A 72089-nucleotide genomic window follows, 5' to 3' on the forward strand; every position below is an offset into this window, starting at 1 on the left:
CTTTGGTGATGGGAAGATTTTGTTGGGAAGTGTTAGCTGGCCCTGATTGTTTCCTGTGTGGAATTCCCCTGTTTTCAGAGTGTTGTTCTTTATTTACTGTCCTGGTTTTAGAGATTATATTGTTCTGTTTTATTATATCACATTAATTTTCATATATTCTGATTTTAGTGTTTTTGAATACTTGGAGCCAGATTGTATTCATTTTCACAGTTGACCGCAAAACAATAATAATAATAATAATAATAATAATAATAATAATAATAATAATAGTAATAATAATGACTTTGGTAATACATAGTGCTTCACTGCCTTCTCAGCTTCCTTTCTGGAAGAATCCTTTCTTGGGAGATGTTAGCTGGCCCTGATTGTTTCCTTTGTGGAATTTCCAATTTCACTGCTTTATTTACTTTCTTTATTTCTTTATTTACTATCCTGGTTTTAGAGATTATATTGTTCTGCATTATTCTATCCCAGAAATTATTTCATATCAAAGTAGAATCTCTCTTATCCAACATTTGCTTATACAATGTTCTGGATTATCCAACACAGCCTGCCTTTTCATAATCAATGTTTTTGTAGTCGGTGTTTTAAATTCATTGTGATATTTTAGTGGTAAATTTGTAAATACAGTACAGTAGAGTCTCACTTATCCAACATAAAAGGGCCGGCAGAATGTTGGATAAGCGAATATGTTGGATAATAAGGAGGCATTGAGGAAAAGCCTATTAAATATCAAATTAGGTTATGATTTTACAAATGAAACACCAAAACATCATGTTATACAACAAATTTGACAGAAAAATAGTTCAATACGCAGTAATGCTATGTAGTAATTACTGTATTTATGAATTTAACACCAAAATATCACGATATATTGAAAACATTGACTACAAAAATGCGTTGGATAATCCAGAACATTGGATAAGCGAGTGTTGGATAAGTGAGACTCTACTGTAATTACTACATAGCATTACTGCGTATTGAACTACCTTTTCTGTCAAATTTGTTGTATAATATGATGTTTTGGTGTTTAATTTGTATACCTAATTTGATGTTTAATTGGCTTTTCCTGAATCCCTTCTTATTATCCAACATATTCACTTATCCTGCCGGCCTGTTTATGTTGGATAAGTGAGACTCTACTGTATATTGATAATCTTAAATTATCTGCTTAGAACTGGATTATATGAGGCCCCTTCTTCACAGCTGTATAAAATGCACACTGAACTGGATTATATGGCAGTGTGGAGTCAAGATAATCCAGTTCAAAGCAGATAATATAAGATTATAAATGGGTTATATAGCTGTGTGGAAGGGCCTTGAATCTACACTGCCATATAATCCAGTGCAAATTAGATAATCTGTGGAAGAAGTCTAAGTGAGGCCTAAATCTGCCTGTCCCCTAACTGAACCCTGGCTGTTCTTTGGCTGAATTGGTTGCTAGGCGACCAAGTGGGCAGAGATTAGCCCTCTAAACTGGCAGCAATTGGATAAAAACAATTATTCCTCTCCCTCTAATTAGGACTTTATTTTTCTTTTCTTTTTGTTGTATCAACCCTGAGGCGTGGGTGTGATGACGGTCGCCCCAGCTTTCAAATTGATTTAAAAACGCAGCAGAGAGTTCCATAGATTACTCTCCAAAAGAACGGAGCGGGACCGCAACAGACTATTATTAAAAGACCTTTTTTCCTTCATTTTCCTCTTCCCTGAACTATGTAACAAAATCCCCCAATAAAAGTAGCATTTATTTTAACAGTAACACTCTCTATCTGGTTATTTTGTATCTCCCTCTGACTCCTTCCTTTTTGCATGCGGTTTCTCTCCCTCCCGTCCTTTAACTCCGGCTGAGGTTCTCCGCCATAGATTAACATGGCGGACGATATAAATTGGCTCATATCTCTATCAAAATTACCCCTAGAACGCTCCTCTTTTAGTCTTAACCCTTTCTAAGGCTCCTGACTCGAAGACAACCAGCAGAACCGGAATCGGTCCAGTTTTCGGCACCTCATCAGCTGACTGTCAAACGGGACTGACAGCTCCTTTCAAGCCAAGCTGCAGCCTTATCCCGGGTTTTCCTCTCCCCGCGACCCGCGGAATGGTTTTCCCTAGCCCCTTTCTGTGAATTGGGGATAGGGGGATCGCTCTCTCGCTGGGGAGACATAGTTCACCAAGGACCCTCACCCTCTACAGCTGCCAGGGGATGCCCGGACGGGGGCCCTCCACGTTTCATTCATAATTTCATGATTTTATGAAGGAGAAGAACACTCTTCCTCAGACCTACCCCTGGAACTTATGAAATCCTATACTTCCAAAGACTACAACCTACATGTGCCTCTTCCCCATGCCATCTCTATGAATTCCTTATGAACTCCTTCTCCTCATGTATTTGTGAATTTTCATATTCTATGTACATGACTCACTGTTGTATGAATTTCAAATCGTTGGGCTAACTTCATGGATTGTGAAATCATGTTGCTTGAACCCCACTTCTATGTTGAATTCCCCAGATGTTGTGAACTTCGTTCTGATCAAATGTTTCCTATTACTTATATCGATTGTTTATATCATTCATGATTCCCCTTTATGCAATGTCACCCACCTTTATGGATTCTCCTTTATTTTCTTGAAAGCTGCCTATATGTATTTATACTCTTTGGGATCCCCGGAAAATATGTGTTTTTCCCAGCTGGGTTTATATTCCAACTTTATTTTTAATTTTCATTTTATCCCATATAATTGGCAGATCATGAAATCCAATGGGAAATATTATGACCCCAACCTGAACTCTAGCCCCATGACTCAGACCTCCCTTCCCAAAAACAAAAGGATAATCTGCCACAGTTTAATCCCATCTCATTCCGATCGCATGGACAATATAGGGCGAGTCACCAAATTCCTAAAGGTGACTCGCCCCCAAGGCAAACATTGTCATATCTCAGGCCGGGACGCCGCAGGAAGGCACCCTGTGGGGCCGTCAATGGCGGCTCATCACCACCCATCACCACTTCCAGTCTGACACCCCAAAGACATATCTAAAATCTGTGAACGTGACAGGACCCCGGACATCCTTGATGGGTGTCATTAATTCCTTTAGAAATTGGCTGGGCCAGAATTAATCCGATGTTTCCTGTCCGGTCACCGCATTGTTTCTATAGCTCCCGCCTCCCCCTCTCTGATTGGCCCGAGGGGGGACAGAAAACGGCTCCCCATTGGGCCAGCAGAGCAAGGCGGGAAACGAAAGCCCGCCTCATTCAACCTCTCAGCCTATCCGCGATCAGATGGGCAGGGAAGCGGGGCGGGAAATTCAAAGGGCTGTCAGACCAAAACATTGTATAAATATGGCTTTATTTGAAACATATGTTACGCTAGTAGATTGAATGATCACTATTAGCGTCCTTTTCAGCTGAATTGCTCAATAAAACTCCTTGGCGGATTTTTCCTTCAACTTGGCGGACCTTCTTCATTTCAGGCTTCAGGTTGTATTGCGGCTTATATTCTTCTTTTGGCTTCGCCAAGGTCCGTTCCCTCAGGACCGGATCGGCTTCCTTCTAAAGGGGCCCGATCCCCCAAACGCGGTCGACAACAGGTGATGGGTTGTGTTGTCAAATTTCGAGGTTGGGGGGCCTGTACTTTTGTTGTTTTGTGGGTCGCCGTGATGCCATCACTCTTTTATATATATAGATTGTACACAGACAAGATTTGCCTTGCCCCCAGTGGAATATGTTCACTGCGCTTGACTTTAGTTATTGCTTGAGTATGTTTTAATGTATTATATGTTTTATGATTTTATGTTTATATGTTTTAAATGTAATTATGTGATTGTATTTTATTGTGTATTGCTGGCCTTGGTCCCCATGTGAGCCTCCCCGAGTCCCTTCAGGGAGATGGGGTGGGATATAAGAATAACATTATTATTATGATGACACAGCAAACAATGCTGGATTTCATATCACAAAATCACAAGTCGAACACTTCCCAAGTGTTTAGGACTGTGTGATGTATTTTCGGATGATGGGCGCAGATCCCAGCAGGGTGGCCTTTTGCAGTTGGCAGATCGTAATTTTGTCAATGTCTATTGTTTCCAAATGCCGGCTGAGATCTTTTGGCACGGCACCCAGTGTGCCCATCACCACCGGGACCACCCGCACTGGTTTCTACCAGAGTCTTTGAAGTTCAATCTTGAGGTCCTGAGTTTTTCCTGTTGTTTTTCGTCAATGCGACTGTCATCTGGGATGGCAACATCAATGATCCAAACCTTTTTCTTTTCCACAACTGTGAGGCCTGGTGTGTTGTGCTCCAGAACTTTGTCAGTCTGGATTCGGAAGTCCCACAGTATCTTTGCGTGCTCATTTTCCAATACTTTTGCGGGTTTGTGATCCCACCAGTACTTTGCTGCTGGGAGGTGGTACTTGAGGCATAAGTTCCAATGAATCATTTGGGCCACATAGTTATGCCTCTGTTTGTAGTCTGTCTGTGCAATTTTCTTACAGCAGCTGAGGATATGATCAATGGTTTCGTCGGTTTCCTTGCACAGTCTGCAATTTTGGGTCATCAGCTGATTTTTCAATCTTGGCCTTAATTACATTTGTTCTGATTATTATTATTATTATTATTATTATTATTATTATTATTATTATTATCATCACTTAACAGAGATTCCTTGCATTTCTGCATCATAGCAACAGATTCATAAAGTTGTGAAGACTACAGTGTAGAAGTTTAGCCTTTCATTTTCTTTCTCAAATGAAGAAAAAAGTTATGAAGTTCGATTCCATAATTTTTCACATTCAAGGACTTTTGTGTACAATTTTATTTGAACAAAAAACTTGATTGAATAAAAAAAAACCCTCTGCAATTGCTCAGTGACTTCGAATCCTATTATTTCAATCTAACACAGACACATTGAATCAATTGTTGAAGGATGACTCATCTGTTGGTCATTTGGTTTGTTCCAACATGTTTTGATTTTGATGTTGATTCCTTATCCAGGCTAAGGTGCCAAACCAATGTCACATTCCTCAATGACAATACCCACAAGGCCCAAATATGACTCTCTTTATTTGTTAACACTTACAGTAGATTCTCACTTATCCACGCTAAATGGGCCGGCAGAAGCTTGGATAAGCGAATATCTTGGATAATAAGGAGGGGTTAAGGAAAAGCCTATTAAACATCAAATTAGGTTATGATTTTACAAATTAAGCACCAAAACATCATGTTGTACAACAAATTTGACAGAAAAAGTAGTTCAATACATAGTAATATTATGTTGTATTTAGTACTGTATTTACGAATTTAGCACCAAAATATTACAATATATTGAAAACATTGACTACAAAAATGGCTTGGATTATCCAGAAGCTTGGATAAGTGAGGCTTGGATAAGTGAGACTCTACTGTATTATAGTAGAGTGTGTGCAATGTACACCTGAGTATCAAATGCTTGGAAGCAACCATTGATGCCAATGCTGCCTTCTTTGCATGCTTGTAATTTTCCAAGCTGCCTGGCCATTGTTGGAAATTGGATGTTGGGCTGTGAGTAGACCTTTGGCCTGATCCAGAAGGGTTTTTCTGCTGCTCTTGAGAAACAAGCATCCTGACTTTCGTGAGATCAATGTCTCCCCTTGAATTCTCAGATTGCTATTTGACATTCCGTTTGACATTTGCTCTACCAAAGTCATCTACATAGGGCTCGCTGTTGGGGGGGAAAAGTGCAGCAGGAGGAGATAAAATGGACATCAGCGAATGACGAAGTAAGCGATGTTGGCAAAAATGTATTGCATTCTGCAGTCTTTCACCTCTTGTCAGGTTCCTCTTTTGCAGGAGTCCTTCTCGCTGTTATTATCTTCCTCCTCTCACTTGACAGGTGAGGTCAAGCACTGGACTAGTCAATAAAGTTTCTCATGTATATTTCAAAGAACAGTAGTCAATTAACCTTGAGAGAGGTAGACATTGTCTTGTCGACAACAATAGCCCACGATGCTGAATGTGTGGCAGGATGGAGCAGCGGATGAATGAAAGACTGGACACTTCCAACAGATTGTCCTCTGTATTGGATCAGGTTTGTCTATGTCTCAAGCATGAAAGGGGTGATGGAAGGCAGTCACCTGTCATCCTAAATGTTTCATTTAGGAACGTAGCCCATTTGAATGGCACCTACTCTCATGCTGGAGGATTGCACCAGACATAACCATAAATCCCTTTAAACAGAGGACACTAAAGCTGTAGTTTTAGAAGGTCTTTAGTCTTCTCTGCCAAAGAGTGCTGAGGCTCCACCAATCTGCAAATCCCAAGATTCCATTGCATTGAAGCATGACAGTTTTTTTGTGTGTGTGTGTCAGGAGCAACTTGAGTCACTTCTGGAGTGAGAGAATTGGCCGTCTGCAAGGACGTTGCCCAGGGGACACACGGATGTTTTGATGTTTTTACCATCCTTGTGGGAGGCTTCTCTCATATCCCTGCATGGAGCTGGAGCTGATAGAGGGAGCTCATCCACGCTCTCCTCGGGTGGGATTCGAACCTGCAGCCTTCAGGTCAGCAACCCAACCTTCAATTCATGAGGCTTTAATCCACTACGCCACCGAGGGCTCCTAACACCATGACAGTTAAAGTGCTTTTAAACTGCATTAACTCTACATTGTAGATGCACCCAATGAGTGATTCAATAGCCCTGGAAAGCTTCCTAGGAGGGAATGCTGACACAAACCGTATCTTCTCGCTGACTTTTATTGACCTGGCAGTCTGAAATAGTACTTTTGAAAATGATCTGTATTCATGGACTGTGTACCATAGATTTAACCACCCACAATTTGAATATTCCAGACGAAGTGCCTTTTCTCTGCCTGGTCCTAGAGGGAGCAGGTGGATAATTGATTTTCATGAATGATCAGCAGAAATGAAACTGAATTCAGAAAGCATTTTCAGAGATGCACCACTGTGTAATGCACCACTGCAGTGACAAACTGAAGTATTTGCTAAGAGTCTGTCATGAGACATAGAAAGAAGTAGCAAAATGTATCTGTAAATTGTGGATTCATCATATCTCTGGAAGATACCCACTCAGCCCAGTGAGAGGTTAATTCACATCCATGAGCACATGTTTTGATTTAGATACAGAAGAGATCATTCACCAAGAGCTGGTTCAAGTTGTCTGCCTCTGCACTGGAGATTGAAGGCAACATGATATCTGTAATCTACAGGAACTGTATTATCCATCTATTGAATATACAATTCTAAGGCAAAGCAATCAAATGCTCTCAGCACGAAGCACCAGAGGAAAAGAAATTTACTTGACAAAAAAGGCTGCCTCTCTTTTTTTAAAAAAAAGACAAAAAGAAAAGAAAATAATAGTTATTAGAAATTTAATTAGTGCATACATCAATTTCTAGGTTTTATGTAAAAAAAATTAATAGGAATCCCTGATTAAATTATTTGCCCTGACTCCAATTCTGTTGGATTCAAACTGAGTGATATCTAGAATAGGCTTACTGAAATCAATGAAATTTACAATTGTCATTCTTTCTATGGAACCATATAGAGTTAGAGGAATTCTGGACAACAATATTTAGCTTGAACTGTAGGGGATCTATGTACAGAACACTTTAGGATGGTGAACATGTTTTGTTAGCACTGTCTTTCTACATATATCATAGCCATTGCCTCTATATACTTAGTTGCTGTTTTCTTGACACATATCAAGAGTAATGTAAATATAGGGGTCTTAAAAAAAAGAATTTGGACAATTCAGGTTGTTGAACCTTTTCAATGCTGGCAGCTACAATGATATCATAGTTGGAGACAAGTCACAGTGATACTCATATTTGTTAACTGTGGGTTTTTTTATCGTATTTATATTCACTTTTCTACCAACAAGTAGAGTTCAGTTTGATAACATTTGTCAACCTGAAATTCTTGATGAACAACTGCAAACCTGATATAATTTAAAGGCTATCCTAATATAACATCTGCCCCCTTTTACCTAACCATGGAAAACACTGGTCCTGTTGCCCAGGATTTGTGGAAGTTGTAGAATAATTTCTTCTTGAAAAACTGGAAGGTGTCCAAAGGAGGGCAACTGAAATGATCAAAGTTCTGGAGACTATGCCCTATGAGAAGCATTCAAAAGAACTGGGCATGTTTAGCCTGCAGAAGAGAAGGTTGAGAGGAGACATGATAACCATGTTTAAATATTTGAAAGGATATCATAAGAAAGAGGGGGCAGGTTTGTTTTCTGCTGCCCTGGAAACTAAGATTTGCAGCAATGGGTTCAAATTACAGAAGAGGAGATTCCACCTGAACATTAGGAAGACCTTCCTGACTCTAAGAGCTGATCGGCAGTGGAACTCTCTGCCTTGGAGTGTGGTGGAAGCTCCTTTCTCTGAAGCTTTTAAACAGAGGCAGACAACTTGAACCAGCTCTCGGTGAATGATCTCTTCTGTATCTAAATCAAAACATGTGCTCATGGATGTGAATTAACCTCTCACTGGGCTGAGTGGGTATCTTCCAGAGATATGATGAATCCACAATTTACAGATACATTTTGCTACTTCTTTCTATGTCTCATGACAGACTCTTAGCAAATACTTCAGTTTGTCACTGCAGTGGTGCATTACACAGTGGTGCATCTCTGAAAATGCTTTCTGAATTCAGTTTCATTTCTGCTGATTGACTGTTATGAGCCTGGAAGTGAAATCTTGACCCCAATGAACTGAATGGAAATTTGCCATCATATAAAAGCTTTCTTTTTCAGTTATGTATGCAGAATATCAGTAGAGGGAGAGTAAAACAGATGGACCAGATTGTTTATCCTTATAAAGCAGGCACATGCACGTCACAATTATTTTCTGTTCTTTTCTTTGCGGGTGGGGGTGGCAGCTTGAAACTCACTGGTTATAATTAGGATACCATTGTCCCCTGTCACAAAACTTGAGATATAAAACTGCATTTATTTTTCAATACCATCAAAAGGTTAAAGCTTTCAGGAGAGACACAGGAAAAACACTGAAGATAACCTGATGAGAGTTGAATAAATCTGGACAAAGGATGAATTAAGAAATCTGAAATGTTCCAAAATTGTCCACAGGGCTAGATGAGATTATTTTTAGATATTATTACTATATAATAATTAGATAATTATTAAATAATTTTGCATACACAATTATCTTCAGGGTATATATTTAAGGTGGTGGTTCTCAACCTGTTGGGTCCACAAGATGTTTAGGCCTTCAACTCCGAGAAATCCTAACACCTGGTAAACTGGTTGGAAATTCAGGCAGTTGTAGAACAAAACCTCTGGGGACCCACAGGTTGAGAACCACTGGTTTAAGGTGTATATGAAACATAAATAATACACTTTGTGTTTAGACTTGGGTTCTTTCTCCAAATTATCTTATTATGTAAATGAAAAAAATCCAAAAGCTATTCCCCACCATGAAATCCCCAAAGCCCCACAAATTACTCCCCCCCCCCCCCCCGCAAAAAAAGCCTGTCCCTAAGCGTTTTGGATAATAAATATTCAAACTGTATATGTTTCATCCCCTGACTAAACTTAACTTTGGTGACTGGGGAACTCACTGATAGAAGACCAAAGCTCTTCATCACTAGACCTTTTCTGTCTTGATAATATTTCTGGGAATTATGAATACATGTCAGCAATGGCTTTACCACTTTGATTACTATGATAATATTAATCTGCTAACAAATGACATTGTCAATAATCTAAAAGGAAGAATAATATCACATTTACATTAATTACAAAGGAAATTACTGTTTCAGAACCAAATGTCAATTGTCACAGCAATACTTAATTCCATTTTAATTAGCCCTGAGCAATTAAAAAAAGACCTTCAAGATAGCAGAAATATTGTTGTCTGATTCAATTTTAGATTTCTTATCCGGAACTCACCTATTTCATTTAATTAGTCTTTTGCCCAGTGTTTGATTAAAAATTTCAATTGATCCTTGAAATTCTTCAAAGTAGTTTTGTTTGTATTTTTCCTTGTAACAAATATGAAACTTTGGGGCAAATGAAGAAACATTACAGATGGCAAATCTGTTATACAGAAAAGAAGTCAGAGAATCTACTAGAAATAAGTTACAGTCTCAATAGTGAAGTTATTGAGCAGACTACCTGCAACTTGCAATTTAAATAAAGGACAAGATAGTAATTGAGGGTGAAGTTAGGCCAATATGTCTCACAAGAGGAACATGTGTAAGTTATTCTTCATTATAGAAATAATCTGAGTATGAAGTCAGGAAAGCAGATCAGATGGTCCACAGCAGTTTTATAAATCTTCATTTGTAAGTGTGTTTGGACCTACTCCTGGATTAATCAGTGATTTGTTTCAATTTTAAAAAATGAGCAAAAATATTCATAAACATAAATCTAAATATGTTTAATTGATTATGTGTTACCACAAGTCACACATCTAACTATATATATTTCTGAAGACAGAGGGTGCATGAAAATTATCTTTATAATTTCAGGACATATATTATTATTATGTTCATTTATACCCCACTTTTTTCACCAGAAGGAGACAATTAGCATATACAATGGAAATTGTAATGATAATTTTAAGAAACCCTATAATTTATCCCCAAATAAACATTTCTTGTGCACCCTGTTGCAACTGCTGAAGTATAACTTGTGGAGGAAGTCAGCATTCTGAAAGGTAAATATCATTTGTTTGTCTAGCAGATGGCAGCTAGGAAAATTGGCCTAACAACTGGCAAAAATCCTTTTTACTTAGTTTGCATATAGAAACTCATATTAATTGAGAGAACACAGCGAACTCAGGAAATATATCTTTCTTGCCCACACCTTCTATGGAAAACCCTGTTCCTTTCTTGGTCTTTTCTTATTACAGTAAAACAAACTCCTGAGAATGAGATCAAAAATTTTCAAGAATTAATATCTTTTCTTTTTCTTGTTACTTCTCTCCAATGACTTGAAGGCAGACAACAACAACAATCCTAATTAACTTTACTATCTCACTAGTGAAAAGCAGGCCTACACTTCCCATTGAAATACTGGTAAATTTATGTTGGTTAAAATTGTTCTTCATTTTTATTAATGTATTGTTGTTTCTTTTTTATGCACTACAAATAAGATATTGTGCAGTGTACATAGGAATTTGTTCATGTGTTTTTTATACTATATTCCAGCCTGCCAACAGTCTGAGGGACCGTAAACTGGTCCTCGGCTTTAAAAGTTTGAGAACCCCTGGTGTAGAATCTAAAGTGATTTACTATGCAAACATTTTCATAAGGTATTCTATTGTACAACTCTCTTGTTTGGTTGTTCTTGTTTTTTATTGGCTAATGTTTTATTTTATTTTTTTTTATTTTTTTATTGTGCAAGTTGTTGTCTATTGCTGTGTTTTATACTGCTACTGTTTTTATTCGGGCTTGGCCCCATGTAAGCCGCCCTGAGTCCCCTCCGGGGAGATAGAGGCGGGGTATAAAAATAAAGTTATTATATTATTATTATTTGGTTGTGAATTTTGTTCAATTTTATATTCATATATTTTTTCGTAAAAATACAAAAGTATTCACAATCAGTTTTATACTTGCATCTCAACACTAAGGAGGAGAACTGTTGCTCTAAGAGCAGTCGGTCTCAAAATCCAAATCTGGGAAATTCAACACAGGAAGGTTGGCCTTCAGGAAAACAAGTTTCTCAACTGTTTGAGGGTTAACCGCGGTGAGGTGGTTTCGGCTGAGAGACGGAGCGGGGCGTGATAGGCCTTCGTCTTGTTTTTCTTCCTCGCCATGGCCCACAAGCAGATCTATTATTCTGACAAGTACTGCGACGAGAACTACGAGTACCGACATGTGATGCTGCCAAGAGAGCTCTCAAAACAAGTACCGAAAACTCATTTAATGACTGAAGAGGAATGGAGACGACTTGGTGTTCAACAGAGCCTTGGCTGGGTCCACTACATGATTCATGAACCAGAACCACATATCCTCCTTTTTAGAAGACCACTTCCAAAAGGCCAGCAGAAATGACTTCTCTCAACTTCTGGAATATTGTGTAAAAATGTATATATGTTGGTAGTATTCAGTGAATACTTGAGAATGTACAAATACGTCATTACCTGTGCATGAGCTGTATTATTCACAGCAACAGAGCTCAGTAAAGTGCAAACGAAGTAGGCTGCTATGGTCAACTGTTTGAGGGTCCAGCAAGCTGCGGTGGGGCGTGACTACTTGGCGACTTTTCGAATGTGAAACATGGTATGGAATGAACTTTTGCCTTGGCTGCCTTCCAGATCAGGCTTATAACCAGCCTATTATGGGCCACAAATTAAAGAAAATTCAATCCCATTTAAGCACAACATGAACAGTTTTGATGCAAAAACCATAAACTCTGTTTATTAAACTCTACGATCCAAACTTTAGAACAACTTGCAAACAATTGAAGGTTAGACCACAGTAATAATAACCAATTCTATTCCTTTCCAAAATATACACATAAAATAGTATCTTTCTTTCCAATAGCATATAAACTTTTTCTTTGTTTACAAAACAAAATTCTAGACAGTAGCCATTTAGAAGATATTTCTATATTTTCCCTGCAAAGGATAGGGCTGCATCCCTCTGGAGACACACATGATAACCCGGACATGATATAAGGCACTTATATACGTTAAATAAACATGATGTCATTGCATATATAAAAGAAGCATGATATTAGGCAATTATAGTTGCAAATAATATAATTAAATATGTAAAAATTATACATCCATACATAAAAGAAACATGTAAAGTAACTGCATATATAAAACACAATATAAAATATGATATAAGGCAATTACTGATGTAAAAGGAACGTGATATTACATATGTAAAAAACATGATTATATGTATAAAAAAGCATGATACAAGGTATCAGGATCTAGGCTGCTGGGCACCAATAACCATACACTGAGGCCAGATTCTATCTAATTCTTTATTAAAGGAATATATAAAGTCAATAAAAACAAGTGTAGAATAAAGTTCAGAAGCAGACCTTTCAAATGAGGCCAAATATAGTCCTGCAGATTATTGTCCAATATGAAATATTAGAGTCCCAAGATTATAATCCAATAACCGCAACACACGCAGAAATGACTTCTGTTGGTATACAGTTTAAGTAAAATTGAGGAAGTACAATTATGAAAGATATTGTGTGTAATGGAGTAGAAATGAATTCAAAGTAGAAACAAAGCACAAATGTTGATTCCAAAGGAAACATGAAGACATAATTAAGTAATTGTTTCTAATAGCAAAAGAGTTTCTGAGTGGATTGATTCTCTACTTCTTACTCTGCGTAAGATTATCATCACATGCTGTCGACTACACCCGCTCAAGGCAATGGTACAGTAAGAGAAGACAATTTTGAGAAGTGGTAAAGGCCAAGGTGTCCCACTTCTTTCAGTGATTCCGCGTGCGCGGCCAGAGGGCGAGGGGAACCAAAGGCGGCCGTTCTGCCGCCACAACGTTGAGTACACTGCCTTTTAAGGTGAATGGGACACTGTCCCACAGTCTGTGATCACTCCACCCTCGTTATTACCAACAGACCAGCAAGAAACAGTTCCCACGAGACGGAACTTGCGCCCACTCCTTGAAAGCAGCCGCAAAGGCACACGCCCTGACGGGCAAACGTCACTGTCCGCGTGCGCGGCCAGAGGGCGAGGGGAACCAAAGGCGGCCGTTCCGCAGCAACAGCGTCAATCACAGCCTCTCAGGGTGATGGGAGACTGTCCCACTGTCTTTGATCGTTCCACCCTCTTCTATCGTTTTACCAAAAGGCCAGCAAAAGGCAGTTCCCAGTCGGCGTAACCTGCGCCCACATTGAAAGCAGCCGCAAAGGCACACGCCCTGAAGGGGGAAGGGCATATACCTCTAGAGTCTGGCGTCACGTAGTCCGAGAGGCAGCAAAAAGAAAAGAAAAGTAAGGGAAAAAAACAAAGGGGAGCAAAGACCCCACCCTGAGCCGGCCACAGTTGGCCGGCATGCATCCCGGAGAGTTCGGCCCGGCCCTCCCACAAAGTTTTTTGTTTTTGCAACTTAAGCCTCTACCCACACCAACACCCCACCACCCAAGGGGAAGGCCGTGTACCTCTTCTATCGTTTTACCAACAGGCCAGCAAAAGGCAATTCCCACTCGGCGTAACCTGCGCCCACACATCGAAAGCAGCCGCAAGGCACACGTCCTGAAGGGGGAACGGCACCCTCTGCGTGCCAGGTCAAAGGGGGAGGGGACCCAAAAGCGGCCGTTTAACGACCACAGCGTAGACCACGGCATATAAAGGAGAAGGGACACTAGACAACCATTTGGAGAAATGCTGGCAAAGGCGGAGGAGTCCCACTGTCTTTGATGATTCCCCCCTCCGAGTTATAAAGGCACCCTCCGCGTAAGCGTGCAGAGGGCTAGGGGACCCAAAGGCGGCCGTCCCATGGCCACTGCGGCAACCACACCCGCTCTAGCCGATGGGACACTGAAAGATGAAAATTTAGAGAAGTTCTGGCCAAGGTCGAGGTGTAGTAATTCCAGCGGATAAAGACATCCTCAAAGGTTCAGATGGACAGATACCTCTGGAAAGTGAGAGTCTGGCGTATTCCTACACCTAAAATGATTATCTGAAGTATCCACATCAAATATAACAGTGCTCTTTCTGTACAGGAACTGCGAGGATCTGGAGAAGACCTAACAGTCATGGCTCATGATGGTAATATTTTTTGCCCCCCCTCCCCCCCAATAAAAAGGGAATTGAATGAAATCCGAACAGAACACAAAGAGGAAGCATTTCCTACCTTGGCTTTTATGGTCTAATTTTCCACAGAATATCCTTCTACCTCTACAGAGTCAGTACATGAGAGAAAACGTTTTGTAACTTCCGAATACAGAGATGGGCCAAAAGTATATTAAGTTCAACAGGGACAAATGAAAGATACTTCTGTCCGCGATGGCTGTTCGGCAGTGGTACTGTCTCCCCCGGATTGTGTTGGAGGCCCCTTCTTTTGAAGCTTTTAAGCATAGGCTCGATGGCCATCTGTCGGGGATGCTTTGAATGAAACTTCCTGCGTTTTTGTTGGGGGATAACTCGATGGCCCATGAGTTCTATTCCAACTCTACTTTTCTATGATTCCATGATTAAATGATTCGGGAAACGGCCCCTTGAGATGGATGAACCCAAAAACGACAGCGGGCAACGTTGAGTGATGAAAAAGAGGAGAAAGGAAGGGAAAAGAGAGAGGAAAGCATTGTAGGATAGAGGAGAGAGTTGTTGGACATAGTCCAAAGGGCCCACCCCCCCGCCCGGCCGCCCAAAAAATTGGCCAAAGTTACTCTGAAGCAGAGTTGCTTAAAGGAGGAGAACTGTTGCTCTAAGAGCAGTCGGTCTCAAAATCCAAATCTGGGAAATTCAACACAGGAAGGTTGGCCTTCAGGAAAACAAGTTTCTCAACTGTTTGAGGGTTAACCGCGGTGAGGTGGTTTCGGCTGAGAGACGGAGCGGGGCGTGATAGGCCTTCGTCTTGTTTTTCTTCCTCGCCATGGCCCACAAGCAGATCTATTATTCTGACAAGTACTGCGACGAGAACTACGAGTACCGACATGTGATGCTGCCAAGAGAGCTCTCAAAACAAGTACCGAAAACTCATTTAATGACTGAAGAGGAATGGAGACGACTTGGTGTTCAACAGAGCCTTGGCTGGGTCCACTACATGATTCATGAACCAGAACCACATATCCTCCTTTTTAGAAGACCACTTCCAAAAGGCCAGCAGAAATGACTTCTCTCAACTTCTGGAATATTGTGTAAAAATGTATATATGTTGGTAGTATTCAGTGAATACTTGAGAATGTACAAATACGTCATTACCTGTGCATGAGCTGTATTATTCACAGCAACAGAGCTCAGTAAAGTGCAAACGAAGTAGGCTGCTATGGTCAACTGTTTGAGGGTCCAGCAAGCTGCGGTGGGGCGTGACTACTTGGCGACTTTTCGAATGTGAAACATGGTATGGAATGAACTTTTGCCTTGGCTGCCTTCCAGATCAGGCTTATAACCAGCCTATTATGGGCCACAAATTAAAGAAAATTCAATCCCATTTAAGCACAACATGAACAGTTTTGATGCAAAAACCATAAACTCTGTTTATTAAACTCTACGATCCAAACTTTAGAACAACTTGCAAACAATTGAAGGTTAGACCACAGTAATAATAACCAATTCTATTCCTTTCCAAAATATACACATAAAATAGTATCTTTCTTTCCAATAGCATATAAACTTTTTCTTTGTTTACAAAACAAAATTCTAGACAGTAGCCATTTAGAAGATATTTCTATATTTTCCCTGCAAAGGATAGGGCTGCATCCCTCTGGAGACACACATGATAACCCGGACATGATATAAGGCACTTATATACGTTAAATAAACATGATGTCATTGCATATATAAAAGAAGCATGATATTAGGCAATTATAGTTGCAAATAATATAATTAAATATGTAAAAATTATACATCCATACATAAAAGAAACATGTAAAGTAACTGCATATATAAAACACAATATAAAATATGATATAAGGCAATTACTGATGTAAAAGGAACGTGATATTACATATGTAAAAAACATGATTATATGTATAAAAAAGCATGATACAAGGTGTCAGGATCTAGGCTGCTGGGCACCAATAACCATACACTGAGGCCAGATTCTATCTAATTCTTTATTAAAGGAATATATAAAGTCAATAAAAACAAGTGTAGAATAAAGTTCAGAAGCAGACCTCATTCCCTGAAAACTACTACCACCTAGTTACCTCTCCTCTACTACAAAGTAGAAACAGCTCTAAGGAAGCATTAAAACCAAAGCAGAAAGGAGATCAAAGCGTGCCAAGAAAAAAGAGGGGTTTTAAAAGGTAGCTTAGGGAGGATAGCTCAGGAGGTCATCTCATTGTTCTTCCTTACCTGGAAATGGGAAGCCTCCTCAAAATGCCTTGGAAATAGTGTGTGGCACCCGAGAGAGAAAGCATGTGTGCCTGCCTGCTTGCAGCACCTTTCCTTTCCTGAGTAGGAAACAGCTTTAAGAAGTTGCCTCCTTTAAATGCCTTCATCTGGGAGAGAAAGTGTATCATTATTATTATTATTATTATTATTATTATTATTGACTTGGAAAAAGTGTGTGGTACCTGAGGGAGAAAGTGTGTGCATCTGCCTACCTGCCTGCAGCTCCTCTCCTCTCCTCCTCTAGAGTAGGAAACAACTTTAAGAACTTGCCTCCTTTAAATGCCTTGGAAAGAGTGTGTGGCACCTGGGAGAAAAAGCGCTGTGGCACAGGCTGGTTAGCAGCCAGCTGCAATAAATCACTATGACCAAGAGGTCATGAGTTCGAGGCCAGCCCAACAATTAAAATAAGTAATAGCCCCTGCTCGTTGTTGACCTAAGCAACCCAAAAGATAGTTGCACCTATCAAGTAGGAAATTTAGGTACCACTATATGGGGAGGCTAATTTAACTAAAATTTACGACACCATATAGCTGCTACCAGCTGTGGAAAGGAATGAGGAAGTCGGTTTCACAGTGGATGATGAAGCAGCTGCTCCCCCTGTGGCTGAAATTGAGCATACCCTCAGGAAGCTGGAAGCTGGAGAAGTTTAAATTGCCTCTGTGTCTGTCTCTGTCTCTGTGTTCATATGGCATTGAATGTTTGCCTTGTATGTGTACAATGTGATCCGCCCTGAGTCCCCTTCGGGGTGAGAAGGACGGAATATAAATACTGTAAATAAATAAATAAATAAGCCTGCCTACCTGCCTCTCCTCTCCTCCTCTTGAGTAGGAAACAGCTTAAATGCCTAAAATGTTGGGAAGGGGAGCCTGGGAAGTCTCCCCCCCCCCCAATAATGGGTCGCATAGAAAACTAATCTTTTGGCTCCCCAGAGCGAAAACAGATGTATGCCTTCCTGAATTTGGGAGTCTCCTGAAAAAAACCCGGGACACAAAATAAATCATGGTTTACCTGGATTGCACAAGCCTAGTAGGCACTGCATAAACTGCCTCTCCATTCCATCTGTGATAATACTCTTCCATTATTTGGGGGAAACAGATGAGGGTAAAGAAAGGGTTCATAATTCAAACAGCCATTTTATTTTTTTATTTACAGCATTTATATTGCATTTTATTCTGTATCTGTATCTAGAGAGATTTGGTAGAAAGATGAACAGAGAAAGAAGTTGATAGCTTAAATGTACTCCATCACTTACATCAGAGCCAGGTTAATGCAGGAATAAGGATGTAATGGGTTAGGTTAAATGTAGGCGTCAACTTGTGTAGTGGTTTGTTTATTGGATTACAACTCTGGGGAGTAGGTCAAATCCCTGCTTGGTTATGAAAATCCAATGGACATTCCTGGAAAAGTCCCCCAAAATCCTGTGATCGCCATTAGTAGGACACAAATTGAAGGCACAACAAGAAGAAATCATGTAGAAACAACAGAGATCACAAGAGACATTTGTCCAGTAAGGGCGGCCATTTTGGGAAAACTGTGTAAGCTTCAAGATGCTTCCAAAATAAAAGTTACCCCAAAAAAACAGTGGCACAAGGCACAAGAGAAAGAGAAGAGACTTTAAGAACTTTGGATTGATGGAGAAGGAACAGAAGTGTTTCTTGCCTTACCATCCCTAAGGAAGCCTGGTCATAGGCTAGACAAAGAGGTCCAGACCCCCAGCTTCAGCAGAACATGCCAAGACTTATACCGTGTCTACACAGATCCATCTTGAACCCATGGGATGTATGGCCAGTTCTGCAGTAGAAGTGGTGCTTTGTGTAATTAAGAACCATAGGTTATTCAGGGCCCTTCTACACAGGCCCTAAAATCCAGCATCTAGCCACCAGGATAAAGAGGAGGGTGGCTAGATGATGTTTGCCAAAAATGCATGCTGAATTGCATCATCAGTTGCAAAGCACACCTTTAAAAGGTGTGCTTAAAATCTAACATTGCCCAAAAAATGTGCATATTTGCTTCACTGGATATCTCTGCACTCAAGAAAAACACTGGACTTGCTTGCGATATCCTGGTGTGGATTGCTCCAGCACATGTGCACACTTTAAAATCCCAAAACAGCTGATGCAGGCGGACACACAGATGGCTAAATGAAAGCACAAATGGAAAGCAATTCCCATGAGAACTCTATACAACAATTCCTTTGTTCTCATATTTATGAAATTACACAGAGCTTGCATTTACACAGTGGGCACCAGCATGGCAGGCAAGTGACCTCAAAAGGAAGCAGGGTTTAAGAGGGCAAACATAAAGGCAGAAGGCGGTTGAGGAGAAATAATGACAAGAAATCTGCTTATGTGCATATTCATTCATATATCCGCATCAGCACTTATGAGATCCAGCACATCTTGGAGATTCAAAAAAAAATTAAAAGAAAATAATTAAAAGTCTTGCAGATTTCTAAAATCTACGACAAACAAACCTTTCAGGACGCTAGGAGAAAGTGATAAGAGAAGGAAGAAGCTGGAACATTTTAAAAGCAGATGAAACAGTGGGATAACAGAGGATTAATCCAGACAGTTGGATTGTGACTATGTAAACCCAAAAGGATTTTCCCCCAAAATGGAATTATAAATGCTTTGTACAGCAACAGTGTTTCCCACAGCTACAGTGTTGTGTCATCTGTGTTCTTTATAGCATGAACAAAAATGTGAAGCCTGGCTTTTTCCTCCCTGAGTGATTTGTTTGTTGGGAGGTGTTAGCTGGCCCTGATTGTTTCCTGTCTGGAATTCCCTTGTTTTCAGAGTGGTGTTGTTTGTGATATTTTATGTGCTTCTACTGTCCGTGGCCCTGAGAAAACAGAGGATTTGCCAGACTTTGATGATGGGAATACTTTGTTGGGAGGTGTTAGCTGGCCCTGATTGTTTCCTGTGTGGAATTCCCGTTTATTTACTGTCCTGGTTTTAGAGATTATATTGTTCTGCATTATTCTATCCCATAATTATTTTATATTAAAGTAGAATCTCACTTATCCAACATTTGCTTATACAATGTTCTGGATTATCCAACGCAGTCTGCCTTTTCATAATCAATGTTTTTGTAGTCAGTGTTTTAAATGATATTTTAGTAGTAAATTTGTAAATACAGTACAGTAGAGTCTCACTTATCCAACATAAACGGGCCGGCCGAACGTTGGATAAGCAAATATGTTGGATAATAAGGAGGGATTAAGGATAAGCCTATTAAACATCAAATTAAGTTATGATTTTACAAATTAAGCACCAAAACATCATGTTAGACAACAAATTTGGCAGAAAAAGTAGTTCAGTACACAGTAATTCTATGTAGAAATTACTGTATTTATGAATTTAGCACCAAAATATCACAATATATTGAAAGCATTGACTACAAAAATGCGTTGGATAATCCAGAACGTTGGATAAGCGAATGTTGGATAAGTGAGACTCTACTGTAATTACTACATAGCATTACTGCGCATGGAACTACTTTTTCTGTCAAATTTGTTGTATAATATGATGTTTTGGTGCTTAGTTTGTATAACGATTACCTAATTTGATGTTTAATCGGCTTTTCCTGAATCCCTTCTTATTATCCAACATATTCACTTATCCTGCCGGCCTGTTTATGTTGGATAAGTGAGAGTCTACTGTATATTGATAATCTTATATTCTCTGCTTAGAACTGGATTATATGAGGCCCCTTCTTCACAGCTATATAAAATGCACACTGAAGTGGATGATATGGTAGTGTGGAGTCAAGATAATCCAGTGCAAAGCAGATAATATAAGATTATAAATGGGTTATATAGCTGTGTGGAAGGGCCTTGAGTCTACACTGCCATATAATCCAGTGCAAATTAGATAATCTGTGGAAGAAGTCTAAGTGAGGCCTAAATCTGCCTGTCCCCTAACTGAAACCTGGCTGTCCCTTGGTTGCTAGGCAACCAAGTGGGCAGAGATTAGCCCTCTAAACTGGCAGCAATTGGATAAAAAAAATTATTGCTCTCCCTCTAATTAGGACTTTATTTTTTTCTTTTTGTTGTATCAACCTAGAGGCGTGGATGATGGGTTGTGCTGTCAAATTTCGAGGTTGGGGGGCCTGTACTTTTGTTGTTTTGTGAGTCGCCATTATGCCATCACTCTTTTATATATATAGATTAACCCTTTCAAAACCCTTCAGTCTAAATTCCTGCACACATTGCTGGAGGTCTCTCCTTGTGCTTTAACTGCTGCAGTCCACCTGGAGATGGGTCAAATTTTGATTGAGACCCAGATATGGATCCTTAAGACCCACTATTCATTTTTTTTGTCCACTGGGCCTGGCCCCCCTCACTTTAATAGACAATTTTCAAACAAAATGGAAATGTATGTTTCAGGAGAAGCTGAGAAGCTTGAGGCTTTCCAACTCAAGCTTTAATGACCCTTGGATTTGACAAAGCCAAAGCCAACATTAAGCAACATATCTGGGTATCTCCTACCATGAGCCCATGCAGTTTGGAAGAACTGGAAACTTACAGGCATGTCCTATTACATGTCCTATGTCAAGTGTCATAGACAGAACACCACCAAATAGAGTACAACACAGTTTATTGAGGTTACAGAACTAAAAAATGCCCGTAGGAAACAAAGGACTAGGCAAACACTTGTCTTCAGTGTGAAAAGTAACAGAAACAGCTTCGTTTGAATTAAAACAGTTCGAAAGGATAAACCGGATTAAACAGGAGTTTAATCCGGATTAAATCAAAAGTGCTTACTTCAGCCTGGCAATTTAAACAAACAAAAGTTGGTAAACAGAGGTCAAAATGAACACAAAAAACTGGCAGCAGATTCCTCTCTGCTACTCAAAAGCTACAGATGAGTAACTCAGGCTGTTTACTCCTCCGTGCAACGAGCGAAATCCAGGTCCAGGCACATCAATCAGGGTAACGGCGGTCAGCAGGGTCCCAATCCGGTCCAAGGTCGAAAGCCAAGCGCAGACGTCTAAAGTTCCACAAGTTCCACCGATAGCCACTAGGCTTGCTCAAATAATTCGATTTCCCCGTTACCCGTTATTAATTCGTTATTTTCGTTTGTTTTGAAGCAATATACGGCCTTGATTGTCCACACGTCTGGATATCGCGGTTTCGAATCGCGAGAGGCCGTTTTTTCTTATTTCGTCGTTTTTTTTCGTTAGGAAAAAAAAGCTTTTGCAAATCACCCAAACTCCCACCATTCAGGCCCTTTCCTTTTGCCCCTCAGCAAAAGGGGCGTCACGGGCTCAGCCAATGGGAGGGGGCGAGGGGGAAGGAGGCCGAGGAGGAGGAGGAAGACGGAGGGGGGAAATGGCCACCGCCGCCGCCTCACCTCAGCTCAGACCTGGTGTCTCTCTGTGAGGCGGGAAGGCGGCGGATGGAGCCGGGAATGGAGAGACCGAGAGAGACAGAGTGGGGCCCGGCGGTGAGGAGGAAGAGGCCCGGGATGCGAGGGGGTGTGGGCCAGGCCCGTCCTCGGCTGCTCCCGGGGAGGGAGGGAGGGAGGACTACGACTCCGAGGGGCCCAGATTCGCACCCTCCCTCCCCCCAATACAGGTCTCCATACCACGCTACATGAACTTGAATGGATACTGTGGTTGTGTTGTCGAAAGCTTTCATGGCCGAGATCACACTGTTGTGGTATGTATTCCGGGCTCTATGGCCATGTGCCAGAAGCATTCTCTCCTGACGTTTCACCCACATCTGTGGCAGACATACTCAGAGGTTTTGACGTCTGTGCGAAGCTAGGCAAGTGGGGTTTATATATCTGTGGAAGGTCCAGGGTGGGAGAAAGAACTCTTGTCTGTGGGAGGCAAGTGTGAATGTTGCAATTGGTCACCTTGATTAGCATTAATAGCCTTGCAGCTTCAAAGCCTGGCTGCTTCCTACCTGGGGGAATCCTTTGTTGGGAGGTATTAGCTGGCCCTGATTGTTTCCTGTCTGGAATTCCCATTTTCTGGGTGTTGTTCTTTTACTGTCCTGATTTTAGCTTTTCTGTAGCTAAAAATGCATATAAAATTGATTCTATAGGGAGGATAAATGATTGGATTTCAACTCCTACAGCTTGGCTTTCTCTGCCAATAATGGTACCATACCAAACTAAACCTCCCAAGATTCTGTAGCAGTGAGCCATCTTGGATATTGTAAGGGATTTATTATTATTATTATTATTATTATTATTATTATTATTATTATTATTAGACCTTGCTCCCAGGAAGGTGCCTTCGCTGTGGCTCCCAACTTATCTATCTACCTTTCCACATATTCTCCACATTGTGTGTATGTGTATGTATATTATATATACATGAGCCCCGATGGCGAAGTGTGTTAAAGCACTGAGCTGCTGAACTTGCAGACCGAAAGGTCCCAGGTTCAAATCCCGGGAGCAGAGTGAGTGCCCGCTGTTAGCTCCAGCTTCTGCCAACCTAGCAGCTTGAAAACATGCCAATGTGAGTAGATCAATAGGTACCGCTCTGGCGGGAAGGTAATGGCACTCCATGTAGTCATGCCGGCCACATGACCTTAGAGGTGTCTATGGACAACACTGGCTCTTGGGCTTAGAAATGGAGATGAGCACCAACCCCCAGAGTCAGACATGACTGAACTTAACGTCAAGGGATACCTTTACGTTTACCTATATACACACACACACACACACACATATATGCAGGGACTATATATATATATATATATATATATATATATATATATATATATATATACACAGTATATATCACACACACACCAATTTAACAAAGTTTCAGCCACAAAAACAAAGTTTCTGAAGTAGAACAATGACTTTCACAGTAAAGACAACCCAATTTAACAGGAAATAAGACTTTCAAACCAGGAACAGATTTCTGCAATTATTAAAAAATGGTTTATTATAAAAGCTATGAAAATTCGCCAAAAATCAGAGGATAAGGGAAATTTTGGTGAGCTATCAGTGTTAAATGTGTTCTACCACTGTACCAAGTTTGAAGAAGATCACTCAAAAAATGAGGGCGGGAGAGTCCTGTAAAGTCCTCTCCCTCTGTGCTGTTTTTGGGAATTGCGCATGCGCGTCCGCCATTAACGAATTAATTTAGAAAATAACGAATTTTCGTTAATTTCGAATTTTTTGGGGGGCAAAATTCGGAAATGACATCAGAAACGAAACGCTGGCGCCCCCTGCTTTTGAAACAAGTTTAGAATCAATTTTTTCATGGATCGCTCAAGCGTAATAGCCACAAAAGGGATAGTCCAAGGTTGTAGTCAGTCAGTCAGTCCAGCGTCAATCCAGAGTAGGTAATTAATGTCCGTCAAAAAGACGACGGAGGTCCAAGCTATCAAGATTAAACACAAGTTGCACAGAAAAACCCCACACAGTTCCTCCCGCCGTCTATGCCCAGTGTCCTTGGTAACTTACGTATCCAGCAACGAATCACACCCGTCTTCAGGAAGTTCCCCAACAAGAGCCCAAGCGTTCGTCCAGATTACCTTGCCCAACGCAATTAACCATTGATCCTAAACCCCATTTTATCCCAGTTCATAACTCCTCATCGCTGTCAGCTGCTATCCTAATTCCAGGTGCCTCATCATCATCATCCTCATCAGAGCTAAAACACCTTTGACTATGCCCCACAGCATTCCCAGCTGTGGATCCCGCTCCATCCCTCCAGCCCGTCCATGGGTCTGATCCTGCAACCCTCCAATCGTCTCCCATACTATCATTGCCGGTGACACCCAAATCCTCCCTTACACGAGTCCACTCCATGTCATCCTCCTCTGAGCTAACCATCTCTTCCTCCATTCGCTCGGTAAAACCCTCAAATGAGTCTTCATCTGTTGGTTCTGCAAATAAGTCCCGGAGCCGTTTCCTTTCACGCTCCTCAAAAGAGTCTGACTCTCGAGGAGTCTTACGACCCCGTCTCCTAGTATCGGAGCCAGAAGGCTCAACCATAACACTATCCCCTCCCACAAAGACCTCCTCCTCCAAAGGTGGGGACACAGTAGTGATCTCCTCGGCTACAGCGTTACGGCGCCCAGAAGTATCCAACTTCAATAAAGAGCGATGAAAGACAGGGTGGATCTTAAAAGAAGGTGGCAAGCGCAATCTAAATGCCACAGAAGAAATCTTCTTAACAATAGGGAAAGGTCCCAAATACCGTGGTGCAAACTTTCCCCCAGTATGTTTAATATATTTAGAGGATAACCAAACCAGATCCCCTTCATCTAACTCCTCCCCTGCTTGTCTATGGCGGTCTGCTTGAGTCTTCTGAGCTGCCTTAGCTTCTAATAACAACCGACGAGCGACATCATGTAAAGCAGCCATTTCAGAGGAGTGGTACACCGGATCAGGGGAAACCACATTGGTCGACGGCGCCACCCCTCCCCGCGGATGGAAGCCATAAGTTAACTCAAATGGTGTGTGTTGACCAGATGTATGCACAGCGTTATTATAAGCAAACTCAGCCACCGACAACCATTTTACCCAAGCACTCGGTTGTTCTAGACAAAAACAACGCAAATACTGCTCCAACAGCCCATTAACTTTTTCAGATTGTCCATCCGTCTGTGGATGAAAAGCAGAGGAGACATTCAACTAACTCAAGGTCTGCAAATGAATCGGCGGTCCTGGGGCTTGGATGTTCTGCAACATCAATACTCCAGAACTGCCAACTGTGTTCGCCATTGCTCCCAGCGGATGGGGCGGTAACTCAGCAGCAAACTGACAGCGTGTAGTGGGGAACATGAAATTGATGTGACTCATGCCGAGACAATCATGACATCCAGGCTGTTTTGTTCCATCTGAAGATAGTTTTACCTTTATTCTGTAGAGTTAAATAGACACAACCTTGTGTGGTTTAGAGAAGTAACCGGATGTGCAGATCAAAAAAAGTCATTTTTGTGGACTCCAGCTCCATAAATCCCCAGCCAGCATGAATTCTAACACACAAGAGAGTTGTAAGCTGGGGGGGGGGGGGGGGAATCACACAGAATGTGGGGAAAGCTTTTCTTTTTCTTTTTCTCCAGAAATCAGGACATGAACCAATGGATCCATTTCATAATAAAAGAGACTTTCATTAAAAATTATGGACCTCCTGGTAGCAAGAGCTATTTGATGGTGAACAGCCTTGCTCCAAAGGTGGTGGACTCTACCTTATTATATATTTTGAAACAGAAGCTGGGTGGTTATCTGTTGGGGATGATTTAAATGTAGTTTTTCGGAAACAACAGGGAGTATAGTCCAGAAGACCTCTGCTCCTTCAGTTTCTACAATTATATGAAATTCTTACTTTATAGCTGAATAGTATGACACTCATAGAATCTTAAAGCTGGAGGTTACCACAGAGGCCAGTAAGTCCAACCTCCTGCCATTCAAGAATTTAAAATACAGCACTCCTAAAATATGTCCATCCAGCCTCTTCTTAAAGACCTCCAAAGGTGAAGGATGAACCAGCCTCCAAGATAATCCCCTCCACTGTTGAACAAAGGAAAAGGTTCTTCCTAATGCTTAGGTGGAATCTTTTATCTTGTAATTTGAATCCATTAGTTCTCAATCAAATTTTTTGAGTGGCAGAAAACAAGCTGGCTCCATTGCCTACATGATGTCCCTTTAGATATTTAAAGATAGCAACCATGTAACCTCACAGCTAAACATTTTTACACCAATGTGTTGTCGAAGGCTTTCATGGCCGGAATCACTGGATTGCTGTGAGTTTTTTGGGCTGTATGACCATATTCCAAAGGCATTCTCTCCTGACATTTCACCCACATTTCGCATCCTCAGAGATTGTGAGGTCTGTTGGAAATTAGGCCAGTGAAATTTATATATCTATGGAATGTCCAAGGTGGGAGAAAGAACTCTTATCTGCTTGAGGCAAGTGTGAATGTTGCAGATTAGCATGTAATGGCCTTGCAGCTTCAAAGCCTGGCTGGTTGCTGCCTGGGGGGAATCCTTTGTTGGTGATAGCTAGCCCTGATTTATTCTTGTCTGGAATTCCCTTTTTTTAGTGTTGCTCTTTATTTATAGAGGGTTTTTTTAATACTGGAAGCCTGGTTTTGTTCATTTTTATGGTTTCCTCCTTTCAGTTGAAATGGATCACATGCTTGTGGATGTCAATGGTTTCTCTGTGTAGTCTGACATGGTGATTGTTTAGAATGGTCCAGCATTTCTGTGTTTGCAAATAATATGCTGTGTCCAGGTTGGGTCATCAGATGCTCTGCTATGTCTGACTTCTCAGGTTGAGTTAGTCTGCAGTGTCTTTCATTTTCCTTGATTTGTGTTTGGGCAATGCTGTGTTTGGTGGCCCCTCTGTAGACTTGGCCTCAGCTCCATGGTATATGGTAGACTTCTGAAGAGGTGAGAGGATCCCTCTTTCCTTTTGCTGAACATAGCGTTTGTTGGATTTTCTTTTTCTTTTTTTTTTAATGATCTTTATTGGAGTTTTACATATACATCAGTTAAAACTACAGATTGGGTATCCGGGAAAGGTAGAGGCAGGGGTATAACTAGGGTTAGGGGATAATCTGGGGGGGTACTAAAAGTTGGAAGCGGAGAGAGGGGTAGGAGGAGTAGGAATAAGGGGGGCATGGGGTAAAAGGGGGAGGGGGAAGAAGGGGATGTTGGTCTTCCTTTATCTTCCGTATCGGATGTATAAGTTATCTATTTAACATCTTTCTTTCTGTCATTATTGTGCTATATAATTTCTAAGCTTTCCCCAGTTTGTTTGTTTAATACTTTTTCCTCTGGATTCTCTTAATAGAAATGTTAATTCGTCCATTTCTTGTATTTCTATCAATTTCTGAAGCCACGCTTCTTTTGGTGGAGTTTCTGCCAGTTTCCAAAATTTGGCGAAGACTATTCTTGCTGCCGTAGAGCTATACATAAATAAAATGTCATCATTTTTGTCGAACTGTGCGTCTGAGTCTGTTAATCCCAGTAGATAGTATTCTGGTTTAATTGGGAATCTTTTCGCGTTTTCCTTGATTTGTGTTTGGGCAATGCTGTGTTTGGTGGCCCCTCTGTAGACTTGGCCTCAGCTCCATGGTATATGGTAGACTTCTGAAGAGGTGAGAGGATCCCTCTTTCCTTTTGCTGAACATAGCGTTTGTTGGATTTTCTTATTGGGTCTGTAGATAGTTTGTAGGTTGTGTTTCTTCATCAGCTTCCCTATTCGGTCAGTGGTTCCCTTGATGTATGGTAAGAACACTTTTCCTCTGGGTGAATCCTTGTGGATCAATTCCTTACACCCTAAATTGTTCTTCAAAAGGCTTAATTTCAAGGCCTTTGATTATTTTGACACATTCTCTGGACACATTCAAGCTTTCAATATTCTTCTTGAACTGCAGTGCCCAGAATGGGATATTGTATTCCAAAAGAGCTCTGGACAAAGCAAAAAAAAGGATTGAATAACGACTTCTTGTGATCTCAACTCCTTTCTTCTTAAGATGTTTAAAGTAACTTTTCTTGCAAGTCTGACTGTCAGGTCAAGCAATAAGTACCCTCTACATTAAAGATCATTGGTACCAATCTCTTATACTTAGATAAATGTTAAACAAAGACACCTTTGAAACCATTAGCCACATTTATTTTTATACGTTTAATGATCTTTCAATATACTGAAATAATTGGTCAAATGATCAAACCTCTACTGTCCCTAGAGCAGTGCAAAATCTAATAGATGTTACGTTCTGGAAATGTGTAGATCTATTAAATGAATACATTCTTTATATACCAAATCAATTTTGCAACGAATAATTGAACCTTCTTAAATGAACACTTGTGAAAGAAATAATCTAGCAATCCGTATTTAATTACCACCTTCTCCCCCAGTAAGGTCTAACTCTCAATATATCTGAGTCTTGGCCAGCAGTAGCCAAAGAGAAGGACCAAGGACTTCAAAAGATTTCCACATTTCAGAGTATAAAAAATTTAAGTAACTGGTCTTCAATGACAGTTAATTGCCTCCAGTGGAGATAATCATCCTTTATTATTATTTTTATCACACTATTACTGAAACTCTGATGAGATTAGACTTCCGTAATACCGGGTGCCATTAACAAACTCATAGTGAGGTACATTGGTAGTAGTAATCAACCTCTTCATAAAAGACGAGAAGTAGGTATTAAGTGTAGGACATCTGCTGAGATTTGACTTCCGTTAAGCTAGGCAGCAATTAAATGAAAATGTAATCACCAACAGGAGTAGCAACAACAACGCAATACTTCATTCCAAAGTTCACCAGCAAAGATAATAGTGAATCAATTGCTTCTGAAATCCTTAAATTCAAGTGTCAGTTCTTCCAGACCCTCCTCTACGATTTGCTTGTTCTGTGCAGTTCTCCACCAACCCCTCAGTAAGTATTCCTAAATCAGTTGAAAGGGATAGTAGAAAACAAAATATGTCTCAAAAGAAAAGCTCAAAGAAAAGCTGTGATTTTGGGATCTAGTTGAAATTTGCCATTGACTCTCAAATAGTTCCAGTAATGCTCTGGGAATTGTAACATTGTTCACATCTCTCATGAAGCATCACAGAATCATGGAATCATGACCTCATGGGTCATCCAGTCCAACTCCCTGTCAAGAAGCAAGAAAATTGCATTCAAAGAAACCCCAACAGATGGCCATCCAGCCTCTGCTTAAAAGCCTTCAAAGAAGGAGCCTCCACCACACTCCGGGGCAGAGAGTTCCACTGCTGAACAGCTCTCACAGTGAGGAAGTTCTTCCTAATGTTCAGGTGCAATCTCCTTTCCTGTAGTTTAAAATAATTATTCCGTGTCCTAGTCTCCAGGGCAGCAGAAATCAAGCTTGCTCCCTCCTCTTTCAAATCTTGATACATGGCCCTCATCATGTCTCCTCTCAGCCTTTTCTTCTGCAGGCTAAACATGCCCAGCTCTTTAAGCCGCTCCTCATAGGGCTTGTTCTCCAGACCCTTGATGATTTTAGTCACCCTCCTCTGGACACATCCCAGCTTGTTGTCTCCTTTCAATTATAGTGCCCAGAATTGGATACAATGTGATTCCAGATATGGTCTGACCAAGGCAGAATTGAGGGGTAGCATGACTTCCCTAGATCTAGACACTAGAAACTAAAACCACTACACATTACTATTTTGGTTTATACTTTCTTAGAATTGCTATTTTATATAGTAACATTTCCAAGCTTTGCCATTTTCAGGGTGCAATCCTTTGGTGGAGAACCTCAAACCAAAAGGCTTTTGCCTTTTGGTTGAGGCCAGAGATCAATTGCTCTTCTAAACCAGCTCCTGAAATACCTGGATGAAGGAAAGGGCCAAGCAAACTCTGCAATTAGTTTCTTTCCTAGTTTCCACTAAAACCATTAAATGAATAAATAAATGCTGATATACTCAAGACCCAAGTGGTAGTTATCCAAAGGCATAAAATATGGAAGAAATCAGTCAATATAACTTCTGGAATGAGCATTGAAGAAAGGGTCTAGATATTACATTTTCCACAAGCAAAAGCATTGCAGTGATGGATTATTATTTTTAAAAATTATGACAGGCATTTGGATGTTATTTTATGATGTATAACTTTATGCTTTGGATACAGAGAGCTGGCCTCTGGGGTACCCAAGGGCCATTACTCAAAAGTGCAGAAAAACTCTAATTTATGTAGACGGCATACAGCTGAAGATGTATCCTGCTATTGCACTATCCCAATGAGCACGACAAGGCAGAACTGCTGATGCTCATTTGAGTAAGATAGCAACAAAAGAATTTCCTCTTAAAGCTGCTGTGTTGTTCTTTAATAGGATCCTTGCTTTAAAAGCTCCGAAGATAACCATAACTGTCATTTTGATAGCTGCTATTCTTGTCCCTCTCTTTCTTCTTCTTCTTCTCCTTTTTCTTCTTCTTCTTCCTCCTCTTCCTCTTGTTCAGTCCCTGGATGCATTTGCACAATAGAATTGATGCATTTGGCACCACTTGAACTGCCATAGTTCAATGCTATGGAATTTTTCATTTGGCAAGGCATTCTCTGGCAAAGAAGGCTCAAAACCTTGTAAAATTATAGTTCCCATGATTGCATAGCACTGATCTATTGCAGTTCAAGTGGTGCCAAATTGCATTAATTCTGCACTATAGATGCACCCCATTTCCCCCTCTCTCTGTCACTCTAAAGATAACTTTGGGCCCTTCCACATTGCCATATAATCCAGAACATCAAAGCAGATAATCCATATTATCTGCTTTGGATTATCTGAATCTACACAACCCTATAATTCACTTCATAGCAGATAATCTGGATTTTATACCGCTGTGTAGAAGAGACCTTAGTTGGTTAGACATGAAATGTGAGTGAGTGAGCCTTCAAGTTGCTTGTTGACTTATGGTGACCCCATGAATTTTGTAGAGTATTCTTAAACAAGAAATACTCAGATCCTTCCTCTGAAACATAGCCTACAGTAGTTGGAATTCATTGACAGTCTTCCATCCAGGTACTAACCAAATTGACCCTACTTAGCTTCCAAGATCAAATAGGATGTGGTGCCTTTATGGTATTTAAGATCTTCAGACAGAATGTGAATTACCATAATAATTTGTGTATTGTGCTGCTCTTTTTACCTATTGCTTGGTGTGATTTTAGATATGGAGTTTTCTTTCTTTCTTACAGCTCTAGAATTAACAATACAGGATGATGGCAACCACATTCTGGAGTTTTGTGGCATGGGGGTTGCAATTAATTAGCACATTGTGTGCTAATACCATAAATTGTGAACCATGGTGGGAATCTAATCTACATAAAGTAGAATGGCAGATTATATACTTCAAAAACATGTAATCAAATCAAGAGTGCAGTTAAATTTCCAAGGAAGAGAATCAGGGGAAGAGACCATAGTAGCATCTATTCAGGTCAATTTAGATTCATTAAGGGGGTACTTAACAATTTTACTTCTCTGCTTTTCATGCTAGCTGGGAGATTTGGGGAACTATATTGACTGAAAAAAGTAATATTTCTAATTGGGTTGCTGTGAGTTTTCCGGACTGTATGGCCATGTTCCAGGACTATTTTCTCCTTACTCTGGGCTGTAGGGGTAAAACCAGGTAGACTCTGTGGTTCTGAAGTTTGCATTTTCCCTGCAGTAGGCTCTTCTTCTTTTAAAAAAAATATCAATAAGTTATATGTGGTCCTGAATTACGAAGTGGGTCGGGTGGAATTTTATAGCTATAAAGAATTTATCTATGCTAAACTAAACTTTCTTAAATACCATCAAAGTTAAATTTAAAAGTAAATTAAAATTGAAGAAAAGAACGGAAACTTCCGGGCGGGTCTAACTGTAATGTAACCGAAGATTGGACTTACTTAATGGCGGACGACCTTGACTGGAGATTGTTTTGACTACTCTGCAGCCTCTTGTAAACAATCTTCCCGGCCTTGGGGCGACTCAGCGGAAGGCGCGAGGGAGAGGCAAGTGACAAAAGAGGAAATCCGCCACAGTAAGGGCAAGCGTGTGACCTCAATGTGAGGGCGGAATAAAGCGCTGAGCTGGTGTTGCACTAAAAAGGGCCCGGCCGGAAACTAATAAACTAAAAATTTACCAGGGGCAACCAACGGAGATCAACGGAAAGCTCTGAATGGGTTTCTCCCTGAAGTAAAGATGCTATAATTAACTAAACCCGTGGCGGAGCGATCGAAACGGAAAAGCGGAGCACGGCAGGAGCGACGGAGGAGCGGTCTGAGTTCGAGTAGGGAACGACGAGGGACAGGAGCAACGTGGAGACGTACAGACTTCGTGGGATTTCGCAAGACGGAGAAGAGAAGAAACACGTGGACGAAATAAATAAATAAGCTACAAAGAATTGTATAGGGTAAAAAACCCAAAATAGTAATTTTTAGAGTCAATATAGATTAATTTGTTAATTTGGTTTATAGATTAGTTTGTTCATTTAATTAATTAATTGGTTGATGATAGGTACATCGAAATTAATTGATAGATGCATTGGAGTTAATTGTAAAGGTCAAATGTACTTGAACTAAGGGGGAAAATTGTCCAAGTGTTACCTTTTTGGGGGATTAAAAGAGAGGCTCTATAAGATTTACATGATTTATATGAATTGTAAGGGGCCAGACGGTTGGTGAGACCACAGTTTGGGAAGCTACAAAGGAGAAATATTATTTGAATTTAGAAATATTGTGAGTCTAGACAAGGTGAAGATCCCCTTGAACTTAAAAGATGGCAGGTGCAAGAGCGAAGTTTGAAAATAGCAAAAGTGCTTTGAGAAGGCCTTCACAAACTGAGGATATTAATCTTAAAGACATTTTTAGAGAAATTCAGAAATTGGCGGAGAAACAAGACGAATATCAGAAGGAATCTCAGACAAAATTAGATAAACAAAGTATACAACAAAAAGAAATATGTCAGGAATTGCTAGATATGAAAAAAGAAATTAAAGAGGAGATTGGCTTTCTGAAAAAAGAGATGGCAAGAACAAATAAGGAGATCAATCTATTGAAAATAGAGAATTCTAAAATAATAAAACAACAGAACATGATTCAAAAAAAGATGGATGATATAGAGCAAAAAAATGCAAAAATTGAAAAGATAGAAAGACTACAAGAAAAACTTGAGCAAAAAGAAAGAGATTTTCAATTGCGATTTCGCAATATCCAAGAAGAGGCGAAGGAGGACATTAGACAAACAATTAAAAATTTAATTGCGAAACTCTTAAATCGCCCAGAAGAAATTATTGATAACGAGATTGATACAGTTTATCGAATTCAGACCAACTTCTCGAGGAAGAACAGGGTTGCGAGAGATGTTATCATACACTTTGTTAAAAAAAGGATTAGAGACGAAATATTAATGCAAAATAGTCGCAACCCAATTTACTATAAGGATAAAAAAGTAATAGTGCTGAAAGAATTCCCCCAAACAATCCTAAATAGAAGAAGGAAATATTTTTTCCTAACAGATGAACTTAAAAGATTAAAAATACGATTTAGGTGGGAAAGAAATGAAGGTATAATGGTAACATACAAGGAAGAGAAACATTGGTTAACATCGGAAGAGAAGGCAAGGGAATTCCATAAAAAACTCATAAAAGGAGAACACGAAACTTTAGCAGAAGATACTACACCACCGTCAGTAAAGAGGAAGAAACCTAAAAGAGCCCGACACACCTCACCACCAGGAGGAAAAGGGGATATAAGTCTATATCCCAAAACAACAAGACTGATAGATGAAAAGGAAGAAACAGAAGAAGAAGAAGATGAGATAGAGATAGAAGAAGAAGAAGAAGAAGAAGAAGAAGAAGAAGAAAAAGAAGAAATACCACCAGGTGCAGGCAAAGAATCGGAAGAAGACCAAGAGCTAATGAAATTTGACGAACCCCCCGAAAATAAACATGAATAAAGGAACTCAGATGGAATGTTTAAAAATCTACTCTAACAATGTCAACGGACTAAATTCCCCATGCAAAAGAAAGGCGTTAATGTCCCAATTAATAAAAGAAAAATATGACGTTGTGGCTCTACAAGAAACTCATATTTTAGCTAAACATGCATTACATTTAATAAATAAAAGAATTGGCAAAGAATTCATTGCGTCTGATATTGTAAAAAAGAGGGGTGTGGTAATATATATTAAAGAAAACATCCCAGCAACAGTACAATTCAAAGATATGGAAGGAAGATATATAGCAGTTTTGATTGACATGGATCGACAAAAAACTCTTATCTGTAACATTTATGCTCCAAATGGTCCCAAAAAGCATTTTGTGAATGAGTTAAAGAAAAATATTATGAAAGTAAATTTTGACCATCTAATAATACTGGGAGACTTCAATGGAGTATTAGACGTTAGACTTGATACAAGTAACTCGACTAAAAACAGAAACTATGTAAAATCCAGACTAATACCACAAAACTTTGTAAAATTAAAAAGGAGAATTCGACCTACAAGATGCTTGGCGCACCCACAACCCAGGAGTACAGGACTACACCTTTTTCTCTGCAAGGCACAAGTCCTGGGCGAGAATTGATATGGTTTGGGTCTCTAATTCATTTTGCACCAAAATAAAAGAAATTAAAATACACCCCAGAGATAAATCAGACCACTGCCCCATAACTACTACGATTAATAGAAAAACATTAACTTATAGATGGAGACTAGACGAAAATTTATTGAAATTAGAGGAAGACATAAAAATTAATAAACAGCTGATAAAAGAATTTTTCACAATAAACAATACACCGGAAATTAAAGTCCAGACTCTATGGGATGCGTTTAAGGCAGTCACAAGAGGTTATTTTATTCAACAAAAGGCAGAGAAGAATAAGAGGAAAAATAAAGAATTAAATAAAATTAAGAAAGAAATAGAATCCCTAGAAACTAATCTGAAGGCAAACCCATCAAATAATGAAATAATAAAAGAATTATCACTTTGGAAGAAAAAGAAAACTCAAAAGGAATTAGAAGAAACCGCTAAACAGCTGAAATTTATTAAGCAATACAATTTCGAAAACGCAAATAAACCGGGCCAATGGTTGGCGAGAAGGATAAGAAAGAAAAAACAAAGACAACAGATAACAAATATAACAGAGAATGGTCAAATATATACAACAGACGAGGAAATATTAGAGATATTCAAACAATACTATACGAATTTATACAGAAAAGAAGAGGTTAATTTAAATGAAATATCTCAATACTTAGGAGAATTCAAGCTTCAGAAAATCTCGGAGCCACAAAGAGAACTTCTAAACAAAGAAATAACAATAAAGGAGATTAGAAAAGCAATAATGACAATGAAACCAAACAAAGCCCCGGGTCCAGACGGGTTCCAAGCTGATTTTTATAAAGTCTTCCAAGAAGAAACATTGCCACACTTACAAAAAACTATGAATGCAGTTTTGAGGAATTCGGAAATGCCCGAATCATGGTTACAGGCAGAAATTGTTGCCATCCCAAAGGAAAATAGTGATTTGACGAATATAAGAAACTATAGACCAATATCTCTCTTGAATGCAGACTATAAAATTTTTACGACGATTCTAGCTAATAGATTCAAGGAGTTTTTAAAAGAGTGGATAAACCCTGACCAAAAAGGTTTCTTACCAGGTAGAAACATGAGTGAAAACGTAAGATGTATTGTCGACATTATTGAATATTATGAACTTCATCATGAAAAAGAAATTGCTTTGCTAGCCATTGACGCGGAAAAAGCATTCGATAACTTAAATTGGTCCTTTTTTAAATTATTATTTAAAGAGTTAGACATAGGTTTCTACTTTTTGAATGCTATAGAAGCGATATACAGTAGACAAACGGCCAAAGTAACGATTAATAATCAACAATCACGGGAATTTAAGATCGAAAAAGGAACGAGACAAGGTTGTCCACTCTCACCACTTATATTCATTTTTGCTTTGGAACTATTAATTAACAGTATTTGCAAAGATAAAGAATTGAAAGGTACCAAAATAAGAAACCAGGAGTATAAAATTCAGGCGTTTGCGGATGACGTAATATGCATTATTGAAGAACCCAGACAACAAATTAACAAATGGATGGCGACAATAGAACGCTTTGGTAACCTAGCTGGATTCAAACTAAACAAACAGAAAACAAAAATGTTGACAAAGAATATTACTAAGAAAAACCAGACTACCTTACAAGAACTATCAGGTTTAAAGATAACACCCAAACTAAAATACCTAGGTATTTGGCTAACAGCGAAAAACACTCAATTACTGAAAAATAATTACCAGGACAAGTGGAAGGAAATACAAAAAGATTTAAGACAATGGCAATCATTAAACATATCCTTGCTAGGCCGTATAGCGACAATTAAGATGAACATTCTCCCAAAAATGCTACATTTATTTCAAAATTTACCAATTCTTCGAAATCAAAAACAATTTAAAATCTGGAATAAGGAGGTATCTAAATTTATTTGGAAGAACAAAAAGCCAAGAGTAAATTATAAGGTAATGACAGACCTTAAAAGCAAAGGGGGATTTGGACTGCCAAATTTACATCTTTATTATGAGGCATGCGCCCTAAAATGGGTCAAAGAATGGATCACCCTGGCGGATGAAAACATCTTAACCCTTGAAGGGTTCGACTTGCGTAGAGGGTGGCATGCATACCTGTGGTATGGAAAACGGGCGGTAGAGAAAAACTTTGGCAACCACTTCATTAGGGCTTCCTTAATTAAAATTTGGGAGAAATACAAGAATTTTTTATACCAAAAAACCCCATTATGGACTTCGTCGCTGGAAGCGAATCAGAGAAATATACTAGGATGGAAGAATTGGCCCAGATATAAAGACCTTTTGAAGAAAAAGGAGGGAAAATACGAACTAAAATCTCAGGAAGAATTGAAAGATAGGTTCAAAAGTATCTCCTGGTTTCAGTATGCGCAAATTAAAGAGCAATTTATAAAAGATAAAACAGTAGGTTTCAGTGGAGAGGAGAGTATATGGGATAAAATCTTATCAGCAAACAGGAAGGAAATCTCTAGGATTTACAATATGTTGCTAGGTTGGTCTACTGAAACTGAATCAGTGAAAAATTGCATGATTAGATGGGCAAAAAATGTTGGCCGTCCAATAAGAATGGAAGAATGGGAACAAATTTGGAATAAGAAGTTAAAATATACTTATGCATGGGATTTAAAAGAAAATTGGTTAAAGATATTTCACAGATGGTACATGACCCCTAAAAAGTTAAATTCAATGTATAAAAATTATCAGAATAAGTGTTGGAAATGTAAAAAGCTGGAAGGGACATTTTTTCATGTATGGTGGACATGTGAAAGGTTACAAAAATTTTGGAAAATGATCCACGTAGAGTCGCAAAAAATTTTGAAGGTGAAATTCCCAATGAAACCTGAGTACTATTTATTGGGATTATCAGATACATCGCTGAAATTAGATACTAATGATGATAAACTATTTACGTATATATGCGCTGCAGCAAGAATAACAATCGCAAAAAGATGGAAAACAGAAGAGATTCCGCAACTGGAAAATTGGTTGGAAAAGGTAGATGAAATCAAGGACATGGACAAATTAACCTTTTATTTGAAAACAAGTAGAGGAAAACTGATTAAAAACACAAATTGGGAAAAATTCGATACATACATCAACGAAAACTCAAAACAGTAAATTGAGCCGGGACATAGTAACAATTATATATTAATGAATTTGTTTTCCGAAAAGGGGATAGAATGGAAGTCATCATTGTACCCCTACCCCTTTCGTGTTGATCCTTAGGTGTTTGTTCCCCTTCACTCCCCCCCCTTCCTCTTATTTCCCTTCTTAGCTACCCCTCACTGTCATTTGTTTTTAAAACTATGTCTATGTATTGCACTTACCCTTCAATAAAAAAATTAAAAAAAAAAAAGAATTTATCTATGCTTTCAGTTCAATATCGTTCTCTGGTGAGGAAATTCGACCCTTTTTCTGGGTACCCAATGATGGATACCTGATATGCTGCTAATCATTGGGGAGAACCAACCCTCATCCACAGTCATATCAAAGTGCTGGCCAAGGCTCTCTTTGGGGCACCCCACTGTCCAAACCAAAAGCAGGGGGAAGAGCTTCTATTTCTTCATCTTGAGGACAAGGATCTTTTATCTGCAAAAATGCAAATAAGATGTTAGAAGACCCCTTTGGTTACAGATAATTTTCTTTCCATTTGAGAGTTTGACTTCCCATCTTCTGCTTTTTTAAGGAGAAAATATAGCTGCTCTTTTGCAATAAAGAAAATGATATATATATTTAAACATGTAACATTCGCAATGTTTTGGTATAAAGGGCATGGTTACTTTACAGCATTGCAACCAAATTGTACTTGCTTGAGTTAATATCTTTATTCCCATAACTTCCTGTTAATCTTCTTTCCTGTTTATCTTGATCACTGCCCTTGGTCATTATTTCCCTGATCTTAAGTCATGTGTTTTCTATTCCAAGTTGTTGTTTGTTGTTATGGATATTTACTTCTTGGGTCTGTACCTCACCTTCCTCCCAGCTTATGGTAATTGAAAACAAGATGTTAACATTTGGTTTTTAAAATTGAATTGTATTGTGAAAATGCTTCTGAAAACTAATTCCAATATACTGTAAGGTTTTCCATCTACTGCCTGCCAGCACAGGAGAAGGGAGTCCTGCTGACCCACCTCTGGCCCTGCTACTCTGGAGTAAGGAGGAAAGGAAGAGAGTGGAGGAAGCCCTTAAAAACTCCTGCTTCTGGACTCTTCTTTTTTTTTCCCCCTCCTTTGTGTGTGTGTGTTTGTGTATGTGTGTTATACAGAGTCGGGAGTGAGAAAGTTTTTATCTTTACTCAGGGAAACAGTATTGACCGTGATAGGTAGCGGGTTCTTAACCTGGTATTAATGTCATAGGAAGTATTCACATAGGATTTGAGAGTACCGTGAGTTTACTGATTGGTAATTGATGGTTTAGAATGTGAATTGATGGTTTGTGTATGTTGGTGTATGTACTGTTGAGTGAAAGCTTTGACAGAAAGAGACAACAGGATTGAGGTGCTAATTTTGAAAGATTAGAGTGGTATACTATAGGAAGTTTTTTTTTTTTTTTTTTTTGAGAAGGTAATAAGAAATGAGTTGGAAGGAAACTCCGGGCAACAATGAACTCTCGCACTTATGTGATCTGTTGGGAAAATCGTTCGGTACTGTCTTGCAGCAGCTGGAAATACTGAACGCGAAACTTGACCATCTCTTCAAAGGAATTTCCCTGATTGTGAAATATCCTTCTCCTACAGACACTATAACAACTATACCAACCAGGCTTATTAACTTGAATGAGGAATTAAGCACTCCGGAAGGCCAGGGAGGAATTAAGCTCAAGGAGCAGAAGGTAGTTGTCGGATCAGGCCTTGGAGTGACTGGAGAGGAGGGTGGGTTTTTATCTGGGGGAGTGGGTCTGGGGAGGGTGGATGGGAAGGAAATCAACAATGTCCTGCAGAAGTCGAACAATGAGCTGCCCTCTGAATTGGTCGGACAATCTTTGGATACTTCCTGCAATTCTCAGCATCTTTTACAAACAAATAAGGTTGCAGTGGACTCTCAGGAGGGTTCTAGTAGACCCACTGATTCGCCCCCTCGACATCGGGCTGAGCATTGATATTCAAGATTCCCCAACTCTAAGTCAGACTTGTTCTACCTCCCAGGCCCACAACAAGACCCCACTCTTGCTTAGTCACCTTCCTATTCATGATGATGCCAAATCAACTGTCCCCTCTCTCCCATCAGTGGAGAGAAGCTCCTTTTTTAAAAAAACAAGTACCTTTGGAGGCTTTCCTTTCCAGGACAGCTGACTAGTCCCGGTAATTGGCAACCCCACCCAGTTCTTCCATCAGGGGGAAGAGGGCTCTCATGGAGGTGGCCCCATTGAGGTGATATGGGGGAGGAGAAAGCACGGTCACTATCAACCCAGGGAGAAGCGCAACAGAGTTTTTGCGACCCTGGAGAGGTTTAGGTGTGGTAGTCTTCAGGACAGACCCCCCAACCTTAAGGTCCTGCTTCTAAACGCCAGATCCGTCAATGGTAAAACAGCTGTCATCCAGGATTTGATCCTGGATGAGGAGGCGGATCTGGCATGCATCACCGAGACGTGGCTGGATGAGCTGGGAGGTGTGAATCTCACCCAGCTGTGTCCTCCAGGTTTCGGGGTGCATCAACAGGCCAGGGTTGGGGGGCGGGGAGGAGGAGTTGCGGTGATCTTTCGGCAGTCCATCGCCCTGATCAGATGCGCCGTTCCGCAATCCCCGAGGTTCGAGTGTGTTTTCCTGAGGGTGGGAGCCCGAGACAGCTTGGGGATTCTGTTGGTGTACCGTCCACCCCGCGACCCAGCAGTCTCTCTGTCCGAGCTAGCAGAAGTGGTCTCCAATGTGGCCCTTGTCTCCCAACAACTGATAGTTTTGGGAGACTTTAACATTCATGCTGAGACCACATTGACAGGAGCAGCTCAGGATTTCATGGTTGCCATGACAACCATGGGGCTGTCTCAAGTTATATCTGGGCCCACACATCAGGCAGGACACACCTTGGACCTTGTTTTTATTGTGGACGGTGGGACAGTCAGAGTGGAAGAGCAAAACATTCTTCCATTGTCATGGTCTGACCATCATCTGATCTGTTTAAGTATCGCCGTGCCTTCTAACCTCCGCAGGGGTGGTGGACCCATTAAGATGGTCCGCCCCAGGAGACTGATGGATCCGGATGGACTTCTGAGGTCTCTTGGGGATCTTCCTGTCCTGGAGACTGGCGATCCTGTCGATGTCCTGGCTGATCGCTATAACAGTGAGCTATCAAGGGCATTGGACACGATCGCTCCCGAACGTCCCCTCTCACTGCGTAGAATCGCATCGACTCCTTGGTTCACCGAGAAGCTGGCTGTGATGAAACGTAGGAGGAGGGGACTAGAGTGCATCTGGAGGAAATCTCAGGACGTGTCCGACCAAGCACGGGCTAAAGCCGCTATTAAGGCTTACTCCGTGGCTCTGCGAGCAGCCAGGAAAGATTTCACGACTGCCCGCATAGCGTCTGCAGCCAACAGGCCATCGGAGTTGTTCCGAGTTGTTGGGGAGCTCCTGCGGCCTCCTGAGGCCCAGGGGTTTCCTGATGACTTGGCAACTCGGTGCAGCGATTTCGCGCACCATTTTGCAGGCAAAGTTGCTCAGATACGCCGTGAGTTGGACTCCAGCTTAACTGTGGTCCCAGCGGAGGTAACCGAGGTACCTGTCTGTGCGATCTTATGGGATTCTTTCCGGCTTGTTCTTCCTGATGACGTGGAGGGGATTCTTGGGTCTGTGAGGGCGACCACCTGCGCTCTGGATCCTTGTCCTTCTTGGCTGGTGAAGCTGGCCAAAGATGGGTTGTTGGATTGGTTTGTGGCTATTATAAATGCCTCCCTGGTTCAAGGGTCAGTTCCATCCTGCTTTAAGCAGGCGGTAGTAAAACCATTATTAAAAAAGACCTCGTTAGACCCATCTGTATGTAACAACTACAGGCCAATTTCCAACCTCCCATTTCTGGGCAAGGTTCTGGAGCGGGTGGTTGCTACGCAGCTCCAGGAGTTCCTCGATGACACCGATTTTCTGGACCGCTCGCAGTCTGGCTTCAGGCCTGGGCACAGCACCGAGACGGCTTTGGTGGCCTTGGTGGATGACCTCCGCAGGGAGCTGGACAGGGGGAGTGTGACCCTGCTGGTTCTCTTGGACATCTCAGCGGCTTTCGATACCATCGACCATGGTATCCTTCTGGGGAGGCTCTCCGGGATGGGACTCGGTGGCACAGTTCTGCTGTGGCTTCGGTCCTTCCTGGAGGGCCGTTCCCAGATGGTGAAGCTGGGGGATACCTGCTCGGACCCCTGGCCATTGACCTGTGGGGTCCCGCAAGGGTCTATTCTATCCCCCATGCTATTTAACATCTACATGAAACCACTGGGAGAGGTCATCCGGAGTTTTGGAGGGTGTTGCCATCTCTATGCAGATGACACACAAATCCACTACTCATTTCCATCTAACTCCAAGGAAGCCCCTCGGATGCTGAACCAGTGCCTGGCCGCTGTGGCGGACTGGATGAGGAGGAACAAGCTGAGGATCAATCCTGACAAGACAGAGGCCCTCCTGGTCAGTCGCTCGTCAGATCGGGGTATTGGGTGGCAACCTGTGCTGGACGGGGTTGCACTCCCCCTGAAATCACAGGTCCGCAGTTTGGGGGTCCTCCTGGATTCAGCGTTGACGCTTGAAGCGCAGGTGTCGGCGGTGGCCGGGAGGGCTTTCGCACAACTCAAACTTGTGCGCCAACTGCGACCATACCTCGCGAAGTCTGACTTGACCACGGTGGTCCATGCCCTAGTTACCTCTAGACTGGACTACTGTAATGCGCTCTACGTGGGGCTTCCCTTGAAGACGGCTCGGAAATTACAACTGGTCCAACGCTCGGCTGCCAGATTAATAACTGGGGCGAATTACAGGGAGAGATCTACTCCCCTGTTTAAGGAGCTCCACTGGCTTCCGTTCATTTTCCGATCTCAATTCAAGGTGCAGACCATCATATATAAAGCCCTAAACGGTTTGGGACCCACCTACCTTCGTGACCGTATCTCCTACCATAAACCTGCCCGATCTCTGCGATCGTCAGGGGAGGCCCTCCTGTCGCCACTGCCTTTATCCCAGACCCGCCTTGTAGGAACTAGGGAGAGAGCCTTTTCTGCTGTGGCCCCCCGTTTATGGAACTCATTGCCCATTGAAATCAGGCAAGCCCCCACTCTTTCAGACTTTAGGAAAGATCTAAAAACATGGCTCTTCCGATGTGCTTTCGGAGAGTAACTGTTACATGCTTTTGTTACGCCCCCATTATTTATCCTCTAGACTGACTGCTATCTTTTCCTTAGTTCCCTGTGGTTTTATTCTTATCCTTTTTCTTATCCTTTTCTCACCCCGAGTTTTAACTGAGTGTCAGTGCGGCCTGCCCTGTTATACTGCTCTTTGGATTTTGTGTTGTACTGTATATGATTCTTTATTGTATTGTTGTAATTGTATTATGATATGTTGTTTTTATATTGTGTTATATTGTATTTTTCCCGGGCATGGCCCCATGTAAGCCGCCCCGAGTCCCCATTGGGGAGATGGTGGCGGGGTATAAATAAAGTTTTATTATTATTATTATTACGCTTCACCCACATCTATGGCAGGCATTATCAGAGGTTGTGAGGTCTGTTGGAAACTAAGCAAGTGGAGTTTATATATCTGTGAAAGGTCCAGGGTGGGAGAAAGATAAATAAACACAGATATATAAACCCCACTTGCCTAGCTTCCAAAAAACCTCACAAACTCTGAGGATGCCTGCCATAGATGTAGACAAAATGTCAGGAGAAAATGCTTCTGAAACATGGCCATACAGCCCGAAAAACTCACAGTGATCCTGGCCATGAAAGCCTTCGGCAACACAGTATTTCTAATTTCAGATGGATATTGCTTCACTCTCGTAATCTGTTTGCAAATCTTGGAGGACAAAATTGAGAGCATCAGATATTCTCAGAGGTAGTCCCAAAACTGATACCTGATTTAGTCTCAAGAATGCCTGATCTTCAGCACAAGAGAAGTTCCATCATAGATCAGTGTAGAGGCTGTCTGGTAGTCCATCATTTTAGTTCTGTTATAGTCAATCTGATGGCAAGGAAATGTCCATAATCAGAACGTTTCTGCAATAGTGACTACTGTTCAAAGGCATACTGCCTCCAATAAGGGCAAAAGCAAGTTGCCAGCACAACTAATACCCATTTGTAGCCTTATCCTTTCAACTTACACTATAGAGTCAAACTGTTTCAGTTTCTTTGTCTCTTAGGAAATGTAACTGCAAGTGAAGTGAAGTATAATGACTAGAAGGCTAAGCATCCTCATTACAATATTCAGGAATCTTTATTTAAAAGCTACAACAAAACTGATTTAAATCCGGAGAGGAAATCGGCTTCAATTAATTGACAGATGCTTCACTTTTGGGCTCCCTTTTAAAAGCTCATACATCTTCGATCCCAAACAGTCAGTTTTGAAACCAAAACATAATCTGTAAGTCTCAACATTCACAACAAAATAAGTATACTTAAGATACAAATTCTTACAGAATATTAAAATAAAATCACTGCAGCTAGCACAATACAAAACGGAAACAATGGATCTCTAAATATTACAGAAGCTTCTCAATAGATGGTGCTGTTATCTTAGCTAATAGTCCAGATGAGTATTCAGAGTCTGTGAAGAACATGCATGAGAATTATTGTATCAAATATCAGATACAGTAGAGTCTGACTTATCCAACGTAAACGGGCCGGCAGAAGCTTGGATAAGCAAATATGTTGGATAATAAGGAGAGATTAAGGAAAAGCCTATTAAACATCAAATTAGGTTATGATTTTACAAATTAAGCACCAAAACATCATGTTATACAACAAATTTGACAGAAAAAGTAGTTCAATACACAGTAATGCTATGTAGTAATTACGGTATTTACGAATTTAGCACCAAAATATCATGATATATTGAAAACATTGACTACAAAAATGCATTGGATAATCCAGAACGTTGGATAAGCGAGTGTTGGATAAGTGAGACTCTACTGTAGTATCAATGAAGACATTTCTTTAAGACCATTTTTTTCAGTGAAGAACCAGGTGCTGAACACAGAGGATGGACCAACGGGGCTGAACCTTTTGGCTACATGAACAATGATGTACCTCTGCACAGGATTTGGCACAATGTATGTGTCTGTCATTATGGTTGATCCTAGATTAACCAGCCAGTGTAGTCCTCAAAGAAAACCTCCAGTTAGCAGTTGGGTGGACTTACATCCTTTCAGTATTCAAGATGCTTTTTAGGAATCCTCACTAAGGATGGCTCCAGAAGTGGTCATACTACAGCTAGACCCATTGAAATGAATTTAGGACAGCCATGATTAACCTTGAGAAGCTAATGCATGGAAGATTTTCTTGGTGCTGCTGATTTGCAAGCTTCAGATGCTATTCAGCATAGCAATTGATGAAGAATGCTTTGAGTTGCAGTTCAGTTGCACCTTGATGTGTGTCTGTACTGTAGAATTAATGCAGATAGATGCCACTTTAACTGCCATGCTCAGATTGTAGTTTTACAAGGTCTTTAGTGTTCTCTGTCTCTGCTGCCTCATGAAACAAAATCCAATAATTCCATAGCATTGAGCTATGGCTACTAAAATAGTGTCAAACTGCATTAGGTCTTCAGTGTAAATGCACCTAAGAAGGTGTCATGATCCCCGTCCTGATCTAATCCATTAAGACGAAATTGAAATGTGCCTCTCAATTCAAGAAAATTGTTCTGAAATTCCCCCTTTTACACACAAGATTCAGGATTAGCTTAAAGCTTCCACTACAGTGCAATCTTATGCATGCTTACTCAGAAGTAAGTTTCACTCATCTCCTGGGCAATTGCCTATAGGTAAAGGTAAAGGTTTTCCCCTGACGTTAAGTCCAGTCGTGACCGAATCTGGGGGTTGGTGCTCATCTCCATTTCTAAGCCGAAGAGCCGGCGTTGTCCGTAGACACCTCCAAGGTGATGTGGCTGGCATGACTGCATGGAGCCCCGTTACCTTCCCGCCGGAGCGGTACTTATTGATCTACTCACATTTGCATGTTTTCGAACTGCTAGGTTGGCAGGAGCTGGGACTAACAGCAGGCGCTCATTCCATTCCCTGGATTTGAACCTGGGACCTTTTGGTCCGCAAGTTCAGCAGCTCAGCGCTTTAACACACTGTGCCACCAGTGCCTATAAGAAGGCCACATTTGAAAAGCAGATGTAAAGGTCCAAATGGAGGTAACAGCAGTGTGGAAAAATTACTTTTCACTGTCTAGCTTTCAGAATCTGGAAGGAAGCAGGAGACAAGACACAAATTCTCTAGTTTTGATGGACTCACTTCCAGGAAAAAGAAAGCACATATCTAGCGGTGGCTTGCTAAAATTTGCAAGAATTATTTTAACTGATTTGCTGTAATTTACAAAGACTTTTTGGAGGTTTATGCATTTGCTTAATTAGATTCTTATTTCCCTTCCAGTTGTTGTGGACCAGAGCTTACTCTCCGCTCTGCATCCAGCTTCTGAATGGAAGCAAGTATAGGAATTCCCCATGTAACCAACAAGATAAAGGTTTGTCCCAAGTACATTTTTAAGAGTAACTCTCTCTCACACACACATTTTGGATAGCATAGGGAAAGGTTAACATTAAGATCCTTGTGGTGTTTGTTTTGCTGTCTTTCCCCTTGTTCAGAAGATTTCACCTCACTTTCCGTCCATGATAACTGGATTTTGAAAAAAATTGGCTTGTTGTGAAAATAAGGATTGGTGATAAAGCTTCAGTGGAGATGCCTTTTCCTCATAATAATTCTTCCAGGAGATGCCTTTTCCTCATAATAATTCTTCCAGGAGTGCATTTCCCTTCCTAGGAGTAGATTTCTCTCCCTTCCTGTTGTCTCACCCCCATTCTTAACTATAAGTCATTTGTAGCCCAGATGTTTGCAACTCAGGGACTGCCTGAAAACTTGATTAATGGTTCCTTATCCCATGTCTCTGAGAGGAGGAAAGCTCCCCATTTCATGCTGATCTGATAATTTCCTTGATTAAGAATTTCTATCAGATATATGGATATACTTTGTGTGTGTGTGTGTTTGTGTATTTGAATGATGATCTGTGAGTAACTGTGGTTGGTACTTAATGTAAAACCCTTAACGACAGCACTAGAGGCCATTCCTAAATCTCATTTTTGTACTGAAAACATCAGGGGCCGGGACAATCTATCAATCAATCTTTATTGTACAATTGCAGACCATTAAAATATAGGATATTCATCATATGAAACATAATTTTAAAAAACAGACTAGGATAATATCAATTCAAGGATTTTTAAAAAATTAATATAATAGGTTTGATGTCATTTAATGGCCTGGGACAACTGTCAACCCTAAATACTGGGAACTGTCATCTTAAAAAGGGAAATCGTCAGAAAACTGGATAAAAGTCCTGAAGCACTAACCTAGTTGAGTTCGAGCTGTAGATTAACTCTAATAACTGCAGTAGGAAGGCCTTTAATACTTGATGAATGTTAATGGGGAATTTTGAGGTTAGTGTCCTACTGTTAAACTGCCTGAATAAATCAAAGTTATGTAAGAAAGAATCAATCACAAGCTGAAACATTAATTCAAAGAGAAGAACCGATCATTATGTTGCTTCAGATTTCCTGGCAAAAAAGCCTTGGAAATGTGCTTTGTTTAACAGCTCTTACTTGTTCCTTTCTTTCTTTTCCACCTTTCTTCAGCAACAGCCAGAGGTATTAAAATAAAATAAATCAACGTCAAGGCTAATTTCTCCTTTCATAATCTTTCTCCTGTTGCATTTATGAGTGAACTGCTATATGATACTCTGATTTATTGGAACATTTTCCATTTTTTACATTTATAACCAGATTTGACAGTGAAGTTAAGACAGCTAATAAACAGATGAGAAGTAGTTAGCTGAAAATCTTCAGGCTTTTTCATATGAGTTGGACATGCTCACTTAATTCTCTCAGATTTATGATTTTTGTCACTTACTTAACTGAACATGTTTACTTATGGATGAACACTCAAATACATCTCAGCTTTCTAGAGATGAAAATGAGAAGCATCCCAAGCATGGAATATATTCATTTTTACTTATGACTTTCAACAACTTCCTTGCCATATTGGGATATTGAGAAGGATGGGCAGGTGGAAACAGGGCTGACCAACATATTTTGTGATCTGAGGCAAAGGACAACCTGGCACCAAACAATGCCAGATATATCCACAAGCTAGGAAGGCTACAATCCAGAATCTTGGGTTGTGCATGTTGTTGTTGTGTGCCTTGAAGTCATCCCCAATTTATGGCAGCTCTAAGGCAAACCTAGAAGCAACATGAGTTTTCTTGGCATGAATTGTTCAGAAGGGATTTATCTTTGCCTTCCCCTGAGGCTGTGAAAGTGGGACTTGGAAACCCAAGGTCACCCAATAAGTTTCCATGGACGAGTAGGGACTGGTTGATAGGAGGAGATGGTTGGCATATGTTCTGTATCAGAAACTGGAGCTGATATGGTCTATCCAATACAATTTTCTGAATCAGCACCCCAAATAACCAAACCAAATCTAAAGTTGACCAAAAACTGATGTGTAACCCTTTTGGTACTAATGTTGGAGAGTGGTCCCTGGTCAAAGTGGCCCCCAGTCAAGTGGTCCCTGGTCAAAAAAGGTTGGGGGCCACTGGACTAGAAGATCGTGAGATAATACTGGAAGAAGATAATGGCTATTGGGCTTAATGTTTGGTGACAACATCACTCCTCCCTTTACTATAGTAGAGACATGGAAATTTTTGGTATTTTATATAATCCTTGTCATTGATATGAAGAAACAGATGTATTAAAAAAGGAAAAATGCTTTTTTTAAAGACTTTTTTTCCCTTTTTCAATGTAATAAGGACATTGAGAAAACTTCATACATTGATATTTGCCTTTCCTTTTCTTTGACCCCCCTTCCCTCTTCTTTTGTGACATAGCGTAGAGGCTCGCTTATCCAACATAAACAGGCAGGCAGAATGTTGGATAATAAGGAGGGATTAAGGAAAAGCCTAATAAACGTCAAATTACTTTATGATTTTACAAATTAAGCACCAAAACATTAGAATCATAGAATCATAGAATCATAGAATAGTAGAGTTGGAAGAGACCTCAAGGGCCATCTAGTCCAACCCCCCGCTAAGAAGCAGGAAATCGCATTCAAAGCACCCCCGACAGATGGCCATCCAGCCTCTGCTTAAAAGCCTCCAAAGAAGGAGCCTCCACCACGGCCCGGGGGAGAGAGTTCCACTGCCGAACAGCCCTCACAGTGAGGAAGTTCTTCCTGATGTTCAGGTGGAATCTCCTTTCCTGTAGTTTGAAGCCATTGTTCCGTGTCCTAGTCTGCAGGGCAGCAGAAAATAAGCTTGCTCCCTCCTCCCTATGACTTCCCTTCACGTATTTGTACATGGCTATCATGTCTCCTCTCAGCCTTCTCTTCTGCAGGCTAAACATGCCAAGCTCTTTAAGCCGCTCCTCATAGGGCTTGTTCTCCAGACCCTTAATCATTTTAGTCGCCCTCCTCTGGACGCTTTCCAGCTTGTCAACATCTCCCTTCAACTGTGGTGCCCAAAATTGGACACAGTATTCCAGGTGTGGTCTGACCAAGGCAGAATAGAGGGGGAGCAGGACTTCCCTGGATCTAGACGCTATTCCCCTATTGATGCAGGCCAGAATCCCGTTGGCTTTTTTAGCTGCTGCATCACATTGTTGGCTCATGTTTAACTTGTTGTCCACGAGGACTCCAAGGTCTTTTTCGCACACACTGCTGTCAAGCCAGGCGTCCCCCATTCTGTATCTTTGATTTCCATTTTTTCTGCCGAAATGAAGTATCTTGCATTTGTCCCTGTTGAACTTCATTTTGTTAGTTTCGGCCCATCTCTCTAGTCTGTCAAGATCATTTTGAATTCTGCTCCTGTCTTCTGGAGTGTTAGCTATCCCTCCCAGTTTTGTGTCGTCTGCAAACTTGATGATCGTGCCTTCTAACCCTTCGTCTAAGTCGTTAATAAAGATGTTGAACAGAACCGGGCCCAGGACGGAGCCCTGCGGCACTCCACTTGTCACTTCTTTCCATGATGAAGATGACGCATTGGTGAGCACCCTTTGGGTTCGTTCGCTTAGCCATTTGCAGATCCACCTAACCGTAGTTTTGTCTAGCCCACATTTTACTAGTTTATTTGCCAGAAGGTCGTGGGGGACTTTGTCGAAGGCCTTACTGAAATCTAGATATGCTACATCCACAGCATTCCCTGTATCGACCCAACTCGTAACTCTATCGAAAAAAGAGATCAGATTAGTCTGGCATGACTTGTTTTTGGTAAATCCGTGTTGACTATTAGCAATGACCGCATTTGTTTCTAAGTGTTCGCAGACCACTTCCTTGATGATCTTTTCCAGAATCTTGCCTGGTATCGATGTGAGGCTGACCGGACGGTAATTGTTTGGGTCGTTCTTTTTTCCCTTCTTGAAGATAGGGACCACATTCGCCCTCCTCCAATCTGCTGGGACTTCTCCCGTTCTCCAAGAACTCTCGAAGATAATTGCTAGTGGTTCTGAAATAACTTCCGCTAATTCCTTCAATACTCTTGGATGTAGCTGATCTGGCCCTGGGGACTTGAATTCGTTTAGAGAGGCCAGGTGTTCCTGGACAACTTGTTTCCCTATTTGGGGTTGGAGTTCCCCCAATCCTTCGCCCATTCCATGTTGCTGAGGTTGAAGATGGCTTTCTTTTTGTGAGAAGACCGAGGCAAAGAAGGCATTGAGCAGTTCTGCCTTTTCCCTGTCCCCTGTCGCCATCACCCCATCTTCTCCTTGCAGAGGCCCTATCGCCTCCTTTTTCTTCCTTTTTCTACCAACGTAAGCAAAAAAGCCTTTTTTGTTGTTTTTTATGTCCCTGGCAAGCCTGAGCTCATTTTGTGCTTTAGCCTTGCGAACCTTTTCCCTACAGGTGTTGGCTATACGTTTGAATTCTTCTTTGGTGATTTCTCCCCTTTTCCACTTCTTGTGCATGTCACTTTTGAGCTTTAGCTCAGTTAGAAGTTCTTTGGACATCCATTCTGGCTTCTTTGCACTTGTCTTATTTTTCTTCTTTGTTGGCACTGTTTGCATTTGCGCCTTGAGTATTTCACTTTTGAAAAACTCCCATCCATCCTTAACTCCCTTGTTTTTTAATATTGGTGTCCATGGAATGCCGCTCAGTAATTCCTTCATTTTTTGGAAGTCAGCTCTCTTAAAGTCGAGAATGCGTGTTTGACTTGTCTTAGTTTCAGCATTCCTTTGTATTGCAAACTCCAGGAGCACATGGTCACTTGCCCCTAAGGATCCAACCACTTCAACTGTATTGATCAGGTCTTCCACATTTGTTAAGATTAGATCAAGAGTTGCTGATCCTCTTGTTGCCTCTTCTACCTTCTGGACCATAAAGTTGTCTGCAAGGCAAGTGAGGAATTTGTTGGACTTTGTACTCTTGGCTGAGTTTGTTTTCCAGCAGATATCGGAATAATTGAAATCGCCCATGACTACTATATCTCTTCTTTGTGCCTGTTTGGTCAGCTGTTGACAGAAGGCTTCATCAAGTCCTTCATCCTGACTCGGAGGTCTGTAGTAGACACCCACAACAAGATCTTTTTGAGTCCCGGTTCCCTTGATTCTTATCCAGATGCTTTCTAGCTGGTTTCCCAGATTACAGTCTTGCATTTCTTCTGCAACGTAACTGTTTTTGACATATAAAGCTACTCCCCCTCCTCTCCTTTTTGTTCTATTTCTGTGAAAGAGGTTATAGCCCTCAATGGCTACATTCCAGTGATGGGAGTCATCCCACCAGGTTTCAGTGATGCCTATGACATCGTATGTGTGGTGCTGTGCTAAGAGTTGGAGTTCGTCTTGCTTATTTCCCATGCTCTGAGCGTTGGTGTAAAGACATGTAAGCCCCTGTGACCTCCCCTTGAGCTGTTTATTTGGGATTATTGTGCTCTCCGTACTTGGTCCTTGCTGTGTTTGTGCAGCCCTCCGTTTAGCCTTTTGGCGGTTCCCTGTGGTTGTGGGTAATATAGTGTTCGCCAGGCTGTTGTTCCCCTCCCCCAGTGGATCTAGTTTAAAGTGCGCCTGATGAGGTTTGTGAGTCTGTGTGCAAAAAGATGTTTTCCTGCTTGTGTGAGATGCACCCCATCACTTGCCAATAGGCCATCCTCCTGGAAGAGTAGACCATGGTCAAGGAAGCCAAAATGCTCCTCTTGGCACCATTTTCTGAGCCAGTTATTGACCTGTACTATTTTTCCGGCCCTTGTAGAGCCGTGTCCTACAACGGGGAGGAGGGATGAAAAGATCACATGTGCATTATACAGTTTTAGCTTTGTTCCCAGAGCTCGAAAATCATTTGTGATCTTTTGAAAAGTATGCCTAGCGGTGTCATTGGTACCTACATGAATCAACATAAGGTGGGGAGGGTGATGGGGCTTTAGGAGCCTGCTGAGCCTCTGAGTGATATGGTGTATTTTTGCCCCCGGGAGGCAGCATGTTTCTCGAGCCATCCCATCCGGTCTGGAAATGATGGCTTCCGTTCCTCTAAGGAGGGAGTCACCTACTACCAAGACCTGTTTCCTTTGAGGATTGACAGGGTCCCTTTTGTGCAAGACAGTGTGTATGTCCCCTGAAGAGTGTTCCTGTTGAAGTGAATCATGCAGGTGTAAAGTGTTGTCCTCCTCCTCAACATCCCCAGTGCATTCATCAATGACAATCCATTGAGATACATCCGAGAGCCCATTACTCTCCCAAGGGTGTTCCTGTTGCTCCTGGTCTACGATTGGGGATGGAGCATTTGCATGATTACATAAGTGTGAATGTGGTGATGCACTGTCCCCGTCCGGGCTATCCCCTGCGCATTGATCAAGGGTGGCCCACTGAGTGGTATCTAAGAAACTGTGGTCCTCCACAAGATGTGTTTCCTGATTGTATGTTAATGGTGTTAGAATTTCAAATCTGTTGTGTAAATGCAGCTGAGCAGAGGAGTTCTGCGGAGGCTGCCTGGTCCTGTGTCTCCTTCTATGGGTGACCTCCTTCCAAGCCTGAGGGTTGTCTACCTGTGAGTTGATCTCCCCATAAGGTTCCTGATCATGTTCATGGTGGTGTTGGTGTGATGCAGGCTGCAGATCTACAGCAGTGTGTTGTGCAGTGTCCAAGAAGAGCTCGAGTGCCTGAATGTCCTTAAGGGTCTTAATACGGTGCTCGAGCTGTTGGATCCTCTGCTCCATCAGAGTCATCTGTTTGCATTTGGAGCAGATGTAGTTGACTAGTTTTTGTGTGAAAAAGCAGAACATGCCACAGCTGGTGCATGTGGTGGCAAGTATTTGCTGTTGGTCCATCTCTTGGTGAGTGAAGTGACCGAGGAGGATTGTGTGTGTTATGGGCAGAATGCTATCCCCTTCCTGTGTGTGTATTTTTAAAGTTGTTTTGTTTATTGTATATACTGTAAGAATGTGTTTTGCTGTAGTGGTGGGTTCCTGCTGCTTTCCTGCTTCCTCTCCTCACCTCTGCGTGAACTCTGGCTCAGAAAGCTTCAACAGGAAGCCAACACTTTCAATAACAATAGCCTTGCCTCACCTTCCAAACAATGGCAGAACAGCAAGCCTTAATTACAGCTAGCCCACACTCAAGAATCAGCCCAGACTCAGGTTTTTAAAGGTAAAAGAGTCCAACAAACACAGGTTTTTAAGGCTTTTAAGGCTATCTAAGAAAAGAGTAGGCAATCTAAGAAAAGAGTGCACACTCTCAGGTTTTTAAGGAATTATTAGACAGGCCTTACCTAAACCAAGGAGCAAGCTGCTTTCCTGCTTCCTCTCCTCACCTCTGCGTGAACTCTGCGTGAATTATGTTTTACAACATGTCTGCCACTTGTTTGGGAGTGTGGCTGCACTTGTGTTGCTGGGCGTGCTGGCCCACCTCACTTTGCTGCCTAGAGAAACAGCTGTGGATCCGGGTAGGAGACAGACTGCATTGGATAATACAAAACGTTGGATGAGCGAAGGTTGGATAAGCCAGACTTTACTGTATTTAATATTTGTCATGGTTTAATCTACTAACAATAACTCCACCTCCCCCCTTTTTATTTTTTCTCATTTCTATTTCCCTTTTCTCATTTCTGTTTCTCTCTTTTTTGTTGTAAAAATAATTTAAGGAACAAAAATGGCATTTTCTGCATGAGAAATTTACAAAAGAACAGACATTGTTGCACAAGGCCAATTTATTTTATTTTACACCACTCTGAGAACTTTGCTTGAAGGATGGGATGCAGATATTTATCACATGAGCAAGGCAAACCACAATTACAGCAAGGCAATGCCTTGGACTTAGATGCTGCTGCTATTCTGGTGGGGAAAAGGCAAAAAAGCATTTCTTTTATAAACACAAATGATCCATTAATCACGAATAACCTCTTTTTGTACAAGAAAGGGAGGAAAAACATGAAAAGTCCAAGTCAAAGATGCTGTTGCTCTGCTGTTATTGCAATTTGCCTGTCTCATGTGATAAACTCCTTGGACCATGAATGGGCAAAGGGCAACTCTCTTTTGTAGTTGCTGAAGCCCCTCAAATCTCTGAAAGTCCCCAGGACCACCAATCATAATTAGAAAATGGGTGTGTATGTTTTCTCACTCAAACCCCATCCCAAATACCTCAAATCCTCAAAATGCATTGGTTTTGTCCCCACAAACCTAACTCTAAATTGCCCCCACCCAATTTAATCCAAAAACAGCGGAAAATGAAACTGGAACAGATGTCACTTCTAAGTGCATCGGGTTAACTTAGGTGCCCTACTAGAGAGCTGCAGAAACTAAAATGACCCTATGCTATGTGCAGTAGTCCACTATTTTGGAAAAATCAATAAATAAATCATGCAGAGAAACTTATCTGCATTTGCTTTTCCTTAATTCATCATCCATCATTTTCAGACCTGATGCAATATGTTTAATAGTTTTTATTAGAAGTTTTCATAAAAAATAAAATAACAGAGATATAAAAATGGGGAGGAAATGGCAGGGAAAAAGGGAGGGTGGAAAATAGGTGCATGGAAAATAGAGGGAAGGGTAAAAGGGTGGGGAGGTTTGGCTTCCGTTCTTCTTCCTATCAGTTAGGTTCCATATTTTGTCCTTTTCCTTTTATTTAATCCTTCTTTCCCTTTTTGTAACTAGTTCATTGTCTTAAGTTTCAGCTTTTAAACTTGGTAAGACATTTTGATATATTTCTCTAAGGATGACCAATCAGTCATTTTTAAGCCTCTGGCATTGTTCTTCTTTAGTAGGTACATTTAGTAGGAGGGGAGGGGAGTTAGAATTCAAGACAGAGCTTTCCCAATCCCTGGCATCCTGTAGGTATTTTGGACTCATATTGCAATAAACCTTGACAACTGCACATGTTGGTGAAGATGATGAGAGTTATAACTGTAGGATGGTTCTGGATTTAGAAGACCAATCCTAGATAGCAAAGTAGTACCTCCCTGTTCTTAGCTATAAAGGGCTATCTGTATTACTAACAGATTCTAGAAGTCAACTGCTGTTTCACATCCAATTTCTAATGATCCAGGTGCATCTGAGCCACGTTTTCTTTTCCTCTTTCTCAACCGCCAATGTATTTGTGTCCTAATAGTGCTTCTAAGCCCCTTATCAGTCACCTCTGGTGTTAAAACCATGTGTTAAAGTGAGTACCTCAGCTCAACCTTCCCTGAGGCGATATTAAATACTCTCTTTTTCAGCTGAATGATTTTCTGTCAGGAAGCAGATCAGGCGCAGCAGGGGTTCATTTGAAAGGAATTGGGCTCCTACCGTAATAAATTAAAGTCACAGGGATCAATAAAATTTGGAAGTTGAGGCAGGTTGGTGTGTGAATGTTTATATGTGCTAAAGGATAACTAGATGCCATCCGCTTAACTCAAAACCATTGCAGTGTGTGGGTATCAAAGAATGACATTTTACTATTTTGAGCCTACATTTCAAAAGGTTTAAACTTTGGTAAAAGGTAGAAAATTCAATTTAAATGGCTATGGTTTCAATCTATGAACTTGTAAGATTTGTAGTTTAGGGAGGGATATTTAGAATTGTACAAGATTCTGTCTGATTTTGGGTCAGTCCTGGTTGGTACTTGGATGGGAGACTGCCAGTAAATTCCAGGTGCTATAGGCAAGATGTTGGAGAAAGGAAATGGTAAATGTCTTAAGGATGTATCTACACTGCAACTTGATACCATTTGAAGTGCCATGGCTTAATGTTATGGAACCATGGGAGTTGTAGTTGCATAAGATGCTTAGTCTTCTCTTCCAAAGAATCCTGGTGCCTCACCAAAGTACAACCCCCAGGATTCTCAGGAATTGAGCCATGGCAGTTAAAGTGGGGTCAAATTACATTAATTCTACAGTGTAGCTGCACCTTAAGAAAACTCTAGTAAATTCATAGTTTCCATAAGTTGATAGTCAACTTGAAGGCACTAGGGATGTACTTCCTTAGCTTTCTTCTTAAAGGAAGCAAAAATAATTTCAGCTATTTCTTTCCTGTTGCCAGAAAGCTCAAATAGGAACTTCTCTTGTTGGGATTTATGGATGAGCAGTTGGAATAGAGTTATGGGATCCAGTATTAGCTTCCAGGAATGAATGACTGTTAAAAGTGACTGATTTAACTTTTTTATCATGTCAGAAGCGACTTGAGAACAGTTGTTTCTGGTGTGAGAGAATTGGCCATCTATAGACACGTTGCCTAGGGTATGCCCAGATGTGTTACCATCCTAGAATCATAGAATCATAGAATAGTAGAGTTGGAAGAGACCACATGGGCCATCCAGTCCAACCCCCTGCTAAGAAGCAGGAAATCGCATTCAAAGCACCCCCGACAGATGGCCATCCAGCCTCTGCTTAAAAGCCTCCAAAGAAGGAGCCTCCACCACGGCCCCGGGGAGAGAGTTCCACTGTCGAACAGCCCTCACAGTGAGGAAGTTCTTCCTGATGTTCAGGTGGAATCTCCTTTCCTGTAGTTTGAAGCCATTGTTCCGTGTCCTAGTCTGCAGGGCAGCAGAAAACAATCTTGCTCCCTCCTCCCTATGACTTCCCTTCACGTATTTGTACATGGCTATCATGTCTCCTCTCAGCCTTCTCTTCTGCAGGCTAAACATGCCCAGCTCTTTAAGCCGCTCCTCATAGGGCTTGTTCTCCAGACCCTTAATCATTTTAGTCGCCCTCCTCTGGACGCTTTCCAGCTTGTCAACATCTCCCTTCAACTGTGGTGCCCAAAATTGGACACAGTATTCCAGGTGTGGTCTGACCAAGGCAGAATAGAGGGGGAGCATAACTTCCCTGGATCTAGACGCTATTCCTGCTGAGAGGCTTCTCTCCTGTCCCTGCAAGCTAGAGCTGATAGATGGGAGCTCACCATATCTTGTGGATTCAAACCAGCAGTCTTTAGGTCAGCAACCCAACCTTTAGGTCAGCAGTGCAGCCTGCATAAGAGTTTAACCATTGCACCACCGCAGCTCACTGATTTAGCTGAAATGGATAAATTATCAGCCATGATTAGAGAAAAATTGTTGAGAGACATTTTGACAAGATCAGAAACTTTTCATAGACTTTTTGCAAAAAAACTTTTGATAACTTTTGGCTTTGACAATTTTTAGATTTAGGTTAGCAAAGAAAGAATACCATGTCAATTTCAGAAAGGGGTATTCTTTATTAACATTTTTCAGATAACCGTATGCAGAGGTTCATAAAGAAAAGGAGAGAGAAAAGAAAACCAAACATCCAGAAACATAGAAAACAGTTAATGATTTTCAACTTTGCTTACAATGACTATAAAGCTAAACTATCAAAATCTTACTTCTCAAGTTAAAGGCCACAACAAACGCTTCTTCTGTTAAGCTAAACCTCCTAATTATCAAAACTCAAAGTTATCATACCAAATAGAGGTTACAAGTCCTTTGAAATTAATTCTAATTATTATTTTCTCTTATCACAGCAAATATTTTGTCAATTTCAGCTAAAATGTTCAATTTTAACAGCTAGGTTCTCTTTTGTAGGCATTATCGTAGTCTTCTATCTTAGAAAGGATAGTGCTGATGACGGTCGCCCCCCCCCCCCCCCGCTTTCAAATTGATTTAAAAAACGCAGCAGAGAGTTCCATAGATCACTCTCCAAAAGAACGGAGCGGGACCGCAACAGACTATTATCAAAAGACCTTTTTTTTCCTTCATTTTCCTCTTCCCTGAACTATGTAACAAATCCCCCCAATAAAAGTAGCATTTATTTTAACAATAACACTCTCTATCTGGTTATTTTGTATCTTTCCCTGACTCCTTCCTTCGCATGCAATCGCTCTCTCTCCCTCCCGTCCTTTTAACTCCGGCTGAGATTCCCTGCCATAGATTAACATGGCGGTCGATATAAATTGGCTCATATCTCTATCAAAATTACCCCTAGAACGCTCCTCTTTTAGTCTTAACCCTTTCTAAGGCTCCTGACTCGAAGACAACCAGCAGAACCGGAATCGGTCCAGTTTTCGGCACCTCATCAGCTGACTGTCAAAACGGGACCGACAGTTCCTTTCAAGCCAAGCTGCTGCCTTATCCCGGGTTTTCCTCTCCCCGCGACCCGCGGAATGGTTTTCCCTAGCCCCTTTCTGTGAATTGGGGATAGGGGGATCGCTCTCTCACGGGGGAGACATAGTTCTCCAAGGACCCTCACCCTCTACAGCTGCCAGGGGGTGACGGACGGGTGCACTCCACGTTCCATGCATACTTTTGTGATTTTATGAAGAAGAAGAACATTCTTCCCCAGACCTACCCTTGGACTTATGAAATCCTATACCTCCAAAGACTTACTAACCCATATGTGCCCCTTCCCCATGCCATCTCTATGAATTCCCTATGAACTCTTTCTCCTCATGCATTTGTGAATTTTCATATTCTATGTACTTGGACACACTCATGACTCGCTGTGTATGAATTTCAAATCGTTGGGCTAACTTCATGAATTGTGAAATCATGCTGCTTGAACCCCACTTCTATATTGGATTCCCCAGATGTTGTGAACTTCGTCCTTATCAAATGTTTTCTATTGCTTATTTCTATTGTTTATATCATTCATGATTCCCCTTTATGCAATGTCACCCACCTTTATGGATTCTCTTTTATCTCCTTTATCTACCTATCTGCCTATATGTATTTATACTCTTTGGGATCCCCGGAAAATATGTGTTTTTCCCAGCTGGGTTTATATTCCAACTTTATTTTTAATTTTCATTTTATCCCATATAATTGGCAGATCATGAAATCAAATGGGAAATATTGTGACCCCAACCTGAACTCTAGCCCCATGACTCAAACCTCCCTTCCCAAAAACAAAAGGATAATCTGCCACAGTTTAATCCCATCTCATTCCGATCGCATGGACAATATAGGGCGAGTCACCAAACTCCTAAAGGTGACTCGCCCCCAAGGCAAACATTGTCACATCTCAGGCCAGGACGCCGCAGGAAGGCACCCTGTGGGGCCGTCAATGATGGCTCATCACCACCCATCACTACTTCCTGTCTGACACCCCAAAGACATATCTAAAATCTGCGAACGTGACAGGACCCCGGACATCCTTGATGGGTGTCATTAATTCCTTTAGAAATTGGCTGGGCCAGAATTAATCCGATGTTTCCTGTCCGGTCACCGCATTGTTTCTATAGCTCCCGCCTCCTCCTCTCTGATTGGCCCGAGGGGGGACAAAAAACGGCTCCCCATTGGGCCAGCAGGGCAAGGCGGGAAACGAAAGCCCGCCTCGTTCAACCTCTCAGCCTATCCACGATCAGATGGGCAGGGAAGCGGGGCGGGAAATTCAAAGGGCTGTCAGACCGAAACATTGTATAAATATGACTTTATTTGAAACATATGTTACGCTAGTAGATTGAATGATCACTATTAGCGTCCTTTTCAGCTGAATTGCTCAATAAAACTCCTTGGCGGATTTTCCTTCAACGTGGCGGACCTTCTTCATTTCAGGCTTCAGGTTGTATTGCGGCTTATATTCTTCTTTTGGCTTCGCCAAGGTCCGTTCCCTCAGGACCGGATCGGCTTCCTTCTAAAGGGGCCCGATCCCCCACACGCGGTCGATAACAGTGCCATTGCACATGCAGGTATTAATGTATTATGCATGGCTGTTAGAAAAAAAGTTAGAAGTCACTTTTCTCTTTTCTATCTTTTTCTACATCTTTAATCTCTTTCTCTTTTTTCTTTCATTCAAAAATGAAAATCTTTAATAAAAATTATGTATGTACATACATAACTAAATCATCAACTTTCATAAAAGTTCTATAGGACATTCACAGCTACTAAAAATGACAAATAAACAATGGCAATATTCCCCTAAGAGAACAGTTGGATGTTTTATCTGATACAGAATGTCAGCATTCACTCCAAGGCTGCTCATCTTGTGCCATTGCACATGCAGGTATACATTCATTTGGTTTTTCCCAGCCCATGCCCTTTGCAATAATGACTTGGCAGCCAGAAAAAACTATATTAAGTTGTAAAAGAGTGGGTCAGGGTTTTCATTCTCTCTGGGATCTGGTCCATCAAGATGAAAGAAATGCATTTATTTCCCTAAATAAAGTTGGATACTTTATTCACCAGGCCTCGTCTTTTAATTATTTGTAAAGATGCAAAAAAAAATCCCCTTAATTTGCATGATCAGTTGTGCAACATTACAATTTAGTAATAAATCAGCATTGTGCAATTATGACATAACTATGAGAGTAAAGCTGCACTCTAACTCCTTGCAGATATGGCATGTGTACTGAAATTCACACTGGAGTGTACATTCAGAACAAAAGTCTTCATTGTAAGTCAAAATATCGTTCTTTTCACCTGATTCATTTCAGGTAAGAGAGCTGCAAAAAGAATCACAATACAGTATGAAAAGTGACACTTCTTAGTCATTATGTTTTGGAAATATAAATTACAGGGACTGAAGCCACCATAAAACGATTGCTTCAGATTCTTGTTGTATGAAATTGTCAGAGTGCAGATGTAATTGTCCCATAAATAGTAATTGGCGTGCCAGTAATGCCATGCCATGTCCAAAATGCAGTATCCTTTAATTGGTCAAACTCGGTCCATTTTAAAGTCTTCCACCACATGTGCCCTCAAAAGGAATTAAACTAATGGTCTCTGAACTCATAGAGAATTACAGTCCGTAATGAGCAATTTCACCACGTCATATAATCTATCGGAGGGGAACCATTACCTCAGGGTACCGTTTATTTTTTTAATCATAAAATTCCATGGTAGTTAAAAGTGTCGTATAAATAAAGAACAGAGGGAGAATCTGTAGACGAGCAGACACCAAAGGGGAAATTTTCCTCTTGCCTTATGATCACATATTCTCTTTTGAGACAGGGGAGGATAGCGTGCAAACAAATTTCTCTTAGTGATTTAAACATGAAAAATGCAAACATAGAAGTGAATGACATACCTGATAGTGGCATAAAAAGAATTACTATAATAGGCTTGAGCAAAGAGACCCTGCTGTGTTTACAACTTTTAAAGCCAAAATGCATTAAAGGCATTAAGAGAAATGGTCGTCCCTTTTCATTTTGTCCAAATCCCTCTGGTGCAGGATGGATATTCCTTTCAAGAGCTGATTGATGTGTTTCAGCTTCTCGATGATCTGGCTGATTATGGGTTCGCGGCAATTCGCCTTGGCCTCAGGGTTGCCTCCTTGGCCTCGAATGCCACTCTTTGTGGCCTGGTGGCTGTATCTTTTGACCACCTCTTGACTGTTCCAGCATACGGTATTGTTCTGGATGGTGGAACTATGGCTGCAGATATACTCCAGAAGGCTGCTATATAAATTGCTGTAGGCTTTCAGCTTTGTGATGAGTTTCGTTCTCCGACTGGACACGGTTTTCTCCTGGTCTATAGGGTTTGCCTTCATAGTCTGTTTGTCAGCAACACTGTCTTCAGTATCCCAAGCGGAGCAGTATTGTATCTGCTGGGAATGGCTGCATAATTTTCTGACCACTGACAAAATGGAAAGGGATGACCATCTGGGCAGCGGAGATTGCAACGGCGAGGACGATGACAGCGGCAATGGTGGAGACGTTTCTGGAAACTGTGAATTGCGAGTGAAGAACCAGTTGTGGTTACTGGCAGACCTGGCCTATGGCTTGGACATGGAGGACATCACTTCCAACAAGCAGCCTTTGAACTAGCAAAGGAAAGAGACTTCGGCGGGCCATGATTTGTGCTCCGGTGGCACAAGGCTGTCCATTGACTCTATGACTGCTGCCATAATCATGCTGTTTTTTCTGCTGACCAAATGACCAACGACTCTTATTCCTTGGATGTCCAGCTGGAAATGGCCAGGATTTGGTTCCTTTTCCCCACTTCCTTTTTACAAGCTTTTCTTTCTTGGGAGGCACATAGGACGAATCATTCCTGAAAGATACATTGGAATAAAAGTCATGGTTCAAATAGGGGGGAAAGATATTAAAGAAATTTGGTCTTTCTTCAGCTCTGATTCCCTACCTGATGAATACTTTCCTGGGGGTTTGGATATTCACCAGGCAGTTGGCTAACCTCTGCAGTTGAGAGGTTCAACTGAATCCCACCCATCTCTTGTATGAATTTATTCCGAAATATTATAAAAATATATTTTGAGCAGTCTAAACTGTTTCTACTTCCCCAGGGATTACCAAGGAGTTAGTTTGCCTCCCACTGATCTCCTTCTGTGCAGACACCAATGTCCAGTTCTCATGCAAATTCTTCAAATACTTGCACATCACAACAGTATCCATTGATTATGGATTGGAAGCAAACCCCATTTTTTTTTACTTGGTCCACTCAAATGTGCTATGTGTATATTCATGCCCATTCAAAATCAGCACTGGACTGTGGCAGGGCACGGGAAATGAGAACAAAGGGTCAAAAGTGAGCATCCCCATGGGAATAATGTGGTTTCCTCTCTCAGGGGAAGGTGCTTGTTTACCTTCTGGCCAGCTCTGTTAAGGTGTGCCAGAGCTAGTTCTTACAAGCGCTCGGCATTTTTCAGTTTTGGATTCTGCATGGGATATCCACTGATTCACTACAGTGAATTTTCTGGTTTATTCTGGACTTTCCAGTGAGTTTTAACATGCTGCTTCTGGCAGCAGTGTGCATTGGGGATGTGTGTTTTGTAAACAGATTGTGGGACCATAGATTGTCAAATTGGTGCAGTTGTGAAGCTTGTTCCCGAAAAGATCCCACATTCATCTGATCAATCTGCAATGGAGAGGCCTCACATTTCCTGGAAGAAAGCTTGCATGAGGCTGGATGGAGAGGAGAACCTGGGAAGAATAAATTTTATAAGAATAAAAAACATGCGGAGGATATGTGTTCCTTAGCTATAAAATGCTATTATTTATTTATTTGCAGCATTTATATTCCGCCCTTCTCACCCCGAAGGGGACTCAGGGCGGATCACATTACACATATAGGCAAACATTCAATGCCTTTTAACATAGGACAAAGACAAACAACATAGCTCCGAGCGGGCCTCGAACTTATGACCTCCTGGTCAGTGATTCATTGCAGTTAATTGCAACTGGTTTGCTCTCCCGTCTGTGCCACAGCCCCGGGTCTTATACCAGAGGGATTTGATCCATTTTGATAGTTTTGTTCTATACATAATATTCTACTTCTAACCAACAATGTGCTGCCACCATAATTCATTTTTCAATTTTTGGGGGGTTTGGTACCTTGGAAACAAACTTTCACTTCCACAAACTCCACAATTGTTTTCAGTATAACTGCTGAGCATTTTGTTTTTGCAATGGAATATCAAATGGCATGCAGATACAAGGATTATTGTTCCTAATCCTAGCCCTTTATTCCTTGAACAGCCAACCTCAGATCTTTCTCACTCTGCTGCACTGAACATTTGCCTACTATTTAGATGGATATTGGGCTGATGCAAAATGACCATGAATACCTTTATCTGTGCATCTAGCCTTGTGTGTCCCTAATCTGCTGTACACTTATCCTACATTAGCATGATTTGTCAACATCAAATCCATTTTTCAGGCTGTTCATGCTTATATTTCACCCAAATTGTTCAGTGTAAAAAACTGCATATATATTTTGCAGAATTTCAGTTCACTGTGTCTTTGTTGTATCTGCAGTCTGCAGGTATAACTCTGTGCAACAACAGAGGTTTCTGGTTTCTGATGTTGTTATCGAGACCGCAATTAGCCCAGATCTGCCCTGTGAGGGAGATCCGACCGCTCCGAGGAGGAGGGAACGAACCTTGGCGAGCCGTCAGGGAAACAGAAAATAACCCAGAATATAAATTTACCTGAGACCAAAAGGAAAAGACTCTGCCAAGTTGAAGGAAAAACTGCCAAAGTGTTTATTAAAGCGATTCAGCTGAACGGACATCGAGCAGCGATAGATCGACATGCAAGATGTAACGATACATTGGAAATAAAGCCATTTTATACATTTTACAAGTTTGAAGTCTATTTGAACTTCCCGCCCCGTCCCTCCGCTCATCTGGCTGCTGATAGGTCGAGGGTGTCACACTAGGCAGGAGCTAGGCTTCCTGCTCTGCGCCTTAGCCAATGAGGGACAACCTTCGCCTCTGCCAGGGCCAATCAGGTTGGGGAAGGCGGGAATCAGCTAGACAATGGGTTCTGGTGAATGAATCATTGGAGTTATCTTATGCAAAGCGATCACCCGAGGCTAGCGCCTTCCAAGATAATCTTAAGATTATTGCTGTTTTTGAATAGGGTCATTTGGGATGTCCGGGGTCCTTTATGCACGTATACAGTTCATGAACACCTTGAGGTGTGGCGGAGATGTCAGTTTATATTGACACTATGCGATTACGGAGGCAGGACCAGTGGGGAGTCTTCCTTTTGGCTCCCCAGGGGTCCAGGATGGGATTGTGGTCAACATTACCATATGAGACTTTGTCACCCCGGGGACTGCTCCGATCTAGGGGTCAATCTCTGGCTATGGGCCATGCAGTTGCAAAATAGATTAAATCTTTTTTGGTGACAGTTTACCTTCTTATATGTTTGAAGCCCAGAATTTTAGGGTGAGGGAAGGCAGGAATTTCCGGGGTCAGCTAGAGTTCAGACTGTGCCTTCATTGATTAAAGTATACTAGGGAATATAGAAAATCATATCTTATCAATTTCCACCCAAAATTGCCGAAAAATATACTAAATATTAGCGTTTATAGCTTATTTTCCCTTCCTGTGCTAATAACGCACGGCGGGAGGCGATTTAGGCAAAGAACGCAGTTTGACAATCAGCTGATGATCAGAGAGGGAATGGTCAAAAATGATCTCTGTTGGTTGTCTTTTAAAGGTTAGGCGATTTTAGACATAAATATGAATTATGGTGATTCTTGGTGCAAAATTGAGTGAGTTCTGAGTGGAAGTATAGGCTGGGGGGGGGGGTAAACAATCTGGCGATATCGCGGGTTGCCTGAGGACCGGGAGGAGATTCAGATTCCCTCCGGTTTTAAAGGGGAGAGAAAACCCGGTTTCCTTTTTTGTAATATTATATATATAGAGGGGAAATACATGAATTTGGGGGTCTTCCAGGGAGCCCACAGATCAAGTCACCTTTGGCTAATCAGTTAATAAAGAATTGATCCCAATATTTCATAAACATATAAGCATGCAATTCATGGGAAGTTCATAAGCAGTTCAGGCAATAATAATGCAAAAGGATTCCTGTTGATTCCAGTTCTTGGTAGCCCGGCGATTCATAGAACTGAAGGCAAACATATGAATGAGAAGTCCGGTCATTCATAAAAATGAAGATGAATGGATGAACGGAGGAGGATCGCGGCTGGTCCTTGAGGAAACTACATTTCTCTCCCAAGGAATGGCAGTCTGCCACCAGCAGCCCTGGGGAGAGCTTATGTCCCTGCAAAGGAAATCTGCCAGCCGCAGGAGCCGAGGAGCGGCGGCTGCAAGAGAGCCATCGGGAGCCGGCTTTTTCTCTTTTTTTGACAGTCAGCTGTTTCAATGCTTTAAAATGGACGAATTTCAGCGCTGTTGGTTGTATTGGAACCAGGAGCCTCAAAGAGTGTTAAATATAAAAGATAGGCATGCTGGGAATGTTTTTGATTAAGTTATGGGTTAAATTGTTCCGTTCGCCATGTTGTTATAAGGCAAGGAGAACGCGGTGAGGTTAATGGAGGAAGGGGGGAGGATTTCATGCGAGGGAGTCAAGAAAGGAAAACAAAATAACCACTGGAGAGGATTTCAGGTTACAGGAAAGGATACCTTTTTTATTCAAGGATTTGTTACAGTGTCAGGGCAATGAAAAGAAAATTTAATAATAATTTGTTGCGGTCTGAACGTTCTCCCACTTTGCAGGCGATCTGGATTTGCGGAACTCCCCGCCGCAGGTCAGATGAATTATAAAAAAAGGGGGGGGGGGTCCGCGCTATCAATGTTAAAGTGTCAGGCCAATATCCACCCAGTCCATCCACACACTTGGGCTGTAACTCTTAGAAAGAAAGCCTAAGCACCTCCCTTTTCCTCTATAGTCCTTCTCAAAATAGTGACAGGAAATGTATTGCCATTTTGAGGGAGACTGTAGAGAAAATGCCAGTAGGTGGGAGAGTATTATGAGGTCCTAGGATGCCTGGGCAGGCATTTCCATCCATTGTTTTCATGCATTAGAGACATTGTTTATAGTTTAGGGCACATGTATCACACTCAAGTCTTGCAGGCCAAATCCAACCCACCATCCCATATGTGGCTCCCCAGATACTGAACTACAATTCCTGTATTCCTCATCATTAGACATCATGACTAGAGCTGATGGGAGCTGCAATACAGTAACATCTGGAAGGCTGCTGTTTGTTTGTTTAGTCAGGATAGTTGGGTTTGCAGATATAAGGCTTGTGGGTACAATGTCTGACTTTAAAATGTCTTTTCTCCAACTTCAGAGCTGCTGATGGGTTACAATCCCATTATCCCCAGTCCACATAGCAGATAATCAAAAGTGATGGGAGTTGTCATTCATTGGGGCCCAAATTGGGCAAAACCTAAAGGGCACTGACTACTATGTACAAAACTTATCGTTGTTACTCTGTATTCTCATATTCTCCATCCATGTATTCAATGGCCAATTGAAGGCAACCATAAGATTGATGTGGTCCTTGATGATAATTAGTTTGACGTCCTTTCATTAGGGTAAATATAGCTTAATGTTGCTCTGAAAAATTGTTTTAAAATTGGAGACTAGTGGTTCCCTGAAACTGAGGGTTTTGGGACCATGAAAATAGGATCCAGAGGCCACTTTCTCATACAGCTTTTCAAAGAATTGCTTTCAAGGTATTTGTTTATTTTATTTTATTTTTGTTTTTTAAAATGGCAAATCAATTTTCCACTATCATGTCTTGTTAGTAGGGTCTGAGATACATGTTTATCTTGATACCAATGAACTTCTAAAGGGCAGGAAGTCTTGGAGAGGTGTTAGAATTGGGTAAGTTGTTGTTGTTGTTGTTGTTGTTGTTATCTTTATTTATGCCCCGCCTTTCTTCTTGTGGGGACTCCCCATCTACCCTTTGCAAAAAGTAACAAGACAAAAGCTCTTATTTGCTGCCCCCCAATAACAGTTAGTTGAGCCTGATTGGAGGGGAGGGGGGTGTTGTCTTACATAGCTAATTAAATTTAACTAGTTATTTCAAAGTTCTGAGAATGATTGTCATCAACCAATAAATTAAATTGTTCCACTTTGATGGAAGGCCATAACAAACTAACAGGTGACTACTTAAATTTAACTGCAGTATGTCCACTTATTATATGAGTTTGTTGAACATGGGTCCAGTTATATGCATAATATTATATTATTCTCTTACTTTTATGACTGACAATAGTTTCTGATCATCCTAAAGCAGCCGACAAATGAAAAGGCAATCCCGGCGTATTGTTTTCCTTTTGATTATGGAGTTTGGACTTCCTCATGGCTGCAAGAGATTGTGCTGTTCAGTCTAAATTTCCTCCTTTGTGTGTAAATGAGTGCCTTTTGTCAAACAAGGAAGAAAAATAATCTGTCTCCTTTTCAGTTAGATTTCTGTATCCATAGATTCTTTGTCCACAGATTCAACAAATCATGATTCGAACACATTTGGGAAGAAAAAATTCCAAAAAGTAAACCTCGTTTTTTTTTTTCCATTTTATATAAAGGACACAATTTCATTACGCCATTGCATTTGCCTGAGGCTACTGGGATAGACAAAATTCTGCCTCCCTGCTATCCTTTCCTGATGAATTAACAGGGACAAAGTGGAAGGAGGAGAGAGAAGCTGGAACATATGCATGCCCAGTACGTAACACATCTCATCATGTTAAAACAGTGGATGTGGCTCTTAATGAGACATGCCGCATTATCACAGGATGTCTACGCCCCACACCACTGGAGAAATTATACTGTTTAGCTGGTATTGCACCATCTGAAATCCATTGGGAAGTAGAAGCCTGTAATGAAAGGACCAAGGCATTGACATCTCTGGCCCATCCTCTGTTCGGATATAAGCCAGCAAGCCAATGCCTTAAATCAAGAAATAGCTTCCTAAGATCTACGGAGACACTTGCAGGAACACCCCAGCAAGCAAGAGTCCAAAAGTGGCAGGCTAAAACTCGGAACTTCAATCAGTGGCTGAGACCAGATGAGAGACTTCCTCCTGGGCACACAGAAGACTGGGCAACCGGGGAGGTGCTGAACAGGCTGTGCTCTGGCACAACGAGATGTAGAGCTAACCTTAAGAAATGGGGCTACAAAGGGGAACCCGTGATATGCGAGTGTGGAGAAGAGCAAACCACAGACTACTTACTACAATGCAGTCTGAGCCTTGTCACATGCACAATGGAGGATCTTCTCACAGCGACACCAGAGGCATGTGAAATGGCCAGCTTCTGGTCAAAGGGCCTTTAGCATAATGCCAAGTTTTTAACTTTGTTTGTGTTTTTAAATACATTATAACTGCATCCTCAATTTGCTTATGACATGATAAATAAATAAATAACAGGGAGGTGATGGGAATATTGTGGGATTGGCAGCTATTGACAGGCTTTCCTATCAGGAGAAGGGGACGGGTTAATCACGGAGAGGAGGCAGACTGGCAATGGGATGCAGACACTGTCATATATGAGGACATCACCTCCTTCAAAGCCCATTTGCCTCCCCCTGTACAATAAAATCCCAAGTCCTTTGTCATCCCATGACTATAGGGCACTGAAATCTCTGCAACAAGACCTGAAATGCCTATTTATTAAAATAATATGTAAATCCCACCTTATATACAAGTACCTCAGGGCAGCATACAATAAAGTCAAACAACTGAAAACAACTGAAAGCAATCTGAATGCTTCAAACGGGCTTCAAATATATGAAACAATCCAGGAAGTTGGTTTAAAACCAGCTGAAACAGTTTAAAGACAGCTTAAATGTACGTACATGGGTGGATTTAGATAAAATCCATTAAGCTCCTCAGACTTTTATGAAAAGTCTTATCGCTTGTGGTAGAGCTACCTAGTCAATTCTAAACTATGAAATTTACATTTACATTTTATTAGTATTAGTGTTTTAATCTTTCTTGTATGTATTTTATGCCCTTTTTGTTTTGTCTATGTATTTGAATTATGTTTTTCCTCACCTTGAACCATAATAACAGCCAGTAACAAATACACTGTATTATTATTATTATTATTATTATTATTATTATTATTATTATTATTATTATTATTAACAGTGGTGTTAGCAAAGCATGATGTGAGGAAAAATACACAATTCCATATGGTCCATAATGCCTATCTCCTGCAGCGCACAAAATCCCCCCTTCTGTCTTTATACTTAGAATAGCTCTTGAGGATTTGTTGAAAAACATCCTGTGGGAGAAACCCATCATCTGATTTTCAATTTCTATTTGTCTTGTATTCCGCAGGATAAAGCTGCTAAGTAGGAATGGCTAAAATTAAGAGATTTACTTTACCTTCCTCTAGGTGTAATAGCAAGAAGCGAGAGCGGGTGAGGCTATCTTAATTAAATCTGATCAGCCGCTTTGGATTACAAGAAGAGATGTTTTTTTCTGCCCTACAGTCTGTATTGCAACAATATCTCCTCCACCTCTGCAAGGAACAGAGCTAAATTTGCAGTTATTGCAAATCAAGAAACGTATGCTGGGAGCAGGGATGGGAGAGATAATCGTATGAAAGAGAAATAGAGCACTAAAGACCTTGTTCGCTTATATACGAGTAGAACAATGCATATAGTCCTTAGAGAAATTAAAATACTATTGTGAGTAGGAATGGCCAGATATGTTACTTTCCCAAACTTTGAATCTGTGAAAAGCAACATGCTGGAACAAAATATAGACAGCTGCTTGAGATATTGGTGTCTCTATTGCCAATGAAGTTATGAATCTACCCTGGGTTTTAATCCAGACTTGAAAGGAGTGAGTTGAGATGCTGAGCCTATTTTGTGGGTAGTGTTCTGTTCAGTACCTTGGTAAGCTTATTTAAAGATTGAACTAAAACCAGCATGAATTTACCACTCCGCTGACTTGGGTACAAGCCGCTTTCTCTGTCCATCCTCCAACATGGATACATTTCCATATTTATTTTGAACATTTAGATGGCTTTAAAAATTATCAGAAGCTACAAGATTATATTAGCAAACTTAAAATAGCACAAATGTTTATGGTTCCAGTTATAGCTCTGGGACATCCCGACAAGTTAATTTTAACAGTATTATATGCATTCTAATAACTGAGGGCTCCTTTCTGTTGAGAACAAATTCATTAAAGCGGGTGATTTTTTGTATCAGTTCCCTTTAGGGTGAGGAATGAACACTAATGGTCATAATTTAATATAAAAATTACTGAAGCAAGGAACGATGGTGCTGAATCTTAAATGAAGCCTTGTGCAGACACGTCCCTTTTTTAAAAAGGGGATATAAAAGCAAACATCATCAGCTACCTGGAAATATTATTTTATGGATACATTCAAATCAGCCTTGAAAGAGAGGACTTACATTGTTTAAATACAATCCCTAAATGAAGTTGCCAGGATTCTAGAGAAATTGTGGGTTCAGATTTTTCAATCAAACACCATCGGTCTTAAAGCTAGCCCACTGTGAGGCATGCAAAACATTAGTCGTGTGCATTTGTTTAGAATCGATATCCATTTCGGTTTGTTTCATTTGTAAAGCCCCGTTTTTGTTTTTGAGCGCCTCTCCCAAAAATGGGCGCTTTTCTGAATGAGCGTTTTTTTGTTCTGGCTCCAAAAGAACAACATTTTTTGGACCATTGCCCAACATGGGCATCCTTCCCAGGCTCCCCTTCCCCTCGGTTTTAGGGCCAGAGGGGTGAAAACTGCCACACATGGAGGGCACATCTACCACTCTTTGTCCATCAAGTTTTATAACACTTGGATCATCCCCCAATTTTAGGGATTTTTTTCTTTCTATAAACAAAATATCCTTAAAAACATTCCCTCTCCCCCCACAGCTGGCCCCCCTAACCTCTCCAGTAGCAGTAGTAGGCGGGAGGTAGGGCAGAGTAAGAGGGCACCATTCCTTCCTTCCAAATGTCAAAGATGCTCCACACACCACACACATAGCCCAGTGCCCATCCCTACTATTTCACTCCTTTAACTGGCTGCAATGGGGGCAAATTCCCTTCCCCTTCCCATCAGTTTTTGCCAATGGCATGGTTTGTACTTATATCCTTCATAACGACTTGGATTGAAAGCATTAGAGTTGCCTAAGATGCTACTATTTCTGAGATGTTTTTTCCTCGGTCTGCAGAAGAAAAGTGAGCTTAAAGACAGGGCTTAAGATATCACTAATTCTGAGATGTTTTCTTCTCCATCTTCAGAACAAAAGTGAGTTTAAAGACAGGGCTTAAGATGTCACTAATTC

At 41.1% G+C, this 72089-nt stretch overlaps 2 protein-coding genes across 2 annotated transcripts; both read left to right on the forward strand.

Annotated features, from left to right (window-relative positions):
- The first annotated feature begins 11663 nt into the window (after positions 1-11663).
- Positions 11664-12159, forward strand: LOC134294850 (cyclin-dependent kinases regulatory subunit 2). The gene has a single exon (XM_062966610.1). It carries the CDS (start codon positions 11773-11775, stop codon positions 12010-12012), a length of 240 nt encoding a protein of 79 aa, XP_062822680.1. The 5' UTR covers positions 11664-11772; the 3' UTR covers positions 12013-12159.
- Positions 12160-15283: 3124 nt separating this feature from the next.
- On the forward strand, positions 15284-15930 carry LOC134294849 (cyclin-dependent kinases regulatory subunit 2). The gene has a single exon (XM_062966609.1). The coding sequence runs from the start codon at positions 15544-15546 to the stop codon at positions 15781-15783; it is 240 nt and encodes a 79-aa protein (XP_062822679.1). The 5' UTR covers positions 15284-15543; the 3' UTR covers positions 15784-15930.
- The last annotated feature ends 56159 nt before the right edge of the window (positions 15931-72089 follow it).

The sequence above is a fragment of the Anolis carolinensis genome, unplaced genomic scaffold (genome assembly GCF_035594765.1).
Source record: "Anolis carolinensis isolate JA03-04 unplaced genomic scaffold, rAnoCar3.1.pri scaffold_25, whole genome shotgun sequence".
In the NCBI taxonomy this organism is placed as follows: Eukaryota; Metazoa; Chordata; class Lepidosauria; order Squamata; family Dactyloidae; genus Anolis; species Anolis carolinensis.

Coding starts and splice junctions, on each gene's coding strand:
- LOC134294850 (XM_062966610.1), top strand. CDS start 11,773: ATGGCCCACAAGCAGATCTATTATTCTGACAAGTACTGCGACGAGAAC.
- LOC134294849 (XM_062966609.1), top strand. CDS start 15,544: ATGGCCCACAAGCAGATCTATTATTCTGACAAGTACTGCGACGAGAAC.